Genomic DNA, 72,089 nt, shown 5'->3' on the forward strand with positions numbered 1-72,089 from the left:
TTATTGCCACCAACAAAGTGCACGTACAAGTGCGTCCTCGTGCATACAAGGTGCCCACTCATATCATGGAAATATTGCTCTACAGCCCGGCTAGGGAACCTTTTTAATTATTATATAATTACTTTTTTTTAATAAATCAATTGATTTTTCATTTTTAAACTCTGCAAAAGTTTATTCCAGTGGCACCATAGTCCAGATTGTTCTGAAAGATCTGCTGGTCAATAAAGGTTAAATGTGACACTTTACTAAATGCCACCTGATGCAATCTAATGGAAGAAGTTCATAATTCGCAGCCAGTCTGCTACACTTCGATCTTAGCTCAAGCCAGGTGAGCCAGGACTGACTGACTTCTTCATGCCACATTATGTCTGAGCTGATTACAGGCGCATATCTGACATACTGAAAATGTCAGCACTGTGTCAAGAACAGGCCTTAGTAGAATACTGAACATGCAAGTAATGATGAAAATTGGCCCGAAGCTACCCCACAGGCTAGAAAAACAGACGCTGCTTCAACAGTCCCCAATCTCCATTATCTATTGAGATTGGAGATGGGCAGAATGGTGTCAGGAGAAAGGAGTTGGAGGCCTCTGTTGGATCAACAGTGATTGACTGACTCATATGTGGCTGAATGCTTGGATGGTTAATTCATGGGAAAATTAAATAATTGATTTGTGGAGTAATTGTTTCATACATTTATTAATGATGTGATTTTTATTTCCCACTGCCGTGGAGTCAAGGATGTTACTAGGGGAAAAGTGTTTGTTCACTCAGACATGGAGGAATAGATAGCACAGAGCACAATCACACATACAGTAGAGCTGTCAGCAGCATGACACCTCGACACTCCACACCTCTTTTAGAAATAGATACAATCTCCCAAACCTTTTTTTTTTCTCATCCTACACCTAACCCCTCTCCTCCACTGTGTGATGAGCAATGCCAGATGATGATGCATCACTTTGACACCTCACAGAATCTAAAGCTGGTACTTTCACCAAGCTAAACTTTGACACAACATGTGGCCAATTGTGCTGTTCATATACAAATGTTCAGTTCATCCTGAGGCTGGTAATGAGCTAGTAAGCAGTGGAATCCTCAACGGAGCGTGAGACGGAGATGAATCCCTGGACTTCCACACAGCTGCGGGATAAACCTGGCCTTGCTAAGAAACCCACTCCCATCTGCTTTGTGGCTCACACACACACACACACACACACACACACACACACACAGACACACACACACACACACACTCACCCTTCCTCCGCCCACCCCCCTTCTCCTTCTCCTCCTCCTCTCACCCACGCTTGCACACCTGCATACTCCTGACACTCACACACCACTGATAGTGTCAAACGCTTAAATGCCAGACCACCTTCCACCTACCGGCTGCATCCCACATGCGCAGAGGAAGTGAGCAGAATACAGACATGCCACCCCTAAACACACAAACACGCACACATACTCAGACAGACACGTACAGTAGCCTGCTGTCCTGGAGGAGAGGGATAATCCCTTTCTTTCTCTGCGTCACTGTTCTTCAGCTCAACTTCTTCTACTTCACTGAAGTTGAGGCAAGAGATGACCTTATAGTCTGTGTAACTTTTTGTCAGGTTACTTGTACATGCCACAGCTTAGATATCCATTTTAAATCCGTTGTTAAGATTTCACCAATGTTGTGAAAGGCAATGTTTTGTATTTCTACAAAGAGTTGGGGTCTATTGTTTTTAATCAGTAAGCTACATTATTCGATAATTTAGGTTTCTGTTTTGGGTTGTTAAAATCCCAGAAAGCTAATTATCATTATCTATAATGGGGAAATTAGGTGTTTCTACTTTTTTCTATCCATAGGGGTCACTGCTTTTATTTATTTATTGACAGTCATTTACATGTATATACATTTATCATGCTAAGTGAACAATACACAACAAAAAGTTGTTCACCAAACATACAAATTAAACATTAATATTTATGTTTAACAAAGATGAGGAGTGAGACAAAGGGTGGATTACTGAGGACGAGGAAAATAAAACATAGCATACACGTATGGAAATATATGTGTAGTATGAAGTTAGAGCAAACATAATTTAAGAATCAGTATCCTTTTATGCAATGTACTGTATTTCAATCAGGAGAGACTCATTAAGTGAACAATTATTCAGTAACACGCGCATGGATAAAATGGCAAAGTCTTTGGCGATTAGATCCATCATGACGTCATCATGACAGAGGGGTAGAAAAGCCGTCTCTCGTTTATTGTCTGTATCACAGGTGATACCCAATCAGCATAATGTGTCTGTAAACTCGCGGTAATAAAAACGCAGAGCGCTTGTGCACACAACATGGTGTTCAACGCACCCCTGTTTCAGTTTCAAAAAACGTTTTGTGAATGGGTGAGTAACAAAAGATATTCTTCGTGGTTGAACTAAGCTTAATAAGGCTGAGAAGGATATGTGTGAATGGTAAGCATGCTGTGTGTAGGATGTACTAGAAGTGCGAAATCATTCGTAAACATTAGGTTACACCTATGTATTTGGCAAAGCAACAAAGCCCAAGCTGTAATGTAGTTCATATGCTCGCAGGTTACAACAAGCAAATGCAAAAGTCCTTGTTATAACCTTTAAATATGGCGGCACCCGTGAATTATGGAAGTAACATATTTTTTATGTGCAAGGTTTATATTATTTGTTTATGTTGAGTTATTATTGCTTTTGGAACAAAGTTGTGTGTCCAACACCTTTTTTAATTTCTGCCCACAAAGTTTACGCTGCTGCAGGAAACATCTTGAAGTCCATGCAGTACCCAGTTCTCATGATACATCCAGACCTGTCAGATGCCAGTTTCAAAAAGCAGGTTTATTGAGGTATCTGAGTAAATGTTCTGGCTACCCGGAAAGCTTTAGCCTATGTTACTGATTTGACAAGGTTTTTACGTGGCTAAGTTCACCAGATAACTCAGTTGACATGCTTCTTGATACAGCCCTGGTTTACAGAATATTATTTCCTGAACTGGCCGTAGGTTGAATCACTTTAATGTATATCATCTCACAATGGAAAGAAGCAAAAGTAATGTTAATTTACAATCAAGAAACATATACGTGTAATAGATTCTTGTACATGTGGCAGCTGGTGTAATGGCAGGGAGGGACTCCTTTCCGCTAGGTGTTACAATTGATGAGATTAGTCGTGTGTGTGTGTGTGTGTTTGAGTGTGTGTGACAGAGGGAGGGAGAGATGGCGTAAAAGGTTGAAAGGTTGGATTAGAGAAAACACTGTATATTTTTATGTGAAGCCGGGTTAAGAGAGGGAAATTGAAAAACAAGTAGGTGAGAGGAAGTGTGTGTGTGCGAAAGTGAGAGGGAAAGGAACCCTTGCTGAGCCAGACAGCTTTTTATATCTCCCTCTAACACCACCTCAAGGTTGGCGGAGGTTGTGACTTCTGAGACTGGAACCTGCATCGACTACTACCCAGCCAATATCTGCTCTCCTAATATATCTATTTTTTTCTATCTGCGCTGTGTCCCACAATCCTCAGCAGTGATTATACAAGTGAAAGGGAGCAGGAATTGAGATGATGGGATAGAGAACTCAGTGAATTTATGTTTGAGCATGCGTGTCGGTGAATATTTTGGGGCTGTGTGTGGAAAAAGACACCGAGGCAGATTTGCAGACAAAGACAGATGTGACTCAGTGGTCGTGAATGCGTTTGTTTACATTTTGAAATAATCTCGTTCAACTCAGCCACACCTCATCGCTCCTTCCCACTGGAGCTGCACCAGCGTCAGGAGAAATTTCCAGCACGGGTTCTTTGTCAAGAAGAACTACAAAGGGGGGTGGGGACAACCAGAAAAGCACTAAAACAGATTCCATCTAGGATTATCTCTATATGTCATTGTCAAATGAGCTGAGATAATAACCATTGTTGCTGCCTTCTTTGTGCCCTTTGGGTTCTTTTCTATTCGTATGTGCCACATAGCACAGAAAAATTGCATTTAAGGAACCAAGAAGGCCTTTCTTTCCTTTTGTTTTTCTGCATTTAAAAGGAGAGCAGGATCAGCTCCAAGAAAGTATCCCCAGAAGCATGTGTTTCTATCCTGATTGAATAAGTGATTGAAGTTCATCCAGCAGATTTGGTACTTACAGTGGTCTAAAAGTTTCATTGGCTACAGGCCAGGCTGTAAAAACAGTATGCTCAACAGCTCAAGTTCTCATTAAACTGTGTTGAAAGCACATGAAACATGAGTACTATGTATCTGTCTTGCTTATGTGGGCTGGTGTGTCTTATTATTCTCTGGGCATGTGGCAAAATAATCAGAGCTTCAACTGTTTGATATGACATTATTCACAACCCACCACTTTTCCTCAGTGAAAAGTAAAATGCAGGTGAAATGCGATTTGATGTCACTCATGAATAATAATACGGTTGTACTTTTAAGGACTATATTTCAACTTGTAATAAGAACTAGATGACAGCTTTCAGCGTTTCAAGATTACTTTTTGACAAATAGTGAAAAAAAGGGGAAAAAAGGTTCACTTTGTTGCTTTGACAAAAGCCTGGCTTTGCTACTATGTGGCATATATTTCATGATTTCATAGTGTTTTTCCTCTTCCATGCTTCTGATGTGTAACTTATCAATCTAAAACTAAATAGTAGCCTTAGTATTCCTCAGTATTCCTAGAGTGGTTCAAATAAAAACAGGAACCCAATCAACAACAATCACATTTTTCATAGTCAAAATTGCATGATGATATGTACACTGTGGCCTCATGAACACTGGATTCATGCTTTAATGCAATCGTGCTGCTGCAAAGTAGAAGTCTACACATTACTGTAACATCATCTGAAATTTAGTTTTTAGACCTTTGAATCACTGTTAGAATATTTTCATCCTCACCTTACCAAAAATGGGCAGAGGTGGGTAGTAACGAGTTACATTTACTCCGTTACATTTAAACAAAAATGTCAGAATCAACCGCTTGTACTACGAAGCAAGATCAACATGCCCTGGATTTATTTCAGTTTCCCCGGCTTCACCGAACAACCACTGTCCCGCAAGCTGTGTCACAAACTAGTTCAGTCAACCCAGGGTTTCCCAATCCAGCGGCGCATGTTCACATAAAAAAGGCAGTGTTTGCACAACATGACCAATAGCCATATATTTAACATAAGAAGAGCAAATTATAATTCTACATAAATATGAAGAACACAGACTCTGTTTTACAGGCAAAACGCAATACAGTTGCTGCTTCCTAAAACAGGAGGACAGCTGGCAAAAAAAAATAGGCAACGCTGTAGATGCGTAAATCACAACGCTTATCAATATCACTTCACCATCAGTCAAGACCAAGATCTGACCATAATTACAATTGTCCTTTCCATAAATTGTCGTTGCTTTAGAATATTTGCAGTTGCAACCCTGGCAGTGGAAGCGATCGTGAGAGCAAATCAAAAATATAAAAAACATAATTCAAACCGCTGTGCGCGTTGGCAACACGCGGCTCAAGAAGCCAAGAAATAGCCGATATGTAATTCCCTCCCATTAAAATCTATATACTTCATAAATATACCCATCAGGGAATGTTAACAGACTTGTCGGTCTCTAAATGTTTTTTTGTATGAGCACACCTCTCTCTCCCCCCTCGCTCTCTCCCCCTCTCTCTCTCTCTGCGCACCGAGCTCCGCCTGATCTTCTATAAGAACGGTGACGCCGTTATCAATTGACTATTGATTGGTCAGTAGGCGGTGCTTTTACACCGGTTGATCTCTGATCTCCAACTTAACCTGCTCCCGACCAGGTTAGGCGTCCAGCATAAGTTACCACGGCGATTGAACACGGTAAGAAGTGATCCACCTTCGTGATACAGAAAACCCCGGGTTTTACCTGAAGTTAGCTCGTTAACGCCAAATCTTGCTTCGTAGTAGGACTACAGGCCTCTGGCCTCATAATGAAAGCATGTCTACCTTAGTAAAAGTGCCAAAGAGCAGCTCCATTACTTTGTTCTAGTTCTGCCTGCAGAGCCTGGTAAAAAAGTATAAAGGTTTGGAAATTTGTGTTACTTGTGCTTATTGATTTTTTATGTATTATTATTTTATTGATTTTATTTTTTAAGTACTTGAATTTACCTGGATTATTTTAATTTAAGCTATTTTGTAATTAATTAATTCATTTTAATTAATTGTATTGCTTGGATGAACTATAATTTGCATAAAGATGATTATTTTGTATTTTTGTCCGTCTGATTGAATGCTTGCGTTAAAAAATAAATCAGATGTTACTCAACAGTTACTCAGTGCTTGAGTAGTTTTTTCACCAAGTACTTTTTTACTCTTACTCAAGTTATTATTTGGATGACTACTTGTTACTTTTACTTGAGTCATATTATTCTGAAGTAACAGTACTTTTACTTAAGTACAATTTTTGGCTACTCTACCCACCTCTGAAAATGGGATTAAACAACAATAAAATACCTGAATTCACATTGCCTTTTTTATATATATATATAGTAAACATAAAGTACATGTCGTACATGCAGCATTTACAGTGATAGATCTACTATGCAGCTTCCATCGGAAACACAATGCATTCGATGCAGAAAGTGAGATCAAGGGGTGAGCTGGCCAACATTGGAAACAGAAGACTGAGAACAATGGGCTTGAGGGAGGTCTGTGAAAGTGAAATTGTTTTCCAGAGACAGATTTGTAAACCGCTGGAGCAGCTTGTAAGCAGCTTTCACTCAGACGAAACAATACCAACAGCGGCAAATGTCTGCCTGCTTTCGAGACGTGTGTCCTCTCTATGGATGAACAACTAATACTTTGTGTTATTTTTCCATTTTTCCTGATAGAAGAAAATCATCCCTGCTAGAAAGACAAATTTTATGTACAGTATGTGCCCTTTGCTGCTTGCTGCAACTTACAGCGTGTCCCAGAGCAGTGTGGGTTTAGCATTGACTTACTGGAGGGAGATAGTTGAGCCACGTGTGGCCGGCAAGGCTATAATGAGGATCTTCACCATGAGTGATAATGAGTGCTAAGGTAATCCTTGCCTGGGACTACGCACAAACACACAAACGAACAAACACACACCACGCTCGCACACAAAATGTCACTACGATACTTCACAAACACACATCCAGCCCCCCTGCACTTTGCCTGTGTCTTATCAGTCTAGCTACAGAGCATGCAGGGAAATCAGAGTCGCACAATCTTGCCCCCAGGAGCCACACTTGTGGCCCCCCAAAGGCTGTTATGATGATACTCCTCCTCATCTTCCTCTCCTAACAGCTTCATTCTTTTATCACACAGGTAATCAGACAGATAGTGGTGCTGAAACCTTTCCTCCAGCTCAGTGATGGGGACCGCGGACCTCGCTAATGCAACCCCCGAGCCTGGGCTTGTTAGCTGGAGCCATATCTGAAAGAAAAGAAGGGGAGATAGAAGAAGAGCATGGGGGGAGAGAGAGGAAGGAAAGATGTGTGCTGGAGGGTTGTGGGTTTGTGTGTGTAGAGCAGAGAGAGAGCACAGTAGAGAGCAGTTGTGTGTGTGTGTGTGTGTGTGTGTGTGTGTGTGTGTGTGTGTGTGTGTGTGTGTGTGTGTGTGTGTGTGTGTGTTTGTGCGCGAGCGCGCAGAAGAGACACTGCAGTACTTCCGCAGATAAAAGGAAGGAAAAGCGAATCTTTTTCCCATGTGTCATAAGTATGTCCCTTTGAATGAGAGTTAAATCCATCAAGTGAAAGTGGAAGAGCTCTGTCTCTCTCCCCCATCCCTCCACCCCCCCTCGCTTATTTTCTCTCTCACCTCCTCTTCCTCTTTGATCTGATTGTTTCTTTCTCTCGCTGGACCAAATCAATCTGCCACCCACAGGTCATGCCATCACAGAAAGACGGCAAGGACACGTGTGTTTGAGCCATGTGTGTGAGTGTCCCTTCACAAGCGCGACAGCAGTCTTCCCGCTATGCTTATGAATAAAGATGATATTAATCCTTAAAACACGGAGGAAGGGATTACAGTGTTTACTACGATGCATGTCTGTGGAAATGGAGTGATCTCACCCAGTAATGGTGGCATGTTTGGACTTCCAAGAAGCATTATGAAATGGCAGAAAAGAGAGGGAAAGAGAAAAGAAGAAAGAGAACGAATGTGTTTGTGTGTATGCTGGCTGGCTGTGTGTGGGTGCGTAGCTGCCATATGTTCTTTAAGTAATTCATGGAAAATAAGAGACACATCGGGTATTATGGCTCTATTTTTTTTATCACCAATGGTCTCAAAGTTATTGTTGGTGCTTCCATGTGTTTAAATTTGCCCAAGCAACTTGCCAATATTTCTTCTTTCGTCTTCTCAAAATCCTCATCACGATAAGAGAATATAAGGGAAGGGGAAAAAAAGAGAAATTCAGAGAAGCAAAGCAACCAATCTTCCAAAATAGGTCAGTTTGAAAGCACGATGAATTTTCATACAGTCTTTTAAAAGGGCTTTTTAGGACTGAGGATTGTGGAGAAGAAGATGCTGCTGAGGATCTCTTTCTCACACACACACACACACACACACACACATACATACACACAGCTGGGTCGAGGTTCGTCGAAGGGCCATGAAGACTACTACTGCCCCCTAGTGTTTGTTACTGGGATAACATGTTTTTTTCCCACTTGGGCTCACATCCAGACGCTCACTTCTACTGAGCATTTGGCGAGGCAAAGACGTGTGGGTTCACCTTCCTCATATGGGCATTATGATCACAGCTTCAATGAAGATGTGGGTGTCCAAAACGCTGAACGAGAACGGATGAGATGTCCATTTCTTTCCCCTTCACACGCCCTCTTTCTGCAGCTTCCAGAATCGGAGCCTACACAAGCACAGGGGAGAGGGAGAAATCAATGAGGATGTGCCACATTTGGCTCTCTTATCCAGAAAATCAGTGCTCTTACAGGCTGCCGCATCCCGCTAAGCCTGAGGTTGTGTAAGAATAGGGAGGCGCTCTCTGACTCATCATCCTGAAATAAAACAAGCAATTATTCATATCCTGTTTGGAGAAGAATCAACTAAGTTAATACTGCTGACATGGCTCTTAGCTCACCTCCAATTGCTCTTCTTTTTAACTCTATTCAATGTTTCTACTGTATGTAGCATTTCTCTTCATATTAAAATCTTATCATAATGGGAAATCAAACCTGTGATTTAAGTGTCAAATCAGTTTCATTCATTCAAGACGCCCATTTAATTACTTCATATTCATCGTGTTCTGAAAGATTTTTATTCAAGTTATTCTTTTTTAAGCTATTCTACTAAGCATTTACTGTATATTTAACTTGAAGGGAACAATGCCAGAAAATGAGCAGAAATACCTTTTTGAAAATCAACTTTCAGTGCAATTGTATCATGCGGTAGATGAGATGGTCATATTGTGTTATCATTATAAAATCCGGTGTTGCACAAATAAATATTTATAAGCGAATTGAAATTAAAGTGGCTATTATCAATAGTTTTATATTGACAGTGGATCACTTGACTTCCTGTACATAAAAGTTGTCACTCATTGTGATGAACCCACATGGAATTATCACCTGACTGTGCACTTCCCTCAGCTCCATGTAGTATTTTAGCGTCATTGAGCTTATTGTTTTGGTTTTACGCTCCACTACTTCACTGTTTTTGTTCAGTCTCATTGCCTTCATAGAGTCATTTCCATCCACAGCACAAAGCTGTTTTCAGCGGGAAAAGCTCTAAAATACCTGTACCTGCTACCTGCCCAGCACTAAACAGCAGACAGCCAAAATAGTTTGACCGAAAAGAATACTAAGAAGAAAGTGAAAATTGGACTTACACAATCATCAAGTGGTGAGATACAAAACCATGAATTAATGCTAATGTGGCTCCATATCGGCAAGTAAATCAGTTAGGTTTAAAGAATAAAAAAATGGTCATTTAAGTTTTTGATGTACGCATGTGAAGGGTTTTGTTCGCAGTAACGCATAATATTGCAAGCTATGTTTGCATACTTCTGCCATATTAATGTAGATACTTAAAAAATATCAAAATATTGATTTTAAGTATATATTATTGCATTAAGTGGCAGGTTCAACCAAATTTAAATACATATTTCCTGACTTTCCCCTAGTAGTATCTAGCCATGCAGATTCTGTCCAGGTTTTTTGAAAAAAAAATATTTTTGAATTTATTTTTGTTAATTTAGCTTACTTGTTTTAAAAGCACAAATTCACTTCCATTTTATCGAGGTGGAGGAACAAATTCACAACGGTACAAACCTGGACAAATAAAACCCAAACTGTGTGCCGCCAGATATCTACTGAGGTTAGTGAGAGAAAAAAAAAATATGATATGAAAATAGAGTCTAAAACATATATGAGGCTTAAGATGTATGTCAAGTGCCAATGTAGATAGTAGTGTGCTTTATATGTAACAAGGCGAAAAGCAAGGATGTGGGAGTTGGAGAGATGGATTAGATTGCAAATTTTATTTGCCTTTATTAACCATAACCATGATCTTTCCCCAACTTTAAGTGTTTTTGTTGTAAAAAGCTAACCATACCTTAACCATAGTTTATTTGCCATGATCACAGCATTTTCCTGATCTTAAAGGAGAAATCCGGTGCAAAATGAACCTAGGGGTTAATAACACATGGGTACCGAGTCAAACATTCTCTGTTTTCATGCTAGTCGAATGTGACCAGTTTTAGCGCAAAACGCTAATTAGCTTATAACACTACTTGTCGGGGCACGCAAAAGTAAAAAGAAATCGCAATTTCTATCCCACTAACTATACAGGCAGGTGCCCTCTTGGGAAAACTGTCACGATCAGTCGAACGACGAACGCCGTGCTTGAGCTACGTTACCCGCAATTTCTACCAACTGCGGAATGGCTGCGGATCGGCTGCATATATTTATGCACAGCATTTGTCATTCGACTGATAGTGACTGTTTTCCCAAGATGGTGCCTGCCTGTATACGCGAACGGTACTGTCTTTATAAACTATGTTTTTAATAAACTCTCTGTACACTTACAAAGTTCTCAATGCTTCGGTTTACATGTAGGGACCCTCATTATGCTACCGTGGCAATGTGGTGCTATTTTGAGCCTTGTTAGTGGTATAGAAATAGCGATTTCTTTTTACTTTTGCATGCCCTGACGAATAGTGTTATAAGCTAATTAGCAGTATGCGCTAAAACTGGTCACATTCAATTAGCATGAAAACATATCCCAGAGAATGGCCATGCTAAGATATTGTAGCATGTGCAAATTTAAAAATAAAATTGTCTTTGGTGTGAAATAAACATTGTCATTAGATGCAATCCAGGATGTTGCAGATTTGCTCTTGTGTTAAATAACCACAATGTTAAAGAAAGATCAAATATTACAGTTTTTATTGTGGGCTTGTGGTAGTAAAACCTGCAAATTTTTATTTGACAAATGCAAGAGCTGCCATCTTTGCTCTTGGTCAAATTACTGTATACTCAGAATGATTAAAGGGATATTTCACCGTTGGAAAGATGAACATATCTTTAAATTGGGTCACTTATGTAGTATAAATGTGAAATTATTTTAGAAATTGGTGGCTTCTAGGCCGAGAAAAGCCAGAAAATGTGTTTTTGGCTCATGTGGATGAAAGACACCAAATCCCAGAATGCACTTGCTTCGCTGCTTTAGCATCTACTCCCAAGCCCCGCCTACCCTTTACAGACAGACAGACAGTGAGACAGTCAACTCAACTCAAGTGTGTTTTATTGTCATTTCAATCATATACACAAAACAACGTTTCACCGTGGCTCTAGTGGTGTTACACATTTAAAATATATAAAAACGGCATTATATAAAAACGACATATGAAACAGGCTACATTTAGTGCACACACATTATATGCTCCGTAAAGTTCAGCTAACACAAAGGCTACTAGCATTACCACTTGGTGGGCTGTAAACACTGAGTACAAACACAGCCGTAAATATGCGTGGAATGTAGAATGGTCGGCATTTAACAGTCACAAACTCCACCAGCAGTTAGCAGTTAGTTGGATACAAGCACCTCATTTCTGCCCCAGGCAGTCCGTGTTTACATAGTCCACCTCCACTAGTCTTACCCGGCGACAGAGCAGCAGGCCTGGTAGCTGGATAGTCCGGTACACTGTTGTTCAGCAATGTTTCCAACAAAAACACAGCAGTCTCTGAACTCGTGTTGGGAGTTTCGTTGAAGTTGGATGTAGTCCAGTTTGTTGTCTAATGAGCAGACACTTGCAAGCAGGATGGATGGCACAGGTGTAAATTGGTAAACAATGTGTTTATTTTAACCAAAAAGTTGTGATGGATGGAAAAGTGGAAAGACAACCCAAAACGGCTTTTCATAGTTTTATATTGTTTCTGTCGACTTTGAATGAAGTGTATTTTTACGATGCTAAAATTACTGAATTCTGTCGAATCTTTTAAAAAGCGATTGGAGACTCTGCTATTCAAGCAGGCTTTTAGTTAGTCGAGAGGTTTTTATGGTTGTTTGTTATGTTTTCTATTTGTATTTAATTTGTCTTGTATTTTAATTTGTTGTATTGTATTACATTTTATTGTGAAGAACTTTGTGATTTTTATCTATGAAAGGTGCTATACAAATAAACTTTACTTACTTACTTATAGTTTATTGACATGGAGTCTGGTGGGTTTAGCGAACGCAATTTTGTGGATGTTTTTAAAAAAGGATCTTACTCTTTAACAGAAAGGTCGACCTCCTTAGAAATCCTTGTGTTGTCAAACACATCTGAGCCTGTCAGTGGCAAAACGAGCACTTTTGTGAAGGTAAATACAATTGCCCCATAACTTACATTGTAGCTTTTTTCGCCGCTGCCGACTGCAGCTATCTTGCTTAATAATGGACCAATTTCAAAGATTGTTGTTCCCATCAGTCACTTAGACACAAAAACATAGGGAAATAGGGTCCAGGTTGAAAAAAAAGGTTGTTACCCTCTAAGTTATGAGGACTTGGATTTGTTCTATCAGATTTTCGTTATTGTCAATAACAACAATCGACTAGATTGGTGTTTGGATTTGTTGTAGATATTACTGAGGAAGGCAGCTGAGCTAAACTAAAGCAAACCATGTTAAACTGAACCTGTCCCAGTTCCATCTATTCTTCCCTGTCTCTTTCTCACTGACATTTGTTTAAAGTGCTGATTTGTCTCCTTTTTGGATACACAGTTCTTATTGGTAAATCATGCACCACCTTGCATGTTTTGTATCTTTTATTAACCTAAAAGTAGTAATTCATTCAATTTTTGGAACGGTTCCAATCCTCAAATGGGACTTTTTCTTTTAAACCAACAGACAACCAGCCACAGTGTTAATTTTGATCCTGTGCTAACTCTAGATTATTTTCTAAGTAAGAATGCTAAACTGGGACATGTCTTATTTACGTGCAGACTAAAAGGAATACTAAATTATAACTTGTGCTATAAACCCAATTCAATTATCAAACATTTCTCACCATGGGGCAAAAATGTCCTCTTACTCTGTGAAAACAGGAAAACCTGGAGGATATGTGGCAAAGAAATAGCGGCTTGCACACTCTGTGACCTGATATTTTCACACATATCTACTGTATGTTCTTTGTACTTCAAGAAGATTTATGTGTTACCTTTATCCTGGATTTATTGTGCATATACGATATACCCACTGACACATACAGGCATAATTGAATTCAGATGTATCCGCAGGCAGGCTCAAATAAACACTCAACCAAGTGTGCACACACACACACACACACACACACACACACACACACACACAAACGTGGTTTTCTTCCCCAGGCATTAGGTAGCCAATCCATCCTGATGGGTAATTGTTCCTTTTTCTTATTAAAAGAACAGGTGGCCATGAGATAGCAGTCTCATTTCTCACCACTGCTGCACTCCACGAGTCCAAACTAATGATCAAAACATTGAACTGCTCCAAATCATCTCTCACACCAGACTGATAGATATGGGAACTGATGGGAGTTAGTGTGTGTGTGGGTGCAGGTGTGTTTGTGTGAGCCAGTGCGCGAATGTGTGTATGCATGCTTCCACATCAATATGTTTTCTGTGTGCACATGTGATTATGCATGGGTGCCTTCATGTTGTTGTGTGGGGGCAAACATGGGAAATCTAGGCCTTCAGGCTTGAATTCAAGCATTGGAATAAGGTTGTTTGGCCAGCGGCTGTGACGGATTGCTTGCTTTGCTCCTTTTCCATACTGGTGGTATTCTCCAAATACCCAGACACAGTTCAATTCAATTCAATTCAATTGTATTTATAGTATCAAATCAATTAAAAAGAGTTATCTCAAGACACTTTACAGATAGAGTAGGTCTAGACCACACTCTATAATTTACAAAGACCCAACAATTCCAGTAATTCCCCCAAGAGCAAGCATTTAGTGCGACAGTGGCGAGTAAACTCCATTTTAGGAAGAAACCTCGGACAGACCCAGCCTCTTGGTAGGCGGTGTCTGAAGGTGCCGGTTGGGGGTGTGATGAACAGTGGCAATAATAGTCACAATAAAGATAATGGAACAGTGACTAGAAATAGTAGTCGTAGTAGTTCATGACATAACAGGGCACTGCACGGCGTTACAGAATGTAGCAGGGCACAGCAGAGCATAGCAGGACATAGCAGGATGCAGCAGGACGTAGCAGGACACTGCAGGGCACCGTAGAGCGTAGCAGCAGGACCACGGCCAACCATTATTTTTGGTGCCACCCTAATACAAGGAAACATGCTGGGCGAAAAACAAAACAAAAAAACATAAGGACTCCGGGGAATAAGCTCCCCAGAGCTCGGTTAGTAACAAGCATTTCTGGGACATGGATGCACACAAATGGAAAGAGAGAGGAGAGAGAAGCAACACACACACACACACACACACACACAAATTGTTATCTTCTTATTTTTTAGGCTTTTTTTATGTCATGGCTAATTTGTGCTAACCTTTGCTTATCGCTATTAAAGGGAAACTGTGCATCTCAAAGAGAAGAGATGAAATAAATTAAGTTATCTATTATACATGGGGGCCATTCATTGGCAGAGATCAGGAGGTTTAGGTGTTGGGGGAGAATCGGCAGACTGTAAGAAGTTGAGACAAGATTCATTTTGTGTAATCCACCTTTACTGGTGACTTTGAGGGAGAGGATTGGGAGGCTGCTGCCATGGCCATTGTGTTTTTAATTCTTCCTGGAGCGCTTTACTCGCCTCCGAATGATATTACTAAAAACACAAACCAGTCATTGATGACAGACTGACTGGAAGAGAAAAAAAATAATAATTAACTTTAAGGATGTGTGAGGTGTGTGATATGTTATTTGCATTTTTTTCAGCCCTCTCAAAACCTCACAAAACCTGTGATGACAGTGACAACTCTCTGCCACACACATCCACTCAAGAGATTTGGCAGATTATTTCAGCGAGTTGTGTTTGATAGCACACTGATGACACCGATGGAGGCGGCAAGATGTGACGCTTTGGTGTGTGAAATAACACACACACACACACACTCTCTCTCCCTCGGCTTTTGATCATTTGTACATCGTTCTGCCACTCTATTTGGGCCGATGAGATCAGTCATCGTCTGTCCTATCTGTTGTGTTTACGACTCATTTGTTAACTCGCTGGTTCACATCAGAGTGCACTGTGGCCAGGGGGATTCCTTCAGTGCAGGACTGGGTCCAGGCTCTGAGGTCAACTTAGCTCAATGATTCATGACATTTCTCACTAAGTAGCTGTGATGAACCACACGGATTCCATTCATTTCTTACCATAATGAAAAGCAAAGTATTGGGGAATATGCCACGTGAGAGTCAAAAGGAGAATCACAGACAAAATGCAAGTTTTGACAGTGCTGTTTTGTCAGATTAACCAACTATTTGATCTGCTGTGTTTTTACCCAGAACATGCAAGTGCAAGTTTCTTGTGGTTATTTTCTACCACACGAAAGTTGCAAACATGAACTTGACAGGACAGGTGGTGATGTGAAGCAAGCCTGCAACAGTTTCACATTATGTAGATGAGCAGTACTGACACAGCTGGAGTAATTCACAGTCAAATAAAACTCTGACGAAACCCAAAGTTGTCCACCATGATGCTTTAATGTCTGCCAGATGGGAAATTTCTCTTTCGCCAAAGCCATTTTCCAGTCTCATGATTTGTCCATCCATCCCTGTATCTATTTTTTATTCCCCGCTCCTCTTGTACTAAGTCTGGATCACAGGACACTTATAATAAGACCATCTTGCTTTTACAAGTTTTATAGCCTGAAATATCAATAGTAAAGAGCTAAATCTCAGTCAAAGGTAACATTCTGTGCAAAACAGTCAAAGGTTCTACAGCTTCAGCAGCTAACTGCCCTTCTATACACACAAAAAAAGAGTGAAAACAAACTAGTATACATGCACAACTAATGTTAAAGACTTACATAAATGCATAAACAATCTTTTGTTGGTGTGACGCCCCTCCCATTGTCTCCCTTGCTAAGCAGACATCCACCCTGCATCATTGCTGTTTGGTTTTGCACCTTCAACACCTCCTTTGTTCTGTGTGAACTTTAGATCATAAATTAGAGTAAATTTTTGGAGTAGATGTTGGTGGATGTTTGAATGGGAGCAAGCTGGCTAACATCAAGTCTCTGACCTACCCCAACCATGTCCTGAACAGTGAATACAAATTGTTCAGCTGAGCCTGAACCCCGGCCGGGCAACGTCCGCCAAGGGTCTTGCACTGGACTGCAACAACACCAGCAATATGTACAACACCCATACACAAATGTATACATATAGGCCTTGTGCACAATTCAGAATTGAATTGAGAATGACTCCTAAATTCCAATTAAATTCTTAAATTTGAATTGAATTTGAATTGATGTCAAAAACAGGATCTAGAATTACAATTCAAATTTGAATTAAAGAAAGCAGAATTGCAATTCAATAAAAATTCAAAGAAATTCATATACATAATTTCAGTGAAGTGTTTAACAATGAAGCTTTACAATATATGTCAGATATGATTGCAATACATATTCTATAAATTATATTAGTTTGAACTACTTGTACAGATTACATTAACAGGAAATGTTTTCCCCCATCAATCAATGTTAAAAAGCTCTAGTCACAGAACAAATAATTAAGTTTGATTCATTGTAATTGTAATTTTGTGAAACATAATGGAACATGACTCCATTTCCCAGAATGCTTTACTTTAACCAAGTATTTAAAATGGTTGCCAAACAATTTGAGGTAGACATTTGTTCGAATGCTTCTTTTCTACACAATTTGATGGTCAACCCTGGACTTTTTCAGTTTCAGAAGTCCCTTACAACTTCAGATTACAAACTTGTATAGATTGTACACCTGTTATAACAGCGACATGGAAAATAATAGCAGGCCTAAAAGGTCATCTGTACTAGTTCATTTTGAAGAACCAATTCCGACAAGAACACCTGGAAACCACAGAGCCATATAAAAGCACTGCTCCAGTCTGTGGCTCCATGAAGACTACTTCAAATTTCAAAAGGCATCTACAAGTAAGTCAACAGACAGACATTTTGAAAACCATCTCTTGATGGTATTATGCTACTGATATTTTATATCGTTAGTGTTGGGGTCACTACTCAAGAACGTGCAATACACATTATTCACTTAAAAAAATAAATAAATAAATGCATTACCTTACTTGTTATTCTCTATGGATAGTAACTCATTACTCATTACATTACTGTAGCGCAACACAGCAAGAGTCTGGCATATAGCTCATAAAGGGCTTAAACACACCTTCAACTCACAACACAACAGTAACAGTAACATTAATGTGTTACATTACTCAGTTACAGCCAAATGTGATTATATTATGGCATTACTTTGTAAGGAGTTACTCCCGACACTGGATATCATATGTGTTTAAAAAGCATGCAAGCACACCTTTTACTTATTACTTATTGTATATCAAGAAAACAATTCTTGTCAATTGTGGAATTAATAGAAATATTTGTTCTCTTAAAGAGTGATCTATATTTTGGAACAAAATGTATGCAGGGTTGAGGAGTGACTAGTTATTTGTAATGAAATGATGTTATTAAATTACAAAATTAATGTAATTGTATTTAGTTGTATTACTGAGGTATGAAGGTGAGGTAATGAAATTATGTTATTAAATTACAAAATTAATGTAATTGTATTTAGTTGCATTACGGAGGTAAAATGTGTAATTCAATTAGTTACTAATTATTAAAAGGAAATTGCTTTGCATTGATAAAGTAATCCAAATAAAGTAATCCAAACCACATTTATAATGGGTAACTTATAACAGTAAGCAATTGCATTTCCAAAGTAACCTTCCTAAAACTGAATGGATGTGAGATTCAACACATTCTTTCTGTTGTGCGACTGTGTGGAATTTCTTTAAATTGCCATGAATTTAATTCCACTTCCTGTCATTCCAGTTCCAATTCAAATTCAACTTCCTGTGGGGCAGAGTCAATTCAATTCAAATTCAAATTCATTAATTGACTGGAGGCCAATTCTGAATTTTGCACAAGCCTGATACATATGCACACAAACTAGGAAACTTTAGAATCTCTGAAACATTTTTATATCTCATTTACTTTTTGCTTCATATTTATTGTACAGACATGAGAGTATGAATCTATCTATAATAACTACTGTGACAACTATTGTGGTATATTCAATAATTAGCACCCAGTGCCTGGTTTCTTCCTCCTTTGTTGGGATTACTTGGGATTTTTTTGTGTTCCTTATAGTAAAGTGCTGCCAAAATTCGGCCTGTTTTACTGGGAAAATGTCAGCGTCTGGCAGAAAGTTAACAAACTCCATTCTCCTTGTTAGACATGTGAGCCAAGTTAGCCTCAGATGTTGTTATCAAATATTGACGTCTCTTGCAGCATTTTCACTGATGCCAATATACTGAGTTATACTGTGCTGGTCATTCTGACAGGCCATGTAGAAATGATGCTGCGATTATGTTGCAATGTTGGGAAATACAGTCTACTACTAGTTGTCTATTGGATTTTATCTTCATCTCCACTGTACTGAAGTCAAATTGTACAGAAGAACCAAATCTCAGCCAACCGGTCGTCACGCAGACTGCTTAAAAAGCAAGCACTTAGTGAGTGAGCTTTACTACCATTGCTACAGTGATTTTATAGGCGTACACTGATGGACTATCGCCGATTATTCATCTGTGCTGAAGTGAGAAGATGCACTTGCTGATATAAATATTAAGGTGGGGTTACAGTGTAAGCATTGTGCTGACAGATGAAAACTCCCTCTCCACTTTTGCAAGATTTGTTTTTATGAATCACGCTTCTACTGTATATTGCAAATATAATTCCACTAAGCTTTCTCAGCCCTTCAAGAGGGAAATTAAGTTTTAACATCATCTACTTACTGAGGGTATGATAACAGCTATTGAATTGAATAAGCATGGGCACAGTTTTCTGTTTTGTGCACTGTGAGCCAGTAATCTCTCAGTTTGATACAAATACCCAATACCCTGGGGGCAGCTCAAAGCCATAGCACTCCTTTTCTATCAGTTCGGCACACAAATGCTTAGAGATTAAAGGACCGGTGTGTAGGATTTTAGGGGGATGCATTGGTGTTTTCATTAGTCACCTGAAACTAAGAATCACTGTGTTTTCATTAGCTTAGAATGAGCCCATCAGGTCTATAAATAGGGAGCAGGGAACACTGTGTGGTCCCATTGAAACCACAAAGCCAAGGGCACAGCCAAACAAACAATCCAAGACGTCAGACCATGGGGGACCAATAGCCGAGGAGCCCAAAGAAATCGGTTACGTATGCCATCCTTCGCATCTTGCATAATACAATGTCAACATTCATTACGTAAAGTAAATTAGCCCTGGCTGATTCTATTACATGCCTGTGTGATTTAAAGTAGGGAGACGTAATGATAAATCCTAAAGAATATGCAGTCCATGTTTGTTTTGATTGACTTGGAACTGTGTGTAGAATTTTTCACACTATAATGTGTCCTCTAAATCATCTTTGCAACTGTAGCTAACCAGGAAAACTCCAGTGTCCTGTAAGAAAGGATTTGTTGGCAAATGTATACCCAAAGGCACATCTTGCATCAAAAGTAGACTTGATTCTTAATTAAACCGATAGAATACAGCAGCAGTGACAGCTCTGTGGCGCTTTGCCTCAGTAAAAACCTAACAGCCACTAAAGTTTCTTCTGAGTAATGATTAATGCATCCAATTTAATTGATCTGTATTGAGCACAGTATCATGGGTAATTAAATCATGGTCTACAGAGCACTGACTGCTCCCATAAAATGACAAGGCCATAATTACCATTAAGCTTGGTTACCCTCTGACTGAAAAATACTAATTGTGTATCAATAACCAAGTGGAAGATGTCACAATTCAAACCAAAAACAACTCAAGCTGTGCAAATAGCTCACAGCTACAATACAGCAGTCTATAACATCCAGTTCTCCCTTTAACACAAATTTGAAGTAGAATTTTACTATTCATACAGTGCATATTTATTCATTTTTGCAATGTCACAGGTCCATAAAGTAAGACATGTCAAACCAACGAATGGAATTACCTGCTTCAAACATATTTACATTGTCAAAGATAAAAACTGCAGTGTTAATCCATCAAAATGCAGTAACACCAAACGGCAACTTACTTAACTTATTATTCCCTTGCATATTATCTTGTGTCATGAAAAAATAAAACCAGGCTGCCAGAGTTGCAGGCATCTCTATTAAAAGGAGATTCACTCGCTGAATACTGAACTGAACTGTATGTTCTCTTGTAACACCTCAGTGACCCAGAATATAGCTCCCTCCAGTAAATACAATCACAAAAGCATTGCACTCCTAGAAGAAGAAGGATGTGCTGTGAGGAGCCATTTATACTTTCTTATTGATTCATAAACAGGCATCATTTTCAAACAAGCAATACAACCTCAAATACAGCAAACAAATATACAGTGCAAAGAAGCTTCCCCGGGGGACTCTGTGGCTGTCCAAGAGTTTAAAAAAAAAAAATCACGATATAGGAGGGGAATATTGATGTTTCCTTTACTACCATTTAAATCAAGGCTGTTTTGTTTTATTATTGTTGTCCCTCTCCAAGATGAATAGGGTGATAAAAAGAGATGCCCGCCCAGGTCTCGTCGACATTTTAGGGAGTCCTTTTGGAGCAGTAAAGATGCCCACTTGATGGATACCAGAGCTCTATAGACAACGGGAAGGCAAAATGAGGAATGCTTATGGATGCAGAGGCGGATAAGGAAAAGAAATAGAGAGAACATGGGCAGTACACAAAAGAAAGGATGGGGGTGAAGGTTGGTTACATCAGCGAGGAACAGAATGGAGAAAAAACTGCATTGCAAAGACAGAATAACAGAGTGAAATGCCAAAACAGTCCATCAGCATTACAACTCCAGGACAGGGTAGAACAGGAGATGTACATCCAGGGAGAGCTTTACAGAGGGAGAGACAGAACAGACAGCCACAGCAGCAGCCTTCAACTAGAGAAGATACAAAATAAAATAAAAGAATAAAAAAAAAACACGACACGTTGACATACTCTTTGTCTCTTCTTTTGTGTTTTCAGTACACTGGTCTGTAGAGAAGCTCCCCAGAGGCAAGTCTGCGTTTCAGCTCCTTCCACAGCAGCTCCCTCTCCTTTTGGGCACCCTTCATGAAGCCTCGGTTCTCCTGGGCTCTCCGAGACAGGTAGGGCATTACCTCATTCACCGGCCCATAGGGGACGTACTTATAGACGGGGAAGCCTGCCTGGCCTGTGGTTGAAAGTGGGATGGGAGAAAACAAAATAAAAATGGGCTTTGTAGCATGATATGGATGGAGATGATAAATGTAGACATTTAGATTTTTTAGTGATATTTCTCTATTTCCTGTGCAAACACTGTCTGGGAGTTATCTGTGATTTTTTTAAATGTGATGTTTGAGTGACTAGTTGCAATTTCAGTTGTTACAGTTTCAGGTGAACATAATTTGTACAGGTTACTTTTGACAAGCTCCCGAACCGGTTTACACGTACATGGTTATTTTTACAAACGGAGACATTGCCCTTCCTTTGTACCCTTTGTTTTTACACGCAAACGGAGAATTTGCCTCTGAAACTTGAGTCTTTCTAAAAACTCCGGCCAGAGATGAGATTTTTGAAATCTTCGTTTGCACGTTTGCATGTAAACTGACAAAAACGGAGGTTTAGGCAGCCGAGAGAGAGAAAGAGTAAGTGATTCGTTGCGGTTGCTATTTTCGGGATTCTGATTGGCTAACGTGGGCTTGAGCTTCTCGTTACACTGCCACCTACAGGTTTGGCGTGCTCTTGGCTGCACTGACGGCATATATACACGGGTACGTGTAAACGAACACTTTTCTGAAAACTGACAGCTGTGCATGATGTTATTTTTGAAAACAGAGGTTGAAATGTCCGTTTATGAAAATAGCCAGCCACGTGTAAACGTAGCACCAGAGAACACTTGAGATTGAGATGGACATCATCTCAATGGACCTTTTTCACAGCAGACATTTTGACTTGTAGTAGGAAAAGCACAGCTGAAATTGATAACCTTAACGATGGCTCAATTCCATCAAGTGTCCCAGTAAGCTGTTTCAGTGAGTCAGCATGCACAATACCAGGGCCTCTCCTAAGTGGAATGAAGAAGATTTATTTATTTATATTAGGACAATGCACATTAATCAACATTTCTGTAAATGCGCCAGTGTTAGCCAGTCGGCTAATTTTCAACTGTAGTCCTAGTTGCATGCATGTCTTTATGGTGGGAAGAAACCGGAGCACCCGGAGGAAACCCACGCAAGCACGGGGAGAACATGCAGTTTGCATGTTCTCCCCGTGCTTGCGTGGGTTTGACCCAATTAGCCACCGTGCGGCCTAATTGCAGCCATCATTAATGGTTTTGAATACACCTGTGCTTTTCCTACTATGACATGTCAACATGTCTGCCGTGAAAAAGGTCTATTGGCTTCCTTCACTGAATGATTGCTACAATCCTTCTAATCGGGCCAGTTTGCAGCATTTGCACAAGAATCCTCAGTTTGCTGCATTTGAATTAGAAGAGCTGCTGCTGTCTGCCAGGCAGGCTCGCATACTGGGACTGTTATGCCAGGGCATACTCATTGAAATAAATGTCCTTTCATCTAATCCACAATTACTAGCAAAGCATCAAAACATGACACAATAAAACAAAGTCATCCACAGAACATTCTGAGCCACAGCCAGTGGTGGAATGCAATGCAGTACATTTACTCAAGTGCTGTACTTAAGTACAAATTTGAGGTACTTGTACATTACTTGAGTCTTTTCTTTTTATGCCACTTTCTACTTTTACTCAACTACATTTCAGAGGGAAATATTATACTTTTTACTCCACTACATTCATGTGACAACTTTAATTACTAGTTACTTTACAAATTAAGATTTAAGAAAATAGTGTTTTGTTATAAATTAAACTACCCAACAATATAAAGGCCTACAAGTACAGCTGAAATTAACGTTAGACGATTTAACACAACTGTTTAGATAATTTCCAGTTTCTAAAATGTGAGGATTTTTCTGCATTGAGTACTTTTACTACTACATTTTCATGATGATACTAACATACTTTTACTTAAGTAACATTTTCAATGCAGGACTTGTAACCAAGTATTTTTACAGTGTGGTATTAGTACTTTGACTTGTGCTCATATTATGCTGTTTACTTTCCCCTTTCCTTTATTGTGTTATATATCTTTTTTGTGCATGTTATAGGTTTACAAAGTGAAAAAGCCCAAAGTCCACCCCAAAGGAACTTAGCATCTTCAACAGAAAACACTATTCACAAACTGCTCCAAACAGCTCTATGGTAGTCCAGTCTTTACTTCCGTGACGAACGTGCCTCATGTTATAATACTCTCCTAACTGCTAGCGTGGCACGCCCTCATATTCTGCTTCTGACTGGCTAGTAGTCCTTACCTAACTACTGCGCATGTGCGACTTCCAATCTTTGTTGGGAGTCGCACATGCGCAGATGGAACAGAAGTGAGATGTCTCACTCTGTAGCTAAAACAGAGAGCTCAACACACTGGGTGAAAAGAGGTGCTGCAACAACATGCAGTACAACAAAAATATGGTGTTTTCTGAAAATTAAACCATGTAAACCTATTCTGATATATATCCTCTAAATACAATTATGAACCTGAAAATCAGCATAATATGAGTTCTTTAAGTAAAGGAAATACTTTTCCACCACTGGCCACAGCATATCTGACAACAATATCATGAAAACTGAAGTTAGTGATTGTAAATAAAGATCTCAACTCCAATCTGCTTTATTTCATAAAACAACTTCTTTATTGTTTCAAGATTCAAAAGACACAGCACTGACTGCTCTATCCCTTGAGAAAAAGCAAAGAAACACACGTGTCTGTTTACATCAATACTGGTCAAGAGCGTTTCAAGTTGAGCCTCACACTGACAGACAACTCCCTGCCAGCGCTCTCTGTCTGTCTTTGACTGACAAACAAAGTGGTGCGAGCCGGCACCAGCGCTTCGTTAAGACAGCTTGTCAATACTGAGGTGTCTCAGTTCATATGTCACGTTATGGGCTACAGACAGAATTTACATGTGCACTTCATGCTGTCCAAGTGGCCTGTGGGGTATATATGTGTAGCTGAAAGGTCTTAAGTGACACAGCTGAGAGTTATAGGGGAGGGCAATGGATACAGATCCTGCAAAGGCTAAACTTAAACTGTCAAATCATCCTCAGGTAGGAAAGATCATGCCTTGGCATTGTTGGTTGTGTGAGAGAGTGTGTTTTGTGTCAGTTTTTCTCACCCAGTGGGAAGCTGATCTGATCGCACATCCCCAGTAGTTGACCAAAGTACACCTTGTTGTCTGTGGGTAAGAGACCCAGCTCATTCATTCTGAATGAAAGAGAGAGAGAGAGAGAGAGCGAGAGAGACACTTACTAAAATAACTTATGTTTGTACAGATGCAAAGCTGAATAAAGAAAATTAATTGTAAATGTGTTTTTTCAACAGTGTGTTTGGATATAATTAGGACCGTACCTCCCCAAGGTGTGTTTCACCGTGTCCTCATTATGGGAAGCCACCATAACGTTGGCATTTCTGTTAAGCGCAATCTCATCCAGCACATAGTCCAGACACCTTACACAAATACACAGACACAGCCAAATGCACACAAGGACAGCAATATAACTTTATTTTCTCTTAAACTACTCACTATAAAAATATAAAAATATGTAATATGTAGTAGGGCTGAACGATTTTGGAAAATAATCGAATTGCGATTTTCTTTTCACCAATATTGCGATTTAATATGTGATTATTTTTTAAGCTCTTTGTCTTCTGTATTATTCAACAAAGACAAGCAATAAATCATTGTATAGTATGAACAACACACGATTAGACAAACTGCTCTTTCCTGGAGTCCAGGCCTGGATGTAATGATGAAATTAGGTGATGCATGAATTTATAAGAATGACATCTTTTATTTAACTACTTCAATCACAGTAGTATATTGAGCACTGACCAAGCCTGGTGTAAACATTCATATGGAAGTCAGAAACAAATCACACAAACTAAAGTGCAGATTGCAGAAATATAAAAACAAATATGTGGCTTTACCACACTTAGTAGTATTTAGATTATTATTTACTATAATAAACATATGTAAACAGGTGGATTGCACTTTTTAAACACTGTCTTTGAACTTTACTAGACCGTTAAATAAGTAAAAATATAATATATAACTGATCTCCAGTCAGTAACAAAACAAAAATGCAGAAAATAAAGGAGAGAAATATGTGCCTGTACCTCTTTGAAAATATTTAGGTAACTCAAAGTTAAATGTAATCACTGTCTGAACATTAATATCTAAATATTAATCTTAATTATCTCTAGTCTGTAACTCTGTATCTCTAGCAACACACAACACAGACTAAAGTGCAGTGAGTATGACACTACCAGCCACAGTGATCCTGATCACACAGGAAACAATTTCTCACCATTAGCAACTCCGCTCCGATCCAGTGTACTTCATACTCACTTCAAATCTACCTACCTACCTATCCGGTGCTAAACAGACGCTCTGTGTAGCCGTGCGTGAACCCAGGCTTGGTGACCATACTAAGGGGCATCATGTCTTTGGCGATAAACTCCGTTACTGCTTGAGTAATTTCCTCGTTCCGTTTTAAAGTACGTTCATATGGAGTTAACATTAAGCTTTCAAACATTTCAGTGAGTGATGCCTGTCGGGTGATATTTTGCTTACTTGACAAACTGGTGTGTTTGGCATTTTAGCCATGCAACTGTCGTTAGTGGCTTTGTGTTTTTTTGTTGTTGTTGTGCTGATACAGGTTCGTAGTGTTACCCCGTGAGGTAGCAACGTTAGCAAAACTATAAGACAAAAGACAAAATAGTCCCCCACAAGTGAAATACTGTTCCTATTTGGGACAAAAGTTTCTGTCGAGCCTGAGACCATTGTACAACAGGTCAAGGTACGGCGTAGCGCTAGTGTGCCAAGTTGATGCTTTCTCTGCAGAGTGCAGACTGCTTTGCTCTCGCGAGTCACCTGACCAAATCGCAGCCTTTGCGTTTTAACGTATCGCGATATTATTGCAAATAATATATATATAAAATACTCAAAATATTTACCATAAATCTTAACCAATCCATTCGGGGAGGACCTCTGCATTCTGCTTTCCTGCTAGTGTAGCTGTGTTAATAAGCATATTCTTTGTCACCATCAGCATATTTTGAATCCCACCTCGTGCTGTGCTCATCAGCTAAACTTTGTGTCTCTAATATGTTGGATGTTTACCTCAAAATCCAATTGAGTGCTTGAGGGTGGCCTTTGCTCTTTTTGTGCAAAACAAATTGATCTCCACAGGGTGAGTTCTCGGAGCTTGCCTTAATCCAGGAAATGTCAGAAAATTGTTACACAGTACCCTTGGAGCTGGATGGTGTTCTGTAACTTGCACAAGGACGACTCAACAGGGTGGAAGCTTTGCTGACACAAGATGTTAAACCCATAAACTCCAACTGAAGGACCACTTCCTTTAAAATGAAATTCTTGTGCTGTCCTTTGCAGCAGATTTGTGCCTTGAAGGTGGCCATTTTGACCAAATCTGTGAACCACATGGGAAAATCAGGGTAGCAAAAGTTTAAAGTTTTTTTTTTCCTGTGGTGTCTTTGTGCAAGACCCCTCAACTCAAAACTTTCTGCTGTCTAATAGGAAAAGGCTATAGTAGCAGACAGCTTCTGTGTGAATATGAAGAAATTAAAGCTTGGCTAAAACAGATCAAACCTTGCAGATGCAGATATGGGCAGCTGTCCACAGTTAATAAACAAAGAAACAAGCCTTGGCTCTTACCTGTTGTACATTATATTGGTAGACTCATAGTCAGGGTTAATAGGGTCCTCATAACCAATGTCTTTAGCCCTCTCTCGCTCCTGATACATGTAGGCCCCACGCACCAGCTTGGAAGCAAAATGCCAACCCTCACGTCGAGACAATTCTACATCCATAGTTACATTGTCGTAGGCCTCCTGCAGAACAAAAGAAGAGAATGATTCACTCTATAGCAAAAATCAAATCAAATCCTTAAAGTTTAGATACAAAAATGTGCAATAATTATTATTTTATAATAATTACTGTAGACCTAACTAGTCAGCTATTACAGAGCCAAATGATGTGTCCACTTACAGTGCAATACAGTTAGATTATTCTTACATCATATATGGGTCTACCTATTCTACCAAATTTCTACATTCTACAAAATCAAAAAAGCTATGGACGACAAAACCAGAGATGAGTTGAAACAGGATGTTAATCACATGAATGAAACTGCAACTGTGACTTAAACAGCTTTTTATTTGAAATGGTGTATTTAAAGAAAATCAAAATAAAGCCCCCAAATTCCCTTCAACATTATCCTCTTCTTGGCCATGTCACAGATTCATCCTCAACCCAGCTGATTCAGTAATCTCTTTACAAGTTGAAATTTGGAGTTACAAGATTTGTCACAGCATGTTCTTCTATCATTAGAATTAGAACGGTGGTGTCTGCACGCTTTGTGTGCAGACAAATTGTTTACACATTCCAATCTCTGGTCTTTTTCGCCAAATTTTGGATTCTAACCTTGAGATAACACTGGTAGGTGTTGAAGATGACGGGCTTTTCTTTGTTGTAGATCCTCTGCATCTCTAACGTCAGTCTGCTGATAGCCGGCTGGAAGTAGGTTTGCTCTGCATCCACCATCAAGCGAACACCATTCTCAATTGCATGCTGGAATAAAAACAATTATGTAATTTATTTAGTATAATATCACCTTAACAGTGTGTATTATCCTCTAATGTGATTAAAGATCATAGTTGCATTAATGAATCATTAAATGAATGTCATTACTGTTTCTGTCTAAAACATACATTGTGACTTTCAATACAACACCCTAGATTCGTTATTGCCTTCATTGTATGCTTACAATGGTCAGCAGTATTGCAGTGGCCTTAGTCATATTAAAAATGGCACTGTTGTACAATATGGTTTAACCAATAAAGATGCCACAATGTTACTACACATTTGGTTAAACTACAAGTGCTTGCTCCTTGCATGTTAACAACAAATTACTAAGAAGTGTGTGTATATTTGCATACAGTGATCAGTGTTTGTAGTTAATGTGAGTTTACCTTGACTAAGATGTCCATGCGCTGTAACATCCTCTTCATTTGTTTCTCCTCCTCCGTAGTGAACTTCTCCAGCAGAGGCTCCAGATTACCTAGCTGGACAAACAACTCAGGAGAGTGTGCACCAGGAGATGCTAATGAACCAAATATCACACAGCATGACCCCTATTAGGGCTTCTTATGTAATCCATCCTTCAGCTGTCTTTATTCCAAGCTCAACTGATACGTCGAGGGTAACATGCCCAGATGTTGTAAACATGCAATTAAACCATGCCTTTCCTTAACTCAGAGCCAAGTGATTCACACTTGAAATCTCCCTTATCCCAGTTTTGAAACAGACGGTTTACTTTAAATGTACTCCAAATTGGGTGTAACCATAGATATGAAACCATTTTTATATATATACTGTATATTGTTTTATAGCTGTGGGTGTAACCCTACAACAATCTAAAATGGCAAATTTGGGGGCTGATAAAAGTAATAAATAGCTGTGGTGTTTCTAGAGCTGCCACTGACCTAAATAGGTTTAAGGTGTGGTTAAGGCAAAAGGAGCTCAAATAAACAAATGAATTACAAAAAACCTGAAAAACTAAACTGTACGGACAAAACATCGACAGCGAGGTATAAATTTGTAAAAAAAAAATGTAAATAACATCAACCTTTTACTTTAGTTACTGCCAGATTTTTCAGAAATGTATTTGACATGAATGTGTCATAAGCTTGTTCACATAAGTGGAAACAAACATTAACGCTTTAATACATTTAGGTACAATCCCAATCCAAGACAGATGTAGACCGTGGCTGTGCATTTCACTGAATTGTTTACATTTCAAAACCTCCAGTCTCCTGCCTGCTGTATACACATTACATTTGGAAAAGCAAGAAGTCCCTCAATTATTGTGTCCAGTGAGTTTGCGTCTTGAATTATATTGAAACATTCTGGGATATTATTTTAAGTACATTTATTGACAGTACATTGCTCTTTCAATGTTACTCTACTGACCTCTACATTTGGGACAACCAGCAGGTTCGATATCTTTGTTCTGTCGTCTATTAGGCTGTTCCAGTCGAGCATGTCAATGGTTCTGTCAGGGCAGAAGAGAGTAAGGTACAGTGTTATGAGTGAGTGTAAAATATTACCAGTATCTTGGTCATTTCTTGCAATATTTTCATCACTGAAACTGAGCATGTCCTTAAAGATGTAACAAAATAAAAATGTGACAAAAAGTGGTGTGACTTCTTATTCCATCTGTATTGTCATTGTATATTCACGTATTAATGTCAAACAAATAATTTGTGGAACAAGAAATAGCCAGACAAATATATTGTAAAATACTGTGCATGCAACTGTAAAGTGATTTGAATATATGTATTTTGCATGTTGGTGAAATAGTGGTGATTGTTTTGTGATTTAATGTTGTGAGAAAATACAATTAAAGAGTTTGGGAAGTATTACAACTAGTGCTGTCAGTTAAACGCGTTATTAACGGCATCAGTGTTTTTATCGTGAGATCAACGTTCTTTTTGGCCTAGCAAACTTTGTAGTTTTTTTTCACATGATGTTGCAACAACTAGTAACGTTAGAAAAATTACCAACACCAGGTTTAGTAGGTTTAGTAGGTTAGTAGGTTTAACGGTACATTTTGAGTGGATGGCGAGTGCGAGACGCCGAAATGGATGCCAATAAGATTAGTTTACTTTTAAAAAGTTGCCAAATGGTTCCACTGACAAGACCAAAGTGCTCTGTGTGTTTTGTCGTTGTGAACGGAGCTATCATCGCAGCACGTCCAGTCTGAAATACCACGTGATGGCCAAGTACACAGCTGATGCGAATTCTCCACCCCCTCGTCAAAGCCAGGCGACAAAAGCACAAAGCAAGCCGATCCACTTTTACATGTTGATAAGAGCATTAAAATGAGAAGAAATAATGGGAGAAAAAGAAATCAAGGGACATTTAGAATAGATAAAAATGTGCGATTAATTGCAAGTTAACTATGACATTAATGCGATTAATCGCGATTAAATATTTTAAAATCGTTTGACAGCACTGCAGACAACTGCAAAAAAAATGAAAAACAACACTGACATTGTTTTACAGATATGTCAGGGATATTTACTGTTTATATCGGTAATCTGCATGTGTTCATGCTTACCCTAAAGATTTCTCTTTACTTCCAGTAAACCAGCCATAAAAGTCACCTTTTGCACCCAGTTTGGTCAGGAATTCCTAGATGGACATAAAGATATAAAGTACTGCAAGGCATAGTGTAGCTATATCCTCATATTGTGTATGAAATACATTCACCAGGTGAAAAGAGGAGGAAACATTCGACCTGCAGTTGTGTCAGCTCCAGCCTCTGCTCTAACGCCTCCATGCCATCTTTCCCCTGCTGTGATGCCAGGAAGGTGAAAAATTGCCTCCATTTAACCAGGACCTCTGAGAACTGGAGCTTTAAAAAAAGCCTGATGTCAGTCCACTTCCACAAGAGTATCAGCTAAATGAGTGCATTGACCTCTCAATCACCCCTTACTGCCTACCAGAAACTGAGGTCGTCCTAGAGCAGTCATTTTGATGGCAGAAAAACCATCCATTGAACTCCCACCTAAAGGTCCAACATACTTCAAGTCTTTAAATAAATCAAATTGTGTAAAGACAAATGGTGTAATGACAAAAGTATTAACATGACGGGAGTTTAATTTACTTACCAGATGCTTTGATACATCTGATGAAGGTCTCCATATGCTGGTCACATTTGGCCTCATCGGCGTACAAATACGTGCGGGCTCCGGTTATACCCTTGCAACGGTCCCCGAACTGTTTATGTGCTTTGTATTTTTTCTCTCTGTAGTCTTTGCCTGGGGCAGAAAACAAATTTGCACGTCAATTACTTCTAATTACATCATATACTGTGTCCACAACTGAGAACAAAACAAGGCATCTTACCAATGCTCTCTTTCTCTGCAGCGGATACACATGAACTAAATTAGAAGAAATACAAAAGGATAAAGAAAAAGTTAAGTAAACATTACAGATATTAGTTTTATCAGAAATACATCAAATGTCTTTTGTTCAATTTGGGAACTGAGTGCTCTTTATGTGAACATGTTGGCCTTGTGGCATTGGCATGCCAGAGGCTGACATTATGTTTAGTGCGCTCTATATTCTGAACTGTCCTGTTGTCAGCCTGCTGACCCTCCAGATAGGGCAGTTGTACCCCCCCCCCACTCATCATAGGGAACTGGGGAGCTCATTTTACCGAATGGATGACTAAACACTAAGCATGCTTGACATCAGGGACGTCAACAGGATTCAAAGCCAGGAAACTGAAGGGAATTATATTCTTATAACATGACATGGCACTGAGCAGGCCCTTCTATTGTAGAAATCTGCATTTAACTACAATGTATGCATTTGACACTGACTTTGACTCTGAAATTGTATTGTCTTACACACATGTTCAATACTGTTTTCTTTATGTTAAAAAGAGTAGTGCAGAAACCATCAGTCAAATAACCGATTAATCTATCGAAGGAAAAATGTATTGTCAACAGTTTTGATAATTGAATAATTGTTTGTCATTTATTAAGGACAAATGCCTCTCACAATGTGAGGATTTGCTGCTTTTTTGTTTTGTATAGTTAGATGAGTATAGTAGTAGTAGTAGTAGTAGTAGTAGTAGTAATAATAATAATAATAATAATAGTAGTAGTAGTATAGTTAAATGAAATCTTCTGGGGTTTTGGACCATTGATCAGAACTTGGGAACACTGGGAACTTGTGATGGTCCTTTTCCACTGATTTCAGACATATTTTAGGCTAAATAATAATTTAATTGTAAAAAACAAAAACAAACAGACAAATGTGTATATAATGAAAGTAACTGTTCCATACAGCCCCTAAAAATAACACCAATCTCAGCGTTTTAAGTAGAGATGTTCCGATACCGATACCAGTATCGGTATCAGCTCCGATACTGCTTAAAACGCTGGTATTGGTATCGGGAAGTACTGGAGTTTATGCACCGATCCGTTACCACGTAATAAAGCCCTAAAGAAAATCTACGTTAAAGTAGTTTATTTATGTTCTTTTTCCGTTATAACTGACTGTCAAACTAGATAGAAAAAGAATGTTCTGGGGCATTCATTGTTTGTGTTTGTTCATGTTTCACAAAAAGTTTAACCTGAGCCAGACCGACAACAAAGATAGAAATCATATCACATCCATACAGGGATAGTAGTATACAGTTGTTAAAACATAATCAAATATATGACACACTGGTATCGGATCGGTACTCGGTATCGGCCGATACGCAAGTTCAGGTATCGGAATCGGTATCGGGAAGCAAAAAATGGTATCGGGCCATCTCTAGTTTTAAGTAGCATTGATCATTTGGGGTAAGTAACCGTGTTGTCAATACTGGTTCCAGTTGAGATTTATAAATTCTGTTTCAAATGCTTTCTGTCTAATACTGCCAAAAATTCAAATTGTGCTAGAAGCACAGATTATTGGTGAAACAGAACATTTTAATACAATTTGATTACTGTCACAACTTATTAGTTTCAGCCAGCTTCATTAGAAACATTCTGGCCTTCAAAACCATGCATCAATAAAATCCTAACTGTAAAATCAGGTATGTATTTTAAGTTCAAATAGCCCACACAACTGAAGCCTGGCATTGCTCTAAACATTAAGCCGGGCCTGTTGCTTACATCTTCTTTCTGTTGCAATGAACTAATGTTGTTGTTGCTACAGTATCTTGACAGATCATTGGAGTGCCTGTCAAACCCTGCTGTCTGAGATCAAGCTGGCTTAAAGTACCTTGTCCTCCTCCTTTATAGTTTGAGATGTATGTTCACCAAACAAAGGCTTTCTAGGCTGAAGTTTGATACTTCTTTTGATGGTTTCAAGCTTGCATCCCCAATAGAATATATATATAAAAATCATATTGATGGTTATATGGTTTAAAAAAAACAAAAAAAACTCCATACACTGAGAAATATAAAGGGGTGGAAAAAGTCATAGCAAAGGGCTTGCCTGGGAGCTTTATCGCCTTACAGAATGTGATAACACAAAACAATAAAGGACATTCTGTCTGGCACAAGCTGACATTGCAGTCGGCTGTCACTCTACGTCAACAGACTTAAACGCTGGATACTTAAACATACTGCCTAACAGCCCTATTCACTATGCCTGACCCTTGAAAAAAGGTCAGGCATTTTTTAGTATTATGTTCATGCTAAGTAAATCTGACAATTGTGTTTGTATTTTTCCCCTTCAATGAAACAAGCATAAAATATTATTCATTTTATTGACTGATTTGACGTGAAGCAATTCCTAAATGGGCCAAAAAGTCCACATTTTATTTTGGACTACGAGATGTCCTAATTACTCATAATGCATGAATGCCCATAGCTACAACTTAAGTAACATTGCTGCTGCCTCTGCCCAGAGAGATTGCTTGCATAAGGTCTGTAATGTCATCCAAGTTAGCTCACAGATCAAATTGCCACTGCCTTGTGCTACCCATGTGACAGAATTCCTAATGAGTGAGAAATTCTCTCCAGCCAGCCAATCCAGAAAGAGGGGCCGTGTCTGAGCCAGCCAATCATGCTGTAAAGTGTGTTTACTTCCTGGTTGTGAGGCATACTAAAATACACCTATTTTTGACATTAAATAAGTAGAAAATACTCTGTGAGGTAACGTACTCTGTGTAGATTAGAGTCAGTTTACTTTAGAGAATTAAAACAGGACAAGATCTGTGCAGTTCTATGATCAATATTGATCCATAACTGACTGTATGTTTGTACACAAATGATTCCTGAAACACTGACAATATAACCTCAAAAAAACACTCAAAATCATATTTTGTATGCAATATCTACTGAAATGTGTGTTAATACTGCAACTTTCATACTCCATCTCTTTCTGCTCTGCCTCCTCCTGGCTGATGTCTTCCTCCACGCTGTAGTCCAGGACAGAGCCGACGCCGAAGGCCTGATTCTTCTGGATCAGCGGCCTGATGGCCATGTGGTCCTCACCGGCGACAAACTGGCCATAAAATGTCATCTTCATGAACTGGTCGAAGGCTCTCTGGCCCAGGATCTTCTTACCTAGATCCATTATCTGATCAGGAAGGGAGAGGACATGGTACATAACAGCAAGTATACTGTATAATGTGCCTATAATTTATTCTACATGTCATTTATCATATTTTATGTGAATCATATTATCCCAGAAAAGACAGGCAGTAGGCGGGTTTTTAAAGGCAAAATGTTTACCTGACAGACTACAAAAAGTAGCATGTTGATCTTTCACAAACAAAATGATTCAAATGATGGTCTTACCCTCAAGCTAACTACTGCATCAAAAATTAAAACAGGGAAAAGTATGAAACATTGCAGGTTCACTGAAAATCAGAGTTAGGCCAGATTATATTACTGCTTCACATTTGGTGTAACTTGCTTTTACAACCAGAGCCAAGCTTTCCATTGATTCCAATGAAGATGTGAGTGTGAACGGAATAAACCTGCAGTGCTTCAAGTCTATCAAGGCACTATACCACTATGCATCACAACATGGGCTGAAAGAAACTGCCTTGTTTGAAGGGAAAGTGTGTCTTGTGGCCAATCCCTTTACTGTGTATTGACATGACCAGATGGATATAAAATGATCTGTCATCAAGCCTACAGCTAGCATGGAGAGGTTGCATGCTTGGAAAAACAGGTTGTAATTTAAGAAGTGGGGGTTATTTAAGCCTGGGGGTTATAAGCATGAAGAGCAGACATATAGGTCTATAGGTTCAAATTTGACATATAGCTAAGTTTGGTTTTAACTTGAAGCTTGAACACCTTTCGTAACGTTACAGTATACACAGCTATATAGCGTTTGCTTGTCATCACCAAAACTCTCACAAATAGGCTATCTGTGGGCCTATGTCAAAGGAGTTTAACCTCATTGCATATGAAATAAGACAGGTTTAACAACTTAAATGTGCCCACCACGCCAATTTTTCTGGCGTCTCGTGCCTTTTGTACTCACACCTGTTTTGATGGGGACTACTTTTTCCCGCCTATGCCAAAGGTCATATAACTAGGAGTAAACTAAACGCTGACCTTTACTATAGTGTCGTCAGTAAGTCACCTAAACAACATTCATCGTTATTGGCCGGGTTGCAAGTTAAGCTAGCACCTCATTAACGTTACCTCTTTATTCTTATCAACCAGGAAGTCATAGGAGCAAAGTTTGAAAACCACCAAACTTCTGAGCAGCTCTAATGAGTCTTTGCTCTTGTAAGCCCCCTGTGCCTGGTCAAAGTCTACGGAGACCTCATTAGCAGCGGTGGTGGTGGTTCCGTCTCTCCCTCCTCTCCTCTGCTGTCCGGGAAACTCCATGTTGACCGTGTCATGTTTAGCACCGACGTCGTCCTGCGGCTCCGTCTGGGTCGCAGAGGTCGAGGACCGGAGTCTTCGGCTGGAGAGTAACCGCTTAAAGGGAATGTCCGCCCCTGCCCGCGTCAGAGCTGGCACGGCTTTTACATGAAACATCACCGTGGAGGAGGAAGATGTCAGCGGAGCGGTGAGGTTACACAGACCATATGCCCGTGCCAGGCCAGCTGCACACGCTACAGTGTGAAAGGTAGGAAGCCAAGCAGTCACATTAGCATCACTTGGTTGGTGGAAAGCCTGTGACGCAAGAGTTGTTTGTACATCATACCCCCTGGGTAGATAAAGCACGCCGTTTTTTCCTCTTCCCAGTTTCCGCAGATTGCAGTGCAGGTGGTTAATTATAAGTTGGTCTACTCGTCGTTATAAACAATTGTTTGTTGGTGTAGCCTACTTTTTGTGTGTCTACATTTTAAACACGCATCCCGTTGCTTAGCTTCCCTATAATGGCTCAGTTTTAGGCTGAAGGTATAATTGGATGGATGGATAGTGATGGAAAATTGCATTGTTATAGGCTACCATGGCTATAGTGTATTTTAAATCACAAAAACAAACGAGATAAGGCATCGTTAAATAGCCTAATAAATTAACTTCTATGATAACATAAATGAGAATATAGACTGGACTGAATACTTTACAAGAGGCTACCCATAAGTATTAGTGCAGAAGTAGGCCTAAAGTTTTGTTAGAGCTACAGGTAAAAGGTCAATACGCTGTATTAGTATCATAATGACATATTTTACAGATGGGGCATTTTGTATGACAAGTAGGCATACTACTCTTGTAAAGTAGAGCTACATTGGGTAATTGTAGGCATACCATGGATGTATAGGCTACGTATGAGGCTACCTTGTGTTATTTAGGTCCTAAATTACACAGCTGATTGTTCTGACACAATAATTTCAGAAAGCTTGAAACATATACCTCACTACTTGGATTGGCTGATACAATATTCAAATCAGTCACATAATTTGCCCATATGGTGGTCACATAAGTCAAAACTGACAACTGAGTACTTTACCTTTCAGCGTAATTCGCAAGACACATAATCTCATGCTATCTAAGTAATTGTAGGACCATAAATTCACCTCTGGAACATGCAGGCCTACATGAATTACATAACTTAAATATTTGACCATGTGAATTACAATCAAAATACCAGAACGCATTATTCATTATAAGTTACTATAGTTGTCTCATGTTTAGCCATTTACAAAAGACCTGTCAAACTATGTGGGCTCATAGCAGTTTTCTGTTTTGGAATTTTGGCAGTGGGTCTTGTTGACAGTAGAACTGAATTACAAACATGTCATAACATTTTGTAGAGAATAACTTTATTTTGGTCCTGAACCCCTTCAAAGACCCCTGACAATCCACAATGTGATGTACTCCTGTGAGGAAAAAAAGAGACCCATTAGGGCACATGCATTGTGCAACCATTCATGGAGAAAGGTGGACTGCATCTTACAATGCATCTGATGTAACTGATGTAATAATTGCTTTGCTTTCAATGGTTAAGTTACCTTGCACTTGTTTTTATTTAGTGTAGGAGGGGCCACATGCCAAAATCACTTCGTTGGTGTTAACAGATGGGGGAGCTATTGTCTAACGTAGTTATTACACTGCCGCCCCCTCCACCCCCACACACACTTTCAAGCATCAATTAAAAAAACTACCTTAATTAGTGTTTTCTAAGGAGGTTACTGCAAATACAAATCATTTCTCCAAATCTGTCGTTTTAAATTGGACGATTGAAAGACGCTTAAAATACGCAAATGAATGATAATAAGGATATTAGTGGCAATTTTCATTATTAAAAAGCAATGCCTTTTCGTCCTAATCGCCCACATTAACTTGCGTTTGTTGTAATGACGAAATGGGCCACAATACTTTGTTTTAACCTATAGGCGATTAAAGCAGACCCTGTTGCACACAGGCCTATGCAGATTTGGTGGCGCACGCATGGCACACAAAGCCAAAGATAGAGTAACAAATCAGGAATTTCCCTCCTACCACTCCTGAGAGCGCAAGAGAGGACAGAAGTTATAAGCGCTTGTCCTCAGAGAGGAAAACGCGAAAGGCAGCTAATTCGCCTTCATTTTTTGCAAGACTATCAACACGTACACGTTTCGACGCGCGTTGTGGACATTACGTTGGGGGAAAAAAAAGTTTTAATTTCATAATGACTCTGGACACACGAGCTTTGGCGTGATTGCCTATTTCAGAAACGTTGATGGAATAAACGGCGCACTGCAGGGGAACAGCGTTTGTCAAGAATAGCCTAACTGTGATTTGCAAGTTTTGGTTTTATGACTTCTTTTTTTTTTCTCCATCTGTTCTGTTGGGATCACTGTCGCTGGTCACTTTTTTTGCTGCTGAGTTTCTCGATGGCGTAGGTGGCTGCGAGAGTTTTAAAAGCACTTTTTTGGACAAGGATTTGATATCCACCAAGCAGATACCCATGGATTATATGCGTTAAACAAATCGGAAGGGTTTAACAAAAACAGTGAAAAACGGTCATAATCCTATTTCGGAGAAGGGAAATGCGGTGTGAAAACGGCGTCTAGAAGGATGCTGCTGCTTGTACAATGGAAGTGAAGAACTCTTTTGCTGTTGTTGCGGTGGTTTGTCTCTTCTTTTGCTCCAGTTTCAGCCAAGAACTCAACCCAAAAGGCAGGAATGTATGCAAAGCACCTGGGTAAGCACCAGTGGAGAAGAAAACAGGTTAAAATATGTAGCCTATAGTTTGTTTGTTTTTTCCACTGGTTGTTAATGCATATCAGCGTGTGACATCGTTGGCCTCGTTCTCCCTTCAGCATTCGGCAGTTAAGTGACTTTCTTCAAAACAGTCCAGTCAGAGTTTCAATTGCACTAAAGCATGTGGAATCATCACATTCCTCAAGTCTTTTTTTTATTTGCTCGAAGAACAATTGCGTTTTCAACACAGAGCACAATACATTCATAACTTAGTGGTGGCCTTATGCACGAATAACGGTTCTCACTAAAGTAGAAAAGTCGCTATAAAGCCCGTATCTGAAATCCACCACTGACTTCATTCTCTAAACGTTTATTTTACTTTTATATCAAGCATTCGTATTTACACTTAGATTATTGCACATTCTTTTCTACATATAAAGTGTTCCCAGTCCGCTATATAGAAGGAGGAGGAGTCCATTGAAGAAAGCAGCTAAACAGATATTGACATCTGGAACAGGAGTGTTTTCATTGCTCTTTAGGGGGCGCTCTCGATGACCTTCGCTGGATTCGTGGCACCACACATTGTGGTTGATGCACTTTTAGAAAAAAGGAAATGGGTTTATAAAATGTTTAAAGGAACCAATTTTGGTTGACAATTGATATTTTAACAATACAAATCAATTATGTGAAAAATAATAGAATACTATTCTTGGAATACAAATATCTAGACAACTCCTTCTCAAAAGATAAAGTATCCAAAAAACATTTCTTGATGACCCCTAAGATTATAGCGGAGTCTGTAAAGTGTAGAAGAAAAACCAAACCTAGGTCCACAATTGCTGACTACAATATCCAAACTGATGTCTATGAATTTTGAAATTGTGGTAGCAGAGAAACTGCAAATAGGCTACAGTCCAGGGCTCATTCTCCAATATGTCATAAAAGATGTGTGATAAGAAATCATGTGCTTAGTATCTTTTGTTTCTTGAATCATAAGCAGTCAAAGTTCTTGGAGCAAAACTGAAAGTAGCTTATCTAAAAAGCCACATGTTGCATATTTCCGTACAGTCACAATGAAATGTGAAGTAATCAACAGCTGCTCTTCAAAAGTTGAAGTTGTGCTGTCATCTCATAGAAGTTTTTAGTGTGATATATACAGTACTCACATTTACTGCGCTACAAGTTTGACATTTTGCCCTCCTTCCAGCATTCAACATTCATTGTAGTAAACTCACCACTCACTTGTTTTTCCCGTATGCCTATTGTGTTTGTATTTTTTCTGTCTTGAACGGTAATCTTTCGGCACTGATGCAGAAAAATGGGTTTTTGAATCAGTTAAAGAGCATCTATTGGATTTTCTTGGCAAAGCTAGTTGATGCATTCTTTCTGTAATAATGAAAGGCAAACAGGAGTGCAGCTATGCTTCTAAACACCTAATTGATTCTACACAACAGTGAATGCAGTCTTTCCTTTTAGTGCTGACATGGATTGGCTGTGTGTTATAGGTCAACAAGGGTCAACTCCATACATGTTCACCGGGGTTCCTCAAAATTTAGAGCAGCAAAAAAGTTAAATCCAGTGCCATATTAATGTACATAAAATGGCAAAAGGCTTATTAAGAAATGATCCTCCTTCCATTGCAAGTGTTAGCATACAGATCTAAGACCTTTGATCTCGACCACGCGCCTCTTTTGGCAGCATCAAAATCAACGTGGCTCCATGCTCATTGATTGAAAGTAAACTGCCATCTTCAAACACTTAAGGGGAAGCTGACGTGTTGCAGGGGGCCCCACAGAGGTCACAGGCGTGGGAGGAAGAGGAGACACATCCGCCCTTTCCTGACAGGCCTAAAACTTGGCTGCAAAATATTGTCTCTGAATATTCACATTTCCCCAACGGCTTTGGAAACCTAAAGAAACTGACAAACTACAGATTCAGAGGTTAAGGGCTTTTGAGTGTATGTACAGTACTGTATTCAGATGGGAATGACCCACATTCAGGTCATTATATAACCATGTTCTAAGCATGTGCATCACGTACAATGCCCTGCATACGTTTGCAGAATTTGGCATCAGCCACATCAATAAGAACAGTGAGATCAAAGAAGCATGCGTTGGGTGTGGATGCTGCTGCTTTAATATGTGTTTGTTTCACTGTATTTAAGCCAGGTTCTTTATCCCTCATTCTCAATCTTATTACTTCTTTTCCAGATCATCAGGATTTGTGTGCTGCAGTGGATGGGGGCGGCTAGGGGATGAATGCCTGACACGTATGTACCAAACAGAGATCATTTATCAGTACGTGTCATATAGCTCATTGTTCAATGCAGTGGAATAATACGGCCTGTTCTTGTTCACCCAAGCTCTCTGCGAAGGCAACTTCACCTGCAACGAAAATGAGGTGTGTGTCAGGCCGAATGAATGTCGCTGTCGTCATGGATACTTTGGAGCTAGCTGTGACACTAGTAAGGGATTGCTTATATATACCTTTTTCTTCTCATCTACAGTTTTTTAAAGGTCAAATAGAAATATTTCACTTGTTCAATACCAAGTTTTAGATCTAAAAACAAGCATGATTTTCAAATTATGCCACTTGTTTTTTTGTTTTTTTGCCATGCCACCTGAGGATGGCAATGTTCTATCTGTAGGTCCACCTCTTTGTTCATAACCATTGCATAGATTGCACGAAATTAGCAGATGTTACCTGACATGCTAAACAAAGACAGTGAGCATGGTAAACATTGTACCTGCAAAACATCAGCTGTCGTGATTATGTTGCCATGCTGGCGTTTAGCACAAAGCAGTGCTGTGCAGCCTCACAGAGCTACTAGCATGCCTGTAGAGACTCTCAGTCTTGTTGAAGGATAGTTGACAAGTCAGAAGAAATTTGCCCATTTCCTGATTACTGCACTGTCTTTTAACAGAGTGCCCTGCCCAGTTCTGGGGCCCTGACTGCAAAGGGAAATGTAATTGTTACCCCAACGGCCAGTGTGATGACTTGACCGGGGAGTGTACCTGCAACCACAATCGTTGGGGACCTAACTGCGAGAATGCTTGCTTATGCCAAAAGGGCAAGTGTGACCAAGAGACGGGCAAATGCACATGCCACCCTGGCGTCTGGGGTCCCCAGTGCAACAACAACTGCTACTGCAGCATCAACTCTATCTGCGATGCAATGACAGGGCGATGCATGTGCAACCCTGGTTGGACGGGGAGGAACTGTGCAATCCAGTGTAACTGTAACAATTCCCCATGCGAACAGTTCACTGGACGCTGCCTGTGCCGGGAGAGGCTGTGGGGCCCACGGTGTGACCGTTACTGCCAGTGCATCCACGGCAAGTGCAATCAGGCGGACGGCTCATGTACCTGCACACCAGGGTACCGTGGGAAGTTTTGCCGGGAACCATGTCCTGCCGGGTTCTATGGTCAAAACTGCAGAAACAGGTGGGGAAAAAATATTGGCAGAGAGCAGATGTACCGTATAAAAAAACACAGGAATATGCAGTTTTACAGATGGCTAATGTTCAGTTCCCTTGTCTGATCCATATTACGGTGCGGTTTTGTAGTTTTATTAGGAAATAAGACTTGATATATGCTGCAGCTGATAATCCTTAAAATATCTGACCGTGTTACTTAATGGAGCAATAATAACGTGAGATTTGGGAGTTGGTATTCACATTATACCATTATCATCAGCCAACGTGTAAAAGCAATTCCGGTTAAGTGCTTTACCTTCTATGGACTGTGACATTCTCACACAATACAGTTGCTATAAACTGAAAAGAACACTGTTAGAGTTCAATGTTGTGTATCTGCCTCTTTAAATGATCACTAAAGCAAAAATTTAAAGCATACAAATACAGATTATCATAGGTTTCAGATCCTTAAACTGTTTTACTACATTTAGATGAGATGGAGGAGTTTTTGTGCAAACAAGACAAAATGAGAATCTTTTTTTTTTAATGTTTTCGTAGGTGTGGGCACTGCAAGGGCCAGCAGCCCTGTAAGGTGACAGAGGGACGCTGCATCACCTGTGACAGAGGTTGGAATGGAACACGGTGTGACCAGCTCTGCTCCAAAGGCTTCTTTGGCGAAAATTGCCAGGACGTGTGTCCCACCTGTAAAGACGGCCACCACTGCGACCCCATTCATGGCAAATGCTCTCACTGTAACCCTGGCTGGATTGGGGACAGGTAAGACAACATGCACAGTACAATTTAGAAATGTGTAAAATGTTATGTACATATGTTAAAACATATATACAGTATATGTTGTTGTTGCTCCCTACTGTGATAATGTGTGTGACTCACACTGCTAAGCTTGAAAATGACTGTAATCATGGCCTTCCTTTTGTGTGTGTTAGGTGCGAGGTGCGCTGCCCCAACGGCACATATGGCGAGAACTGCGAGAACAACTGCAGTCACTGTTTTAACGGCATTTGTCATGTCGTCACCGGAGAGTGCTTATGTGACCCGGGATTTTATGGCACCTAGTAAGTCATAAGACACCTCATACCCCAAAAAAAGAGTCATGTTTATGATTAACAATACATAGTGAAAATGGTTGATGGCTTTCTCACATACACTTATGTATCTTGGGAATATGAATGAGCGAAGCATGTGTTTTGAGGCATATTTTTTTTACAGATACTGATAAGGAACAATTTTGAAATAGAAGAGTTAAAATTCTTACAGACTTCCATCACAGAGGATTTTGCCTGAAACAAAACACTGATCCCATTTATGCAGTTCCTCTTTTTCTGTGTCCTATTTCATGCATCTGTCACTTGGAATGAACATTAAACAGATGTTTTTTTTTGTCTGTATTCAAGCTGCAATATGACCTGTACACCTGGCCAGTACGGAGTGAACTGCAACCAAAGCTGCTCTTGCAATGACAAGAACTGTGATCCTGTGTCTGGTGCCTGCTATCTCCGTAAGAAAAATATTTTTATTTAACGAGCAACCACATGCTTTGTAGTTATGTTTTTAAAAGGGGTTTCTGTGAACAGCAGTAGTCAAAAACTAGTGTTTTTCTAAATTATGTACCTTTTCTGAGATTAACAACAGCTATTTTTTACTTGAACTACACATACACAAAGAATTATAACCCTCTGAACTGTTTGTTCAAAGAGCCAGATGCCACTAGTGCTGCCTGTGTATTAAATGTCTAATAGTTGGCTGTACACACTGAGTACCAACAAACACATCTATTCAGGTCAGTTTGTGTAGTGGGAGAGTTAACGTAGCGAGGCCTTGATAGTGTTTCCAGACCCAGACCGGTGTCCTTTTTATGGCTGTGTTTGTTGGCTCTGTTCCTGTCGAGAGAGAGAGAGAGAGAGAGAGAGAGAGACAGAGAGAGAAATAAAGAGGGGGATGGAGAAAATATGAGAGAAAAAGAGAACTTGGAAGGGAGACAGAGAGTAGAGGAAAAAGTGGACCGCAGGCAGGCAGGCAGGAAGAATATTGTTGTTTGGGACACAAAGTTAGCAGGGATTTTGGCAAATGGATGTGATGGGCGGAGACAGGTTGGCCAGTGATATCATAAGACCTTGTCACTTTTACCTTACCCCCCCCCAAAACCGTTTTCCATTCTTTGTCCATCTGTGAGCAAAGAGCAAATGACAACATGCCACACCCAGACTTCCCAGCAATCCATCTCAGCCTTATGTGACAGTGCAAAGACCTGAGGGCCGCAGCTACTTACCCCTTAACTGATGGTTTGCGTCTCTTCTGGTGTCATCTGTCCTTGCATGCGCCAAAGCCGTCCATGCTTATGCAATACAGCACTTATTATCTTTGGGGTGTATCTCAATTGAGGAGGGAGGGGTGCTAATAAATCATAGATGAGTTATGGTGACGTTTAGTAAAGAGGAGGTGAGGATAGGAAGTTGCTTGCAGGAAATCAGCAATGAAAGCGTAAGTGGTCCCCTGTCTCGAGAGACATAAGATTAATAGTGAATTATTTGTAGTGAATTTCAGCCTGTTGCAATATTCCTCAGAGATGCTTTATGTCAAGCAGCTATTGAAAATCAATTGTTTCTCATCAAAGCTAACCATCACATTAATAAAGATTATAGACAGTTAGCTAAACCCTCTACTCAAGTCATATGCTTTCAAGTGTACAGTAAATCATAATAATTCGCTATGCACTAAGGTCTCTAGTGTTAGTGATGACAGAGAGAGAGGTTTGTTGAAACTGGCATTCAGAGTTTTGCTGCGCCAATGTGGCACACCCAGAATTCCCTTCATCTCTTCTTTCAGAGCCCAACCAGCGGATGGGTGTGATCGCGGCTGGAACCCTGGTCTCCTTTTTACTGATTGTCCTGCTCTCGCTGCTGTGCTGCTGCTGCCTGTGTCGACACAAAGACGACCACAAGTGAGTGACGCTCCTAGGAACTCAAGCCCAATCGTGGACCAATAGAGGTGAAGATGATAGGTATCTTCACCTCTATTGTCTACGACTGGGCTTGAGTTCCCAGTAGGAGGCTTGCCCTCGGTTATGAAAATAGATACATATTTTATTTCTACTCTCTCTCTCAGGTACCAGGTTGTTAAATGAATAAATGCTTTTAAATTGTATTTTAAGTACTTTCATATATTGACATTACAGTGCGAGTAGCAATGTGAGCAGTCCCTGAGCCCTCAAAAGAGGCACGGGGCCAGGTTTAATATGCCTCTTTTGAATGATTCATTTGAATTTCCATGGCGTCATCCCTTTTCAATCCTAACCAAGACAACTCTACCAACAGCAAAAAAGCCAAGCGGATCCTGTGTGGACGATTCAGCCGAATCAGCACTAAACTTCCCCGTATTCCACTGAGGCGACAGAAACTGCCCAAAGTAGTCGGTAAGCCCCAAAACTCTTTCTCATATCCCACCGCAGCGCTGCCAGAAGCTGCTGTGTTTTATGTAATCATCCTCTCTGCTGCTCGTACAACACGTTCTGCTAAAGCCGCATCGCTCATAGCATCAGAAATAGCCGATGCATAATTAGCACAGGTCATTAATGTAATGATATTCAGATTATGACATGGAGGTGTCGGATCATATGATAACTGTGGCTTCACTCGCTATCAACACTTGTATATAGCTTCAGCTTAACACAGCATGGACAATGACACCCGTGCATGGCAGTCAGAGTGAGCATTTTACTGTACCTTCAGTGCTACCTCAGTCTTCCTTTTAGTTGATGAATAGGGTTGAAAAGTGTATGGTGGCTGCCAGGCGAGTATGGGGTTTCATTTGAAAGGAATGCACTGGTTTTAGAGCCCCTTATTATTCTTGGCACCCTCAAATGCCATGTGTTCATATTATTACAACCCTAAACTGGGCCCTTTTTTTTTTTTCTTCCCGTTTTCTTTACTCGTTTCCATCGTCTTTTTCCCCACGAATTTTTTTTTCTTGGGCTGAGGGAGGCTGTGTTATTAAAAGAAGGCCAGTGGTTGTCGGGGGGCCCGGGTGGTGGCGAGTGACGCGCTATCAAAGGCCGCTCTGTTTGGGTGGACGCTGCAGCTCTGCTGCTCCATGCGGAGGTCTCGTGGTCTGTGACAGATCTGTCTGTGACCCCAGTCTTTTTTTATAGTAGACAGAGGAGATATGATGATCTTTTAAACCCCGCCACACACAGTTTAACACGGCTGTTTTGGTTCAGGGTTCTAAAACAAGATTAACAGTTTGAAAATATACATTTATCTAGTTCTTTAAAGATTTGAGCGTTTGTACAAGGAGATAGTTGTCTTGTCGTCCCCTTGTCTTGCCCCTATAAGCTATTTTATATCACTGTACAAATGATTGTTCTTCATTATGACAACACATGCAGATGCGGCGGATGTTTTGTCAAGTACTGCAATATTTCAATATATCATAACAGCAATATGTTTCTGCATTTCACAGTATATGGAATTTCCAATTTTCTAGACATGGACATATTCTCCTTACTGTACAGACCTTTATAGGAGCCCATTTGTATTAATTGTGCAGATATTTCTATTTACTAATTGAAGTAGGAGATTAATCATGTTTGGCGCACAACATTGACAGAATATAGGGTTGACATTTGCAGTAGTGCTAAAGCAATTAGTCAACTTATGTAGAAGTCCACTGACAGAAAGTTAATGTACAACAATTTTCATAGTCGGTTTATTGTTAAAAGTAATTTATCAAGAAAAAAAGGCCAAACATTCCCTGGCTCCAGCTTGTCACATTTGCTGCATTTGCCTGTTTGTCATTGTGAATCTTTGGACTGTTGGTCTGACAAAACAAGCCATGGAAGTGGGCTCTGGGAAAGTGGAATGGGAATCTTTTTCGATTTAGAGATCAAATGATTGATTGTGTGTGTGTGTGTGTGTGTGTGTGTGTGTGTGTGTGTGGGGGGGGGGGTTCAGTGTTGCACAGCAGTTTCTTAACTTTGCCTCAGCTTAAGCATAATTATGAAGCACTGTAATTTGATTCTTTAAAAAGGCTCTACTGAATTCAGCGTGCTGTGGAAGGAGTTGATGACCGGGTTTCTTTTCCATGTCTGAGCAGCATGTGCCTCCTCATTTATCCAGCTGATTCTTTAAGCTAGAATCTGTCTCTGTTATGCCTCAGTCAAAATACAACACTGGGACAGAGTTGCCTTTGTCATCACATTGGGGGACATTAATACGGATGTTTGTGAAGAGCTTGACCATGTGGCGCAGTGTGCCAGAGGCATATAAAAAGCAACGTCATCTTAGCCAAATGCCTTTTTAAACAACAGATCTTTTTCACATCTTTACTGTACATAAAGATAAGATAGAGAGGATGTGTTTACACTGTAAGCAAAGGGAAAACGACCTATGTTTAGGCTTTTACTGTCAAGAATCTACAAGTTAGAAAACAGATAAGACTACCATGTACCAATTCAATTTAAGAACAGACCTCAATACCGAATCAAATCTATTACAGAGAGTATGCGTCTCTCTTGTCCTTCCTGGTTTGTCCTATCCAAATGTGTGCTACTCTGCTTTCTGTTGGCCTACCCACAGAAGCGTGGTTTGCCAACATTTAGAAACTCAAACTCTGACTGGGGCTACACAGTCCTGCACACACACATTCCAGAGGGGGCCCAATGGGGCTGGAAACAGGAAGTGGTCAAATTTACCCCAGCCCGTGTCAGAACTGTGATTTATCCACACCAGGGTCAGTGGCAACAGATGTGGCAAGACCAAATGAAAAAGGAACAAGGGGAAGTAGGGAAGGAAGACAACAACCTCTATTAGCTAGTTAGCCTCAGAGAAATAGCTACATGAACACACTGTCACCTATACTCCTCTTGGCAAAACTAAGGCTATTTGCTTGTAGTTTGGCATTCCATTCTAAGCATATTTACTCCACGCCCAACAGATTCACGTCTGTCCGGCATTCCTTGCATCCTCTGTGTGCAAATGCTTCCCCACGGGTAACGGCTGAGAGCAGCTCCACCTGCTTTTTTCATCTTTATTTATCCTGGGAAAGTTGGCTGGGATTGCAAATATGTTTGCAACAACACTCAGCTTCACATTCATGCTATTGTGACCGACTAAAAGAAAACTTTCTCACACTGTAAAGTTGCTCTTGAGTGCATGAATCAAGATGGATCAAAGGAGAAAAGGTCAGCTTGAGTTTTAGGAATATTTGTAGATAAATGTAATCACTAATTGATTTAAAGGCTCTGAGTTGACCATGTTGGATGTACTGTATTTGTTTTAGACTCTGCAGGCAATCCTGTAAACCTGACACAGGCTATTTCAGGCTGAAGCCTTGTTTTTTGTTATTATTGGCTAGTAATCCCCGTTCTATGCCCAGATTTCCACAGCTGGACCAAGCATTTGAACTACCAACCTGCTTGTCCCAGCCTGGCTCTCTAGCCTTAGACTACCTCTGTCTCTGGTCTGTTAACACATCCCCCCACTGAGCAACTGTGGTGGCGGAGCTCTGCAGCTGGGATGTGTCAATAATGCCCTGTTGTGCGTTGGCCTCCATGTAGGCAGGGATCACAGTGGCGTCCAGTCTGGAGAACAATCTGCCCCACTAGACCCACAGTCTGGAGGGAGCAGTTTTCAAGGGCAGCAGTTGTTCATCACTGCATCCAAGTAATGTCGCAAAATACCCATGTGTTAGCTTGTTGACTAACTTAACTGAAGTCTTTGCATAGGTTAGCTGCTCTACATTCCTAAGTCCCTCATAGTCTCTGCCGATCTGCCTGCTGCTGCACAGTAAAGACCCTTCACACGGACAGAAGACCCTGTCTTATTCATTTATTTATTCCTCTTGTTGAATTTGGGCAAACTATTATTAGTCATCCACACCTCTGTAAAAATATTTTTGCTGGGTTCTGTATACATCATAGTATTATTAATCTACCACATCCACATTTATGAGATTTTTTTCAGTTAATCCACTCAGAATAGTAATGCCATGAAAGACTTTGGAGTCATTTTTGTTGCAAGAAAAGTCCAACATTAACTACACATGTAGAGAGTGCAGGGTGACATTATTCTAGTAAACATGACATCCTTAAATAATCACATAAATGGGTGCCCTCGGATGGAAGTCCCCTCAACGCAGTAACATGTTATTTTTGGTCCTTTTTACACACATCTGTACTTACTTATTGTAGACATGTTGCACCTGTGTTGACATTATCCACCCTACGAGTAACACAAAGACATCACCCTACCAATGTTTTTAGATGAATGTCGCATTGAAGATTCAGCTATACTGTAAACAGATATTCTATCTTAGGTAATAACTTACATTAAAACTATTATAACTATAATTTGGAAAACTAGATAAAACTCAGCAGCCTCAAGACAATCAAAACGAATCAGAGTCCTTGAAAATTGCTTTGCACATACATGCTGGTACACAAAAAAAATGATGTGGCACACACAAACACACACAAAACCCTATGAGCCAGTTCCAATTTGTCCATGACTAAATCTGGTTGTTGTTTGAGAAAATGTTTAACGCAAGAAAGGCACAACAGAAAGTCACGACACATGTTGTAAGGAAAACTGATGGACACAGGAAGCAAGAGAATAAACATTAGACCGATTTATAATGAAAACTAAACCAGACATGTTCAGTTTACACATTATTGTGAGAGGAACCTCTAAACACACCATCTGCCAAAGTTATATGAATTTGAATGTTATTAAGATCAAGATTGTTTTGCGTATCAAATACCAACAAGGGAGAATGTAAACAAATATGTGTGAAATAGCTTCTCATACTCTAATATTACAAATTAAAAGAAAAAGCAGTTTTTCCTCTAATAGTGCCTCTATAAGTCACCAAGTCTGTACAAATTTGGCAGTAGATCACGTTTTTAGTTACAGTCAATCAGTGTTGTAATGTAACGAGGTACAAAGACTTTGTTACTGTGCTTAAGTAGAATTTTTACGTATCTGTACTTTACTTTGTTATTTATATTTCTGGAAACTTTCCCTTTTACTCCACTACTTTTCCTAAATGAAATGAATACTTTTACTTCACTACATTTCCCCCAAGCATCTTCGTTACTCGTTACTTGCTATAATTTTGTACGTTGGCGTGAAAGATTCTTCCTCACAAAATTTTTTTTAATTCCGTTTCTGTTTTGTCAGACTTTGAATTTAATTTTTAAGAAGGCGTGAAAACCCTAAATATTACTTTACTATAAGGAAGCCACAATCAAGTTCATAATCAAAGTTTTTCTTTACTTTTACTTCTAAAAATTAAGTACATTAAATATCAGAAAATTACTTTTGATACTTAAGTACAGTAAATATCAGATACTTTAAGACTTTTACTCAAGTAATATTGTAAAAGGTGACTTTAACTTTTGCCAAAGTCATTGTCTTGTAAGATACTTCTACTTTTTCTCAAGTATTGCTTTCAAGTACTTTATACAAGACTGGAGTCAATCAACCAATGCTAAGGAGCTAGATTTGTTTCCTGGCCAGGCTCCTGGTACAGTTAGGGGATTTCTTCCACCTAGGGTTTATCTGAGGTCTAAACAACTGGATGGACCTATATGTCATCAGGCATGTAAACAGGCGCATCTGATGTGGTCGGTCATGTCGAGTTAACGCCCAGTAAAGTTAAAGCCAAAACTCACAAGTATCCCTCAGACACCACAGCTGTCCTAAGACTGAAGGCTCAGCAGAATGCTGCAGTGTGTAGGGAAACTGAGAGAGAGAGAGAGAGAGACAGAGAGAGAGAGAGAGAGAGAGAGAGAGAACACGATGTTAAGGGAGAGGATTCTGTGGAAGATGATGAAAGAATCCATTTGCTCAATACTAGAAAAGACCAGAATAAGGTATGGCATGACATCATCATCACTACAGTTTAAGGGACAATACTTTATCAGTTGTTGTTGTTGTAATTACAGATTCGTAATTGTCACTGCATACCTGTTAAAGGAATAGTTCACATTTTGGGACTACGCTTATTGTGTACAGGCTAGCGGGTGTACAGACTACCTGTTTCTCCTTGTTTCAAGTCTTTATGCTAAGCTAGGTGAGGCATGTACTTTGATGAGAGTAAGATACATATTTTCATCCCACTCTCAGAGAAAGATTTGTATTTTCCCAAAATGCTAGAATACAATCCCTAGAAAATGGTATCTTTTTAAGTTTTTTGCTTTATTCTAACTTCTGTTTCATTGAATTAGAATGCATCTAATAGCTCACGTACTCCTAAATAATGTATTCATCATAAATTAATGAATCAGTTGTTCGGGTCACTAAGGAGCTGCAGACCCACCAAAAATACAATGCCAGTAGTTATGGGTTTATTCAGAATTTCTGTCTCGTATGACGGTCAGAATGCTGTTTCTTGTTTGCCTTTTAACCTGCTGAGAATAACACTTTGGGGAAAACGTAAATCACTTTAGCTTTTGACAACAACATGTACAAATACTAAACAGGTTACAAAAATATCTACACTTGCTTCCAAAATCCATAATGTTGGCGCCTTTGTTAACTCAAATTCAAAGCCAAAACCAAAACCAATAGAAAAACAGATTTTCCGTAGACTCACTTAAAACCAACGCTTTCTACAGCACTCTCTGCAGCAGTTGTGAGAGAGAGTGAGAACAGACTGTTGTTCTTGTAACACGGTACAATACCCTCTGGCTGACCTTTTGGCTTCTGCGTTTGTTTTCTGTTCTCAGTAGCCCACCACGACCCAGAGAACACCTTCAACTGCAGCTTCATCGAGCCCCCCTCAGTGGCCGAGCAGCCCTCCCCCTCCTCCTGGTCGTCCCAGGAGTCTTTCTCTTCCTTTGAGAGCGGAGACGAGGGGCCAGTTTACTGTGTGCCCCATGAAGGTGAGTCATCGTAAGAATAAATAAACAGTTTAGTTATCTCGAATGACGCACATAAATCCCTAATTTGTCTTTGGCATGTAGGAGACTTTACTCATACACACAGGTTTCTGAAGAAGTCAAGATCCACAGTGTGACCGTTTAGTGACTCACCCACTTCTGTAAATCTCATTAGGGAGATAGTTTCTTTATCATATGCCATCTAGGCCCAGGTTTTGCGCCGAGACGAGGAGAGTATAAACAGGAAATGGAATGGCCAAGTCAGCTCATGGCATAAATCCAAACAGTGACTAACTCCTTGAAGTTTCATGGAAAACACCCATTCCATCAGCTTCTATTCTAGAAGTCTGACTGTTTGAGTTAGGTTTTGTTTTGGGGGGACTTTTCAGTGTGCTTGAGTGATTGATGGGTTTTCAGTGCTCTCTTACAACTTTGGTTTAGTTCTCATTCTTCTAATAAATGGTTCAAGGATTTTGAAACAATTGATTTTGAGTTAAAAGCCTCGGCCACAAAATAATCGCTGCAAACATCACAAAAGGGTTTTGAATTAGAGTTGCACCGATAGGATCTGTTGCATTGGAGCCATTCCAGTCTCAAGTATGTGTATACAAATTAGCAAATGAAGTGGTACAGATATCTTTAATTAATGTGTGTACATGCTTTTCTGGTGGAAAGAAAATAAATTTATCCAACAATGAATTGCTGCTATTTGTGAAGGTCACAGATAAAACACATTTTTCAGATTTACAAGATGTATATTCTGTTTTCTACAGACAATGCCTCATTTTTGATTGATTGTTCTGTATTGCCAACTTTATTTACATAGCTCAAAATAACATATTTGCCTCAAAGGGCTTTACATATAACCTATGTGACATCTTTTTATCATTAGACCCTTGATTCAAATGAGAAAAGTAGGCTAACATTAGCAAAGATAAGCCTTCATAAGTCATACCATATCATTTGTAATGTGTATGGATATTTAAATGATCTGATCTCTTTAACAAGTCATATATATATTGGTTTAAAAAGAAATTAAAATGTACTTTAATTTGAACATTGGATAGCTAATTTTGACTAATGCCTGCTGATCTTCCAATGATCCACAGAATCCGTGAACGAAAGCAAAGAGAAGCGCAGCCCCAGCCCAGCAACAGAGAAGCCAGAAGCTGTCCCGAATGAGGATGATGCAGGGGAGTACACCTCCCTGAAAGACACCAGTGTCACAAAACCAGAAGGCAGCGAGCAGCCCCTGCTCAAGTCCTCTGACAGTGAAGGCTCCACCAGTGGCTCTGAGTCCACTACTGCAAACCTCTATGCTCGCATCGCCCGCCTCTCCAAGCAGTCCAAGGAGGATGATGGCAGTGGCAAGGATGGGGATGGCACTCCTACACCAGAGGCTAAGCGCAATGGAAAGCCACCACCTTCACCTGGCAAGCCCAAACCACGGCCACCAGACCCATCTACTAAGCCCAAAGTATCGTGGATACACGGAAATACTACAGGGTCTCCGCAGCCAGAGCAACAGGGGCATAGGGGTATTAAGGCACTTGCAGTGCCAAAGGAGAAAAATAGGAGCTCCAGCGATGGCTCAGCTAAGAGCGAGGAGCGGCAGAAAATGAAGGAGAGGAGCCGTGAGCAACAAAAGAAACAAGAGGGGAAGGAGGCAGACGCCAATGGCTCCCCCAGCAAACACAAACCTCTGCGAGGTAAGAAGTCTGGGGACGAGCACAGCAGTCCCAGTCACATGGAGCACATCAATGGTGTGGTTCAGAATGCCCTCAAGAAGATAAGTAGCTTCCACAGCTCCTCATCTGAGAAAAAGAGTGCTGACAGTCCAAAGGAGACCCCCAAGGAGCCACCTAAGAGCCCCAAAGTCATCCACCATCATATGAACTCTGAGGCTGCCACTCTCCTGGCTGCTCAGCTCAAGGAGAAAACCCAAAGCATCAACAGGAATGAGGGGACAGGTCTGACAAAGACCAATGGTCTCTCCACACCCAAGGGAAACCGTGAGAAGCCAACACCTCCACAAAAAGCCAAGAGGACCCCCTCCAGTGGATTTAGCCAGCAGGGCTCCACCAAGCCCCTGCTGCCCACCTCGAGCAGCCTCCAGAAGATGATGGCACCCATCGCCACCGACCTCGGGACCCCTGAAGCCAAGAGCCCGGAGAAGCAGGACTTGAACGGCTCAAGGCCAGGGGACCCAATGTTGGATCCTACACCAAAGAAGACTCCCATAAAAAAGCCACCCAGGAAGAAAGGCAAGGAGGGTACGTTGGATACATCGGAAAGTAAAACACCCCAGCAAAAGACAGCCATTATGCCACCACAAGTAGTGAAATAAGTGTTTTTAAAGACAAATGACCAGTGTTTGTGATGGATTTCAAAGAGACTAAAATGGATTTTTTGGAAGGTGAATCACATGGTTTTTTAAATCAAGCAATTTTAACAGTTTTGGTGTGAGTATGCTGCGACTTCAGGACCAGTCAAGAGTGAGAAATGCATTTAAATTGGGGGCGCAGTTGAGTCATATAGGTGAGTTTCTATTATAATGACGTCTATACACCATTGTATTTCATTTCAAGCATCCTTTTTTGTGTAATGACTATGTCTCAATCTCACACCACAACCTGTGGCGAAGCTGGACACAACTGTGAGAACAGTGGTGCACAGACATCATCGTTCATTCATCTCTATTCCTCTGCAGTATGTCCACCACTATATTTATATATGGATTGCTTTTGAGGTTGCATAACTGTAATTTGCTATGCAGGTGTCAGAAAGATAGATATTTTTTATGTACGCTCTCCAAAGGTACTAAAGGTTCTAAAAAATAACAAGGAAATTAGATCCTCTGAGGATTGCAAGTTATTTTGTTTGTGTTTGTTTTGTTCATGGACCAACATGCATAAATACAGTTCAATATCTGAAGCCACCCACTTCATTTTGTATGTCCAGGCACAATTTTACAATTCCAGTGTGTTTTGTTGGAGAACTTGTTTGGCAAAGAAAGCACCTTTTTAAGTTCCTACTAGAGCAGGTCAAGGTCAAGGAGTCTTAATTTCCCCGAGGGGCAATTTGTTGCCCCTCGACAGACACTATCAATAGAGGACACACATAAATACATACTACACAGAAGTCCACATCTCACATTGAATTATTTACAAAGCCTTTAGCAGCAGGAACAAAAGAGTGTTTGTTTGTGTCTGTTTGTCCTGCATTTACATGACATGGCAGAATCAGTTGCCAGACGGCAACAACATAAAGTAGCTGTTCAGGGGGTGGCTTATATCAGCCAGGACTGACTGGGCCTTCTTCAGGGTCTTTGTCTCATATAGCGATTTTAAGTCAGTCAGAGAGTTGTGGGAAATTTTGCCACACACTTTAGTTATGTATTGCAGCCTGTTTTTGTTTTTAAGAGTGAGGGACCCAAACCAGCTCACAAAGGCAAAAGATAGAATAGTTTCAATAAAACAACAATAAAACATCCTCCTAAAGGTCTTATCGACATTAAAATTGCGAAGTTTACGATAAAAAAAACATGTGCTGGTGTGATTCTTTTACAGACAGCGTCAACTTGAGGCTTGAAGGCGAGTTTGTCATCTATTATAATACCAAAGTATTTGTATTGCTTCACTACTTTGATAGCTTGATCGTTAATAAGGGTGGGAGAGGGTGGGGGGATTCTTCCTAAAGTCGATCAGCATTTCTTTAGTTTTTGCCGCGTTAATGTTCATAAAAGACGACTTGCACCACTCTGTAAAATAATTTAAGGTGGCGCCATACTCAGGGTCGTTGTGCATCAGCAGCGACACTGTTACCGAGTCGTCAGCGGACTTAATGATAGGGCGCCTGGTGTGCTGGCTATGGCATGCATTTGTATATAAAATAAATAAGATTGCGGAGAGGACGCAGCACTGGGGTGAACCGGTGGAGGAAAAGAGAACATCGGATAAGATGCTATTCACTCTCACGCGTTGAGACCTGTCAGTTAAAAAGTTAATCAGCAAACAGATAAGACTAGGATCAATATTAAAAGTATTCTTTAAGATCTCTGCCAAAATATGTGGTTGAATGCAATTAAAGGCTGAAGAAAAATCTATAAAAAGCAGCCGCACAAAGCTCTTTGCACCCTCAAGATGGGTATAGATCAAGTTCAAAAAGAGTACATGCATCTTCCACTCCCCGTTTTTGGTCTGTAGGCGAATTGAAGCGGGTCTAGTAGATCCTGTACAGAGTTCAAAAGTTTGTCCTTCACGATCTTCTCTAACGTCTTCATAATAAGGGACGTGAGTGCGACAGGCCTAAAGTCATTAAAAGACTCTGGAGCCTTATTTTTAGGCACCGGAACAATAATTGAGTCTTTCCAAAGGTTAGGTTTCAGGTTGATGTACCACGTTATGAGGAATCCTTTTCTTTAAACAACTATATCACACACCTCAAAGCACAAAGGTAATGCTACATTTAGGACTTAATTGTCCATGTGCTTGTAAGTCACCTTAAATTCCTTGCTGAGCTTTAGTGTTGGCCTCAAGGCTCTTCCCTACAGAAATGTTGCATTTTTGGATTCAAAGACTTAGCTCTCTATTTGGCCAACTCTGTCAGACATGGTTTGTTGAAACCCAAACAAGCTCTTTGATCTTTCTGCAAAAATGGCTGTTTTAAACCTCTTTCATACTTGGGCTAACACCAAATCACCAGAATGTGCTCTTACTGTACGTTTTATTCAGTCAGCTAAACCACTAAACCAAAAATTAAATCCCAAGCTATCCTATGTCCTCACTTTATGTCATGCTCATAAATCACTTTAAACTCACTTACTTTCTCAGCAACATCTGTAGTTTCCCTATGCTGTATTCAAGAAATACAGATACAATAGAAGTAAAAAGAAGTAATTAGTAGTAGTAGTTACTAGTATTCTCTACAGATCGGACTACAGAAGGAGACTGCCATGTGTCTTTATCTGCTCTTTCAGTTTAGTCGAGAAACTAGGTCAATATCGCCAATTGAGCTACTTCCATTTCTTATGAATTTGTTTATGCCATCACGGTATTGTGTGGAAAAATCTTGTCTTGTCCCTAAGGAACATATTATCATAAGCTAGTAGACTGAAACTGAAGTAAAATGGTGCTTTAATTTCATTTGTTTTACGGTAAGACTGTAGGGCTAAATGGTACCGTGCCTTGGATGTTAAAATGTGCCTCAACTGTGGATCAGTTTAAGCAAAAGAAGCCATGTTTGCCTTAATGTTGTTGCCAACTTGTATTTCAAGTGTTGATCCTAACAAGTAAACCAAAAAAAGGTGGTGAGGTGGGATACTTAAACTGGACTAATTCAGTTTGAAGAGGAAAAAGCTTTTTACTAAAGTTACTGGTGAATAGCTATTTTGAAAGTAGCATTCAAAAAAAGAGCTATGAACAATGCATGATATGTATGTGTGTATGTATATTAACATGCCATTGGTATGTTTTGGGCTGAAGAATATTTCACATTTACAGCTAATTTGAAAAATAGTCTTTTTTCATTAAGGTACAACACATTTCTTTGGTTATTTTTTCAAAATGTTTTACTTGTATACATAGTGTACTTTTTATTATCTTTGTAAGCTGTGCTTATATGACCTTTTAAGTTCTTTTCTTTTCCTTGGTGTCAATGAACTGGCTTTCATGTTGTATTTGCTTTTTTTTTGGTATGTTGCTTATTTTGAGCTCTGAAGCAAACCTACGGTATGAGTACTTTCCATCTTGTAAAGTTTACATTGGCTTTGTAATTGTCCTCTGTTGATGTTATTGTTTGTGTAACACTTAACTGCATGACGCAGAGTGTAATTATATGGCATTAGTAACTGCACCGGATATCTGTAACCTTCTTGTTCCCTCCAGTTGTTATTATTGCCTCCCATAAAAAAGATTAACTCATACAGAAAGGATTGTACAATACTACTCTGATACCACTGTTGAAACAATTGCATATACTTAAAACATTGTGTAATTATGAAGTGGCAATGTTTATCTGACTGGTCCGTGCCTGTTTTTATAGGTGTACAGTGCATTTTTGTAAAGAAGGGCCTGAAAAAGCTGCAAAAACATTACCAACTGTAAGGTATATTTTGTCTTTTGTGGTTTTGTTTTTAGCAACATTGATTTCCATTTGTGTATGGTCATTGAATTGTTATTTCCTCATTTACTTCTTTGGAATAAAAAAGCAATACATGTAGCTCTAGTCAAACAAGAACTTAAAAATCCGTCCTTATTTAATCGCTTTACATGACAGTCGTCATATACTAATTCACTAACACCCCATTTGTTCTTATGGGGGCATGGCCTCTTCTTGGCATCTTCTCCAAATGTCTTATTCCAGTGTACAATCAAGTACAACAATAATATGGTGGAAAAGGATGTATTAGGTAATAAACCACATAAATCTCTTATTGTATTCTTCAATCAGATTCATTTGAATGCTGATTGATATTTGAACCTTTCCTGTGACTCTGGGCTACTGGGCTGCAGAGTCCCAGGAACAGGGCAGGAGTTCTCCAGAGTCATTCGGTCACAGCGGCTCTTCAAAGAGCCTGAGGGAACCAGGGAACTGTTCATTTGGCTCCTTTAGGATGGGGGGACAAGAGCTCCTTTCATGAGGGGAAAAACAGTGGAGACTCTGTGCTAAGGAGTTAATCACGCGCTGCATATGTCTTCTTTTGGCGGGGAGAAGAGGAATATAGCAGCACTGGGCCTCAAGGCAATGAAGGAGCATGAATGGATGGATATAAGGTTGGATGGATAGGCCATGTGATGGGTAATTGGAACCAGAAGGCGAAAGGGATTTGTTTTAGGTTCTACACTTTTGCCATGGTGTTCTACTTACTGTGTACATGTGTGTAATTCATACAAAAATGTTGAGTTGTATTAGGATTTTTTCAGAGCTGTCTGCAAGTCTGAATTATGATCCACTTTTGGACCCATCAGGGACTTGCCTATTTTGATTAAGGCTTGTCTTGATGCTGACAACAAATGAGTGTGGATCTGACTTTTATCTAAAAAGATAAACACTTCAACAAGTTTGCTTAAGACGGACTGTCTTTTCCTGTTTTCTCTAAAGCAGTGCAAACAATTTAATCAACCATTTCTACATTTTGAAAGACATAAACTACTGTTTGTTGCTGATTTAACTATGGCCCGATGCTAGCACCATAGCTCAAGGAGTGGCAATGTTGGTTGTGCTACCATTGTGGTCTAGACGGAAGTATTTCAATAGCTATGGGTTGTGGGATGGATTGTCATGAAATGTTATATATATATATATATAATATATATTCAAGGCCCCCTGGTTATGTATCATTATGACTTTTGTGATCCCCTGACTATGTCATGAAATGTCTCAATTTGGTTTACACATTTATGGTTCTCACAGGCTGATTTGTAATAACTTTGTTGATCCCTTAACTTTTCATGTAGCCTGTCATCAGATTGGTATTTAGTGTAAGCTAATTTATTGAGTTTCCTCTTAGCGAAATGCTCTGAGCGAATTGAAGTTGGACTTTTATTGTGAAGGGTAGACTTTGAAGAAGGGAAGCTGTAGCGTTATGCGCTAATGTTGTCTTTATGGGAGTTAATAAAAGTGATGACTGAACCTCCTAGTTTTTGTTAAATTATACTTACCTATAGTAGCATGCATTAGCTCGGAGGACAAACTTTGCTTGTTTACTTTTGTGAATGTCTTTGTTACCCTGAACATCCTTCCAAACGATAGTACACAGTGGCCTCCATGTTTACTTTCGTACGTCAGCGTGCTGCATGTGACGTCTTTTCTTTTGTGCATGCGGGTCGGACATCTGGAACGCCACCGGAACGACATAGAATCTTGCCTTTTATAGATAGATTTGAGAAAAGGCAGACATCTCTACGGCCGATATCTCCAACACTAAGCAACTCACACCAAAACAACCTAGATTAATAAATAGCACAACAGGTAAGAGGAAAAATATGTATTTTAGATTTTGAGGTAAACTGTCCCTTTAAGTATGACTCAACTACCACAACCTTAATGTCTCCAAATCAATCTTCCTTTTAACTCCCATACGGACTGTCAGCCAAGCCCCCAAATCATTTTATTTTTCATTTGACAATGGCTCAAAGTATGATTCTTTGCCAAGATGGAAAGGAATGTTGACACAACTGCCTCCATCTGCCCGTCCTCAACGATGGAGAAGAATCTCAGCTGAGCATACCAACACATGGTCTCTGGCTTTTCATCCTAAACATGTTGTGGGAAAGTCGCAGCATTTCAGTTGATTGAGCATGTGTACGACATTTGATGGATTTCTGTGCCTGCTGCTTTTATATGGATTTAAATGGGAGAGGCCTGTGTATGATTATGACACTTTGCCTTTTCATATCCCCTCTGCAGTTAGCTATGAGTAATATTTTGTTTGTATGACTTGCTATTGAAGGTTGACGTGCGAAATATAAATTCCCTTTGGCACTGCAATACAAAGGAACACAAAGGAGCGACTATACAGGATAACGCAAAGCTTGGTCAAAAAGTCGGGGTTAGGAGTGTGGGAAGGGGTTTCAATGACATGTCGGCTTCCAGTCTAAACATGACTTGGAGCAGGGGCGTCCTCAGTGTGCCAAGTCTATAGAAACAGCGAGGCTTTAAAACTCAGGCCCTATGAGTCAGCCAAAAGCCCTGGACTCAAAAAACCTATTCCAGTCCCTGTGTTCCATGGCAACAAGAACAGATTGGAACCACATCTGGTAGCCATTTCAGTCCCTGCAAGGAGAGGAAGAAAGAAATTTATGAGTGAGGGGGAAAAAGACAAATATTTTCTGCAATGCAAAGCAGAAAGAAAGTGGAGTCGAGTTACACTTGAAAAGGCTTGAAAATATTAATTCTTCCGAGGACTCAGTCACAGGCAGTTTTTCATGCCCATGTAAGTTCAGGATAAAGGATTAAGCTTTACTCCATTTCAGTTGAAATCTTGTAAGAGGCATTCAGTGGAAAGAAACTTCTAGTAGCGTGCATGGTTAGATATATTCAAGACTTCATGTGGTCATAGAAAGCCCTTTTACTGTGCCGATCCCCTTATTTGTTTTGAAAACCCATTGCTGAAATACTTGCGTTATTCATGAACTTTCAAGTTATTTCTTGAAAAACCTCAATGTAACAGAGAGTCTGAGGTTTTGACGTTTACAATCGAAAAGTAGCTCTTTGTTCTGGTGCTCAAACCACCGACTGTTTCACTGTCTGACATAGATATGTATCTGTTGCAGCACGGTTTCCTAAAGCGCAGTCATATCCCTGGCTGATTCATTGCATCAGACACGGCCAGAGGAGATTTGAAAATGCTGTTTTCATCTCTTATCCCTGTCGACGCGCTGTCTGCGAGAAACACTGTCTAATTGCAGTCCTCCTCACACGTTAAATTTTGTTTCTCAGCCCTGTGGAAATGCAGTAACTATGAAATGACATTTACTGGAAATGGAGCTAGTGCTTTTCTTGAGCCAAAACCACTGAGAACTGAGGTCAGCGCTCAACCAGAATGTGGAAGAGGAACAGCACCAGCATTAACTGTGTGTTTATAGATTTCCAGTGACATCTAATCACTCCGCGATTTATGACCATCATTATAATAGACCTGAAACTCCCTTGCAGTGCCACTGAGCAAAAAAAAGGCAACTCTTAATGCACAAATTAAGAGCAACCACACAACAAGCCGACCTCCCAAACACATGCTCAGACAATCTGGTGTTCTGAAACTAGGTCAGTAAAGTTGAAACTGAAGGAGTGTCAGTTTAGGATGGATCAATTTGTCAATATTGTGCTTAAAGTCAATGTATGAGACTAAAACTGCTATTTACTTTAGTTGAACCCACTTTGCTTTATCCATCACATGTCAAACTACTTGGAACTGAACCCATGGATCGTTATTCTAGCAGTGTTAGGACAAAGAATCTGGAAGACACATACAACTTCTGTAAATGTGGAAATACAAATGAATATGAATAGCCAGAAATGTAATTAAGCCACAGATGCTCTTTCTAAAGCTGGACGGAGATTTTTCTTTCTCTTTTTTTCCCTTTTCTTTCACATCGAGGGGTGTGCAAAAAGTTGTCTAGGAGCTTCAAATTATCCTAGTTTTTCCCCTTTTGTCAGCATAATTCAATGCAATGAGTGTATTAGCGGAGACGATTTGGATGGCTAATAGAAAGCAGATCAGTCAGCTTCTCTTCCTTTCCTTTCCTTTCTTTCTCATTCTCTTTTTTAAAACCTTCTCTTTCCCTCATGTTTTTTCTTTGTAGCCTATTTTTCTTCTCCCTCATTCACTTATTCCTCCCTCTTCTCCTCCCCCCGTCCTATATTCCCTCACATACCCATCCATCCGCTATCTGTGCAGTAAAGTGGAACTTCAGACTCCATAATGTGGCTTGAGGTTTCAGCTTTCACATAATTCCACAGAATGATCCAAAGTTTGTTTTTTTTTTCCTCTACTTCTCACTCACTCCAACCTGGAGAGGCAGAGAGAGAGAGAAAGAGAGAGAAAGCCGTGGCCTTATTCCAGATATTGGGATAGAAAATGATCACAAGACCAAAAGTGTCTGCCCAAACCCAAGGAAAATAAGCAGATGGCTTATGTTTTTATACACTGAACCCCAACTGTCCCAACAATCAGTCCTGTCTACAACTGACAAACTGTAGCTTGCAACAGCTTTGTTGTTTTGAGACGCAAATTGTCACTCCAAATTTGTTGCCAAAATCAGTCACAGAAACACAGAGTTACAATGCAGAGTGCAGGGACATTTCCCTGTCTTTCAAACCGCATCAGATGTGCTTTATCACGTCTTTGTGACTCAGAGGCCGGGTCAAGATTATTCACACCCTTCTTATCCACGTCCTGTTTGGTTAGACACACTTTGCTAGCAGTTGCCTTTACTTGTACGTATATGGATGCCAGGGTGTATTTTACTGTATGTGGTTGCAGTGCACTGGCATGTGAAGCAAAGTGTTGGCTGTATATTTACCGTCACCGTGGCTGTGTGCTGGTGTGTACCCGACCCTTACAGCCCTGTTCTACTTCACAGAACAACACAGGAGCCATTATAGGGAGCCATGTGTTTCTGATTACCCAGACACAGATTAGAGGGAGGGGAGCAGTGGTTGCTGTCTGCTTGCCCCCCGGCTCCTCTGATGTGGCCACCAACTGGACATCCATCAGTGCAAATCCCTCCGCCACCCTCGCCCCCTTCCCACCTCTGCGCCAAACCTTCACATCTGCCACGATGTCACCACCAGGCCTAACTATCGCCTTATTCTGTTCCCCATTTAGATATGCAAACACTGGAATCTTTATCAGTGAAAGCATTCCTACTTGACCTACATATCGTGCCAAAAGCACCAAGCTGTCACTGCTGTATTCCTAACAAAAAGTGCACTCGTTGCTAAATCGTGAACACTGTTGTGGCTCTGGCGCGTGACCAAGAGACGTATTGTTTGTTGTTGCTTCAGCGTGTGATACTTATTTGAACTCCAAAAGGAAATTCTCTTTTGATTCCCCCCCCCTCTCTAGGGAGCTCAGAGGTCTTCAACAGCATCACAGAGAGTGTGAAGAATCAATGATTTTCAGGACACTTCCGCAGGGTAACTATATGTTTGACTGAAGGCACACTTAACCCGCGGTCAACCAGCCACCCAGAAAAAACACAAGCTATCTTCACATTCATCAGTGTCCTGCAATTGTCAAAATGTGCTAATCCTTACTGTACTGTAGTACATATACTTTTTGAATATTACAGCATTTAGCCTTTTCTGTTAATTAAGTTTAAGTTGCTGCAGGGTTTTTTTGTGGTCTTTTCAGAAGTGGTCATAATCATTGTCAATGCAGCCAGTTTCTCATCATCCTTTATGACAAGCCAGACGGTGTTTAAAACAACTACGTAAAAGCTTTTATCGCTTCAGGCCTGTGGATTCCAATTGCGATTATAATGATTGGGATAGTGAGTTTGTACCAACTGTTGGACCGTGGTGTGAATTTCACTACTGTATGGGGAGGTGAAAGAAGTATTTAGATCTTTAGATAGGAATAGTTCAACAATTTTGGAAATTTGTTTATACACTTTCTTGCTAAGGGTTAGATGGGAAGACTGATTCCTCCCTTATAACTGTTATGTATAAAGCTGGAGGTAAATATGGCAATTCATAGTTTTTATGTAGGATTATGTGCAGGAGTTTTTCTTGCCCAGTGCAATGAATTGCTATTCCTTTTATATCCATCTTCTCATCTAACTCTTCCCAAAATGTAAACTTCTTCTGTAAGTAAAGTAATATCACAGTGTAAAAAGTCAAAATGTGTACTGAATATATTATGGTGAAAATGTATTGAACTGGTTAGGGTGGAGCTAATTTGAACTGTAGCCTCCCTATTGGCCGTAATCTCAGTAAAAAGCAGCAGCCTTTTCATCACCTTTACCATCGACATAACAAAAACCCTGCAAACAAGTCACTGGCAGCAAACCATCCTTGTCATCTGTTCTTGTACAACACAGATCCTCTACCAAGGCCAGCAGCGTCTCGCAGCATTCTGCGGCCTCCCTGTGTGAGGAAAATTGGAGCCACTTATTTTAGGTCGTAGGTTCAAGTCAACCGCAAGCTAAATCAAACTCTCATTTACTCCATGAGCTGTAAATTTGCTCACGGTTAGTGTCACGCATAGACATTTCACTTTCTATTGCTTCATTTAATTGTTCTCTGTATAAGCTTTCCGTAAGAGAATAATACAATGAAAACACAGTCACTTATAGTTTCCATAACCAGATGCAATGTTGTTTTATGTACTGTGCTGACAAACCATAACCTCCACGAGGTTATGGCCACTTACTATACAGTATACAGCGCAGCACACTCATTAGCATTGTATATTTATTGAATGAAGCCCTCCACATGGCCCTCACTTCTTTCAACACTGCCTCTCTTCTTTATAAGCAGCAGGCAGACAGGCAGACAGGCAGCAGGCTTCCCCCCAGTTGCCCCGAGGCTCCAGACAGATGAGCACACACACACACACACACACACACACACACACACACACACACACACACACTGTTTATACCCAAAGTTACATTTTTTATTCATCTCCCTTGGTCATCCTTAAAAATATAAATACATTTCCCCTCTAAGGCACCGAGAAATAGACACCAGAGCCAAATATTTCTCACAAATGGCCATGCAGACACACAAACTAGTGTCCCACTGGCTGGTAGGCAGCATCCGGTGCTTTGGAGAAACAGGAAGTGTGTGTATCTTTATAACAAGCTCGCCAAGGGAGGCAGGATTACAGTGAGGTGTTTAAGTGTTTGATCTTTTGCCAGCTGCAAGTGTTGCAATTTGCAAAATCTTACTGGAAAAAGTTGCTCAGTACACATATTGTAAATGTCTTCATCGTCTACGTCTCTGTTCCGTAACCCTAGTTATAAATGACTGTGTTTTCCCCTTTGTCAGCACATTAATAATAACAACATCCCCTATTTGGCATGCACCACATGATGTAAGCTGAAACATGCTGAATGTGAACACATATGGTATGTATCCACACATATAGACTGAGGAATCAGCCACAGCGAGATCACCCCAGCCCCCACTGCTCATTGTATTTTCTCTCCTCTCTCATCAGCTCTTTCTTTCTCTCAATCAACTTTTTAAGTTCTTTCAGGCCGAACATACATTGTGAGAAACAGGAATGGAATTTTAAAACTCAAAGATGCAAACGTAAAACCCCAGCAAGAGGAGTGTACAGGCCCGTTGATTTACGATGGCTGCCAAGGGGAGGAAACCCTGTTAAAAAAGGGAACAGTTTTACTGCCATTTGACACATAATCTCAAACAGTACATGCAGAATGCAGGTCTGAGCTGCAGAGCTCTGTGTCTGGAAAAGATAGAGACAGAGAGATGGTTTTGCTTCAGCATTCCAGGCAGGAATGGTTTATTTTTGTTGGAAACCTAATTGTCTGTGGCTTGGATTTTGGAAGTACATTTTACCCGCCAAACTGCCATAAAGTGTACATGTGGGTGTTGCCGCCCTCTTGTGGTGACCTGACGTATTTGCTTTTTCACAACGGAGGAGTTGAGTAAACTTGGAGGCGAAGTTTTCCTCTTCCAGGGTGTTAACACAAGTGCAAATGTGCTGTGCTGTCATGAGGTCTGATTTCATACATGAGTAGACAATGGAATTAAACATTACTTCTAATGCAACTAAACAGTGAGAAAGAAATGCACTGGAGGTTTAGTGGCCATAGTGTTTCATTGTATCTGTTGCTGATTTTGTCTGCAATACTACTTTAGAATATACAGAATGCAATTATGAAAATGTAACAGCTGTATCGTAATTCAATTCAATTCAATTCAATTTTATTTATAGTATCAAATCATAACAAGAGTTATCTCAGGACACTTTACAGATAGAGTAGGTCTAGACCACACAATTTACAAAGACCCAACAATTCCATTAATTCCCCCAAGAGCATGCATTCAGTGTCGACAGTGGCGAGGAAAAACTCCCTTTTAGGAAGAAACGGTGCTGAAAAAAATTCATTTAGGGAGAAACCTCGGACAAACTTCTTGGTAGGCGGTGTCTGAAGGTGCCGGTTGGGGGTGTGATGAATAGTGGCAATAATAGTCACAATAAAGATAATGGAACAATGACCAGAAATAGTAGTTGTAGTAGTTCATGGCTTAGCAGGGCACTGCAGGATGTTACAGGACATAGCAGGGCACAGCAGAGCATAGCAGGGCGTAGCAGGGCACAGCAGAGCATAGCAGGGCGTAGCAGGGCACAGCAGAGCGTAGCGAGGTGTAACAGGGCATAGCAGGGCGTGGAGCAGGACCACCGGGACAGCTGCAACCATGATTTAGGGGCCAACCTAAGCCAAGGAAACATGCTGGGTGAAAAAAAAAAAAAACATAAGGACTCTTGGGAATAAGCTCTCCAGAGCTAAGATAAACATTTTGGACAAAAACAGGAAAAATGGGATGTCATTATATTAGGTTCTGCATACAGAGTTTAGAGTTAAAGAAATAGTTTGATATTCTGGAAAGTACGTTTCTTTGTTTTCTTGCTGCATTTCTGTGCAGCTGCTCAGGGAAATCACTGTGCCTGGCTGTTTGGCAAGACATAGGCTACTCACATAATGTAACTTCCTGTAAAAAAAAAAAAAGAAAAATGCTGTTTGTGTGTGAATTAAAGAAATTAGATATTAATGTTAATTAGAGAGATTTAGAGGTGTTGGCATATTATTGAACTGAGCCTGACTGGTTCCCATGTTTCCAGTTTTTATGTTAAGCTAATGGCCTTAATAGAAATGAGAGTAGTATCAATCCTTTCATCTAACTCTCAAAAATAAAACGAATAAGTGTATTTCAGCAAGTTAAAAATGTAGGCTACTTACAGTTTTTTTTGATTGCTAAACGACAGTGGGCACAACTGGAGTCACATGTGCAAAACTCAAACTACAGTCTGCACAGCAGCAGTTCATGTGGACCAAACTCTAGTTCGTTTTTCATTGCTTGAACACAGTTTTAAGAACTCTACACACTTATCCCATGACTTTAACCACAACGTGCACAACACTGTAGATTTACAGCACTTTGTTCAAATGCTAACACACTGCTGTCAAAACTGTTAACCACACATTCAAAACAGAATAGATTTCAGTCTGGTGCCTATCAAACACTGCTGATTGCAATTTTAGCTGAAAGCCTAAGTAGGTGTCTTATTTTAGACTAGTTAGTGAACATATACGGTATTTATACAGGGAAAGCTCAGAAAGCCTTTTTTTGTATACAAACACCAAATACGAATGAAACAATTATACACTATACCGTTTGAGAGAAACAGGTAAAAGAGCAAAGATACCAATATGTCTAGGTAAGATGTCTGAGGTTATGTACACAGATATAAAAAAAGTGAAAAACACTATATCTTTACAATAGTAAAACTGCGTTCTTACTGTTTTTCAGCAAGTAATGGCGGTGAAAGCAATAGAAAAACCACATTAATTTTTATTTAGAGATGATGCAGACATCCAATGTGATGAAGAAAACTTGCCACATGATGCTGGAGCGAGGCAAGATTAGTCACACTATTCTTTGGTACTGTTACGTATGTACCTTTAGTTTTTTTTCCCCAGTAATTCCATAAATTACTAGAGACAAAATACTATATTGAAGAAAACTGCTGATTTTCATTCCTTCTTTTTTACCTTATGTAAAATCTATATTTTGTCCTTAAATAAACTATTGAGTAGTGTAAAAGTCACTCAAATTGTTCAAACTGTAAAGATGAAAAAGTTTGTAATTTCTGTATTGGTGATTGACGCTACTGTTTTCACCCTCAGTGTGTTCTGAGTGACAGTGTGTGTTATCTCAGTGAGGCTTGTACATAGTGTTTGGCTGCACTGAGCCTGTTTTGCAGGTGATGTGAACTGTTTAGCTCAGGTGACTGTTGGTAGTGCAGACTGTAGTTTGAGTTTTGCACATGTGACTCCAGTTGTGCCCACTGTTGTTTAGCAATCGGAAAAAACTGTAACTTATTATACTAACCAGGGCATAATGTTCACATGGGTTTCAGACTTCAAAATGAGTGGCCACTTTTGGTACTTTGCTGATACAAAAAGTACGAAAAAAAATGTTTTTTGTGAAAATTACTTTTTTCTAAAATATACATGAAGTGATATGCTAATTTCGCCCTGTGACATCATTTAGCATGTTGTCTTCACCACTAGTCCAAAACAAATCTAAGAGTTTAAGCCAGAGAAGGTAATACGTTCCCCTAATATGGATAGGCTACTCTCCGACCTGAAACTTCAAATGAGTTTCTAAATAATTATTTTTATTGCAAGTCTTTTTTTCTTTCTTTAAGGACACCTGTACAAAACCAGTATATCTAAAATTAGCTTTTCAGCAGCTATGAGAGTGTGGCTGGTTCTTAGTGGCCCTCAACCACCTGCAAGTCACACTGTATGGGAAAAAGTGATAAGAGAACAGATGTTCTGTGGACCCCCAATGACATCTGATGTGGAAGAAACTATAAACTATAAAGCCAGGGGGCCTCTTCAAGGCCTTTGGAAAAATTTAAAACAGCCTAATAAAGAAGAGCTAACAAAAGAGAACAATATGTCTAACCACTGATCTACTTTTCAGATTACATATAATTTGTGATAGAAAAACACTAAGAAAAAGTAAGTATGATCTAACACAGGAGGGCACTGCCCCCCTACAGGAATGTGCCATGGTATGTCCACCTTGAAAAACTGTCCAAGTGGATTAAAGTGTTAGATATTGTCGGTAATAACTTAGGCAAAAGCACTCAAGGGTACTAATTCGTCAGAAAAAAAATGTGGGCATTCTTGGTGCTCACTTTTGCCCTCGCTGTTAAGGCATCAGACACTAACAACGACACAGCGGGTGAAGAAAAGCTTGATATAGCCAGAGGTAAACTGCTGGTGAGTACAGATAGAAATCATGTATGTACTTGAACTTCAAACTTTCAATGTGGATATCTTGTCATGTCCTTAAAATGTTTAGGGATTTGTGATATTGGTGCAGAGACAATAAAGTCTGACATGGCAAGAGAAAAGGGAACACAGTAGCCTAAATAAATAAGCAAATGAGTAAGATGGGGGGATAAGCCATGTGCTGTCATGTCAGTATGCATTATGTTGATATACGAAACCTATTTCTTGCACCTTTGATCAAACAAATAACAAAGCGTGCACAATGCTATTTGTCATGCTGTTTTAACTGTCGTTTTCCCTGCAGGCTCCCAGTGTGGTGGGATGAGGCATAAAGAAAATGCCCGAGCTCCATCATTTTCTTCTGGAGCGCTGGGCTTTATAGTATCCTTTTACTCTTCTGTTCCTCAGGCTGGTTGTTAAGACCTGAACTTTCCAAAAAAAATAAATAAAGACTTTCTCATGACCTCTTTTATACACAAAACAATGTTTTTAGCAAGTTGCCAAGTCCGGTGCCAGCTCTGTGAGCTTTCCAAAAAACTGTGTCTTCCAAGTTGAAATCATGTTGAGTGAGCCTAAAAATAGCAATGTGCTTTATTCTTCACTGCCTACCTGTTGTTTCCCTTGATCCGTTCTTTCCTGTGTAGCCACAACTTGGAATATGATTCATCGGAGGAGAAGAATCCCCGTCTGATACTCTATAACGAAAAGGACGAGGTTGTAAAGGTGAGATGTGAGTTCAGGGATCTTCTACGCATCCGCCTTGTGATCGGGCTTATCTAGGGAGCTCCAGGATGTCAAGACAGATTCATGTCGGGAAGTTTTATGACTGCTGCATCTGATATCTGATCATCCGTCAGATTTCAAGACACACAGACCGAGTGTGTTTGAAAGAGCAAGACAGAGTTACAAAAAAAAAAAAAAAATACAGATGGAAAGAAAGAGTGAGAGTAAGAAAGTATATAAATTAGGGTTTCTGACAGCTGAGCAATATTTTCTGTACTGAAATAGGACAGTTGGTATGACTAATGATATGAATTTTTTTTATGCCCTGAAATTACAACTGTTCAGTGTTTCCCACTGCCTTTTATTTTTGCCAGAGTAGAAAAAGCCTGTGAATCTGCAATCAAGAAAGTAGGAGACAATTAAACCCTCCACTGAAACCAATACTAATGAATTCATTTAGCGTTAGCCTCTTCTAAATGCGCAAAGAGCCCCTGCTGTGATTTAAAAGTAAACTTCTCACATACTTTACTGCTTTCTTGGGGTTTTCACCTTTAATTTTCCCTCATAATGCTTAAGTAGGAGTTTTTCTTTTGTCACATTCAGGGTCTATTGTTTCTTCTTTCCATTTATTTTATCATGTGGGCGGCCTTTGAGAATGTAATTTGACTTCATATGAAGAAGACTAAATTACTGAATAATAACTGAAAATAAATGTGCAAGGAGGGACCTCTATATCAGTGGCTGAACATGTTTTAATAAAAATCCAATTTTGGGCAAACCAATTAATGTATCAGAATAAACTAACCTGAAAAAAGCACATACTTCTCTGCCTACATCTAATTGACACTGCATTACTGCTTTTAAGCCTTTATCCATGTGTCTAAATGCATGTGTGTTTCCTTCCCGACACGTCAGACTGTTCCCGTGAAGAAAATGAAGGCAGACGAGATCAGCAGCCTGTTGGACTCACTAGGTTTCTACAAGAGGTCCCAGAAAGGGGAAGAAGTGCCAGAGGAGTTCCAGCATTTCCCCCTGCGCACCCCTAGGGACGAGCTGTGATGACACCTTGTGGCCAAACTCTGCCGCTGCACCACGGTCACATTAATGACGAGTGGGGCCCCAAGGCCAAAACGATAAGCCAGGCACCATTCTGAGGAATCGCTGGCCGGGTGCAGCGTGCAGTGTGTAAGTCATTGATGTGTAACTCTGTTTATGTGCTTTAAATAAAAAAGGCCATAAAACACGAATGGATCGATGCATTTAATGTCCCTGATGTCTCCATTTAATTTAAGCTACTAGTTACTTGGAATTGTATACATTAAAACATAATGCAGAGAATGTGCACACACTGAAAACAGACATTTGAATGAGTTTTTTATGTATTTGGGAGAACAATTCTATTTGTGTGCAAAAAGGGAAGATTTGTATTTTCCTAAATGAACATTTCATTTTGGTCCCTTCATTTGTGTAAAGCTTTAACAAATGTTACATTCTCTAATTAGATAAACAAATGCACTGGGCATGATTAACGGCCGCTTGCTATAACAAACTGCCATGCGGCTGCCTCAGCCTAATCCTCAACCCGCCTACCTCACTATAATCTGATTAGCAGTGGAGTCTGCCAGCATGCGCCTGAGTGTGTCCATTTATATCTGTGC

General features: G+C 40.0%; 3 protein-coding genes across 7 annotated transcripts; 2 read left to right on the top strand and 1 right to left on the bottom strand.

Annotated features, from left to right (window-relative positions):
• Nucleotides 1-21,136: 21,136 nt before the first annotated feature.
• Nucleotides 21,137-36,454, bottom strand: prodhb (proline dehydrogenase (oxidase) 1b). Of its 5 annotated transcripts, XM_028578347.1 has the most exons (15): nt 35,952-36,452; nt 34,664-34,872; nt 31,693-31,727; nt 31,455-31,604; nt 31,287-31,351; nt 31,082-31,198; nt 30,902-30,975; nt 29,752-29,833; nt 28,752-28,844; nt 28,204-28,350; nt 27,436-27,611; nt 25,110-25,208; nt 24,877-24,965; nt 21,604-21,817; nt 21,137-21,248 (listed from the first exon to the last, which is right to left on the bottom strand). In XM_028578347.1, exons 1-14 carry the CDS (start codon nt 36,291-36,293, stop codon nt 21,627-21,629), a joined length of 1,869 nt encoding a protein of 622 aa, XP_028434148.1. In that variant the 5' UTR covers nt 36,294-36,452; the 3' UTR covers nt 21,137-21,248; nt 21,604-21,626. The 5 variants fall into 5 exon arrangements, 4 of the variants coding, with proteins under 4 accessions (XP_028434148.1, XP_028434147.1, XP_028434150.1 ...); XM_028578346.1 differs by having other exon boundaries at nt 21,137-21,817; XM_028578349.1 differs by lacking the exon at nt 35,952-36,452 and adding an exon at nt 35,788-35,926 and having other exon boundaries at nt 21,137-21,817.
• A 1,749-nt stretch (nt 36,455-38,203) lies between these two features.
• scarf2 (scavenger receptor class F, member 2) lies at nt 38,204-55,855 on the top strand. Its single transcript, XM_028577989.1, has 11 exons — nt 38,204-38,889; nt 41,099-41,157; nt 41,251-41,352; nt 41,812-42,331; nt 42,862-43,080; nt 43,251-43,379; nt 43,719-43,822; nt 45,151-45,265; nt 45,639-45,736; nt 52,049-52,204; nt 53,311-55,855. Exons 1-11 carry the CDS (start codon nt 38,780-38,782, stop codon nt 54,546-54,548), a joined length of 2,850 nt encoding a protein of 949 aa, XP_028433790.1. The 5' UTR covers nt 38,204-38,779; the 3' UTR covers nt 54,549-55,855.
• Nucleotides 55,856-69,564: 13,709 nt separating this feature from the next.
• selenoe (selenoprotein e) lies at nt 69,565-71,490 on the top strand. The gene is made up of 4 exons (XM_028579247.1): nt 69,565-69,696; nt 70,013-70,089; nt 70,353-70,431; nt 71,347-71,490. Exons 1-4 carry the CDS (start codon nt 69,589-69,591, stop codon nt 71,488-71,490), a joined length of 408 nt encoding a protein of 135 aa, XP_028435048.1. The 5' UTR covers nt 69,565-69,588.
• Nucleotides 71,491-72,089: the final 599 nt, after the last annotated feature.

Source organism: Perca flavescens, chromosome 5 (assembly GCF_004354835.1).
Source record: "Perca flavescens isolate YP-PL-M2 chromosome 5, PFLA_1.0, whole genome shotgun sequence".
In the NCBI taxonomy this organism is placed as follows: domain Eukaryota; kingdom Metazoa; phylum Chordata; class Actinopteri; order Perciformes; family Percidae; genus Perca; species Perca flavescens.

Bases quoted from the DNA above. Each gene is read 5' to 3' on its own strand.
- scarf2 (XM_028577989.1), top strand. From the start codon at position 38,780: ATGGAAGTGAAGAACTCTTTTGCTGTTGTTGCGGTGGTTTGTCTCTTC. The intron at 41,353-41,811 runs GTAAGGGATTGC...GTCTTTTAACAG, and splicing joins TGGAGCTAGCTGTGACACTA to AGTGCCCTGCCCAGTTCTGG. The intron at 43,081-43,250 runs GTAAGACAACAT...TGTGTGTGTTAG, and splicing joins CCTGGCTGGATTGGGGACAG to GTGCGAGGTGCGCTGCCCCA.
- prodhb (XM_028578347.1), bottom strand. From the start codon at position 36,293: ATGTTTCATGTAAAAGCCGTGCCAGCTCTGACGCGGGCAGGGGCGGAC. The intron at 31,728-34,663 runs GTATGAAAGTTG...CTTCTAATTTAG, and splicing joins GCAGAGCAGAAAGAGATGGA to TTCATGTGTATCCGCTGCAG. The intron at 30,976-31,081 runs GTCGAATGTTTC...ATGTCCATCTAG, and splicing joins TGGAGCTGACACAACTGCAG to GAATTCCTGACCAAACTGGG.